This window comes from Rhinoderma darwinii, unplaced genomic scaffold, assembly GCF_050947455.1.
Source record: "Rhinoderma darwinii isolate aRhiDar2 unplaced genomic scaffold, aRhiDar2.hap1 Scaffold_108, whole genome shotgun sequence".
NCBI classification, from domain to species: domain Eukaryota; kingdom Metazoa; phylum Chordata; class Amphibia; order Anura; family Rhinodermatidae; genus Rhinoderma; species Rhinoderma darwinii.
The window spans coordinates 801,939-874,027 of record NW_027461950.1 but is presented as its reverse complement, the minus strand read 5'-3'; positions in this window follow the sequence as shown (position 1 = coordinate 874,027).

The window sequence follows — 72,089 nt, the reverse complement described above, 5'->3', positions numbered from 1 at the left end:
GTATGTGCACACTGTAGCAGGCTTTTACGTCTGAAAAGACAGACTGTTTTCAGGAGAAAACAGCTGCCTCGTTTCAGACGTAAATGCTCCTCCTCGCATTTTGCGAGGCTTCTCTGACAGCCGTAAATTTTGAGCTGTGCTTCATTGAGTTCAATGAAGAACGGCTCAAATTACGTCTGAAAGAAGTGCCCTGCACTTCTTTTGACGAGGCTGTATTTTTACGCGTCGTCGTTTGACAGCTGTCAAACGACGACACGTAAATGACAGGTTGTCTGCACAGTACGTCGGCAAACCCATTCAAATGAATGGGCAGATGTTTGCCGACGTATTGTAGCCTTATTTTCAGACGTAAAACGAGGCATAATACGCCTCGTTTACGTCTGAAAATAGGTCGTGTGAACCCAGCCTAAGCAATCAGGAGGCATATTTTCAGATTCTGCTGGACTTCTCCCATATACCGGCATTTCAGGCATCCTATTGGTCCACGGTGTCCTCAATGCCCAACCCATTTACTTCTTCTTTAGCCACAATGCCCGCACGCCACAGCAAGCTGACAGTGCCCGCCCTAATGGTATATACAGGGGTGATGGAGATTTTATACTGAGATAATGGTGGGCTGGTACATACATGGATAATGGTGGTTATATATGGGGATGATGGCTGGTATATACAGGGATGATGGGAGTCCCTTATATAACCCCCATATTCCCTGTATATTACCCCCAAAAGGGGAGATCAGCAGCACATCGCAGTCCAAAACTCATGGAAAACGATTTTATGTTTCACCCATCCCACCCATCGCTGGATGTGGGTATACTAGGACACATGACTAATATGATAATATTTTAATATAGAATTGTACATCCTAGTATAATAGCTAAAGAAAATTAGCTTATGAGGTTTAGAGTTAGTTATATGTCGAAATTTTGATCTAAGGTATGCGCACCGTGACGGGCGGTAGTCATGTAGACTGAACGCTTCCATGATTTGAATAAGCTGTGACGTGGCACATTGGGTCACGTGAACGTGGTATACAGGTTACATCAACACTTTCATGACATATCTTGTGATTTGCGCTTGGGCATTGGAGATGAAGAAGACTGGAAGTCAACATGGTGTTCTGGGCCGGATGAAGAAGAAAAGAGAACATGAACAACTCCATTCTGAGAAGATGTCACCTGTGAGTCACTGAATTTCACTGCACTGTATTCACTTACACTACCGTTCAAAAGTTTGGGGTCACCCAGACAATTTTGTGTTTTCCATGAAAACTCACACTTATATTTATCAAATGAGTTGCAAAATGACTAGAAAATATAGTCAAGACATTGACAAGGTTAGAAAGAATGATTTTTATTTGAAGTAATAATTTTCTCCTTCAAACTTTGCTTTCGTCAAAGAATGCTCCATTTGCAGCAATTACAGCATTGCAGACCTTTGACATTCTAGCTGTTAATTTGCTGAGGTAATCGGGAGAAATTTCACCCCATGCTTCCAGAAGCCCCTCCCACAAGTTGGATTGGCTTGATGGGCACTTCTTGCGTACCATACGGTCAAGCTGCTCCCACAACAGCTCTACGGGGTTGAGATCTGATGACTGTGCTGGCCACTCCATTACAGATAGAATACCAGCTGCCTGCTTCTTCCCTAAATAGTTCTTGCATAATTTGGAGGTGTGCTTTGGGTCATTGTCCTGTTGTAGGATGAAATTGGCTCCAATCAAGCGCTGTCCACAGGGTATGGCATGGCGTTGCAAAATGGAGTGATAGCCTTCCTTATTCAAAATTCCTTTTACCTTGTACAAATCTCCCACTTTACCAGCACCAAAGCAACCGCAGACCATCACATTACCTCCACCATGCTTGACAGATGGCGTCAGGCACTCTTCCAGCATCTTTTCAGTTGTTCTGTGTCTCACAAATGTTCTTCTGTGTGATCCAAACACCTCAAACTTCGATTCGTCTGTCCATAACACTTTTTTCCAATCTTCCTCTGTCCAATGTCTGTGTGCTTTTGCCCATATTAATCTTTTCCTTTTATTAGCCAGTCTCAGATATGGCTTTTTCTTTGCCACTCTGCCCTGAAGACCAGCATCCCGGAGTTGCCTCTTCACTGTAGACGTTGACACTGGCGTTTTGCGGGTACTATTTAATGAAGCTGCCAGTTGAGGACCTGTGAGGCATCTATTTCTCAAAGTAGAGACTCTAATGTACTTGTCTTGTTGCTCAGTTGTGCAGCGGGGCCTCCCACTTGTCTTTCTACTCTGGTTAGAGCCTGTTTGTGCTGTCCTCTGAAGGGAGTAATACACACCGTTGTAGGAAATCTTCAGTTTCTTGGCAATTTCTCGCATGGAATAGCCTTCATTTCTAAGAACAAGAATAGACTGTCGAGTTTCACATGAAAGCTCTATTTTTCTAGCCATTTGGAGAGTTTAATCGAACCCACAAATGTAATGCTCCAGATTCTCAACTAGCAAAACGGAAGGTCAGTTTTATAGCTCCTCTAAACAGCAAAACTGTTTACAGCGGTGCTAACATAATTGCACAAGGGTTTTCAAGTGTTTTATAATCATCCATTAGCCTTCTAACACAGTTAGCAAACAGAATGTACCATTAGAACACTGGAGTGATGGTTGCTGGAAATGGGCCTCTATACACCTATGTAGATATTGCATTAAAAACGGGAAGTTTGCAGCTAGAATAGTCATTTACCACATTAACAATGTATAGAGTGTATTTCTAATTAATTTAATGTTATCTTCATTGAAAAAAACTGTGCTTTTCTTTCAAAAATAAGGAAATTTCTTAGTGACACTAAACTTTTCAACGGTAGTGTATATGGTCTGCAGAATGCCTGTGTAGGACTGATATTTGTTCTCTGAAAACAGCTCTGTAATTTTCAGCCATTTTTGACTTTGCGTGTGAACCCTAAGACTATGTGTAAAGGGTTTTCCAGACACAGGTTCAGTGACGACGCCCGGGGTTAATCAGCTTTCATCAGCTCCAAGGTCTGCTAGAGTGACGCGATCTGTTACCACTCAGTCTGGCAGGCTAAGGAGAGGGAGAACCTATCACAGCCTGGCCTGACGGTTCTAGCTCCCGCCCTTGTCTATTTTTACCCTCGCTTGGGTGCACAGGTATTTCCTGCAAACATGAAGCCTAATAAAATATTGCTTCCCTTTCAGGTCTCTTTTGATGGAAGGTCTACCACCGACAGTGCCTTTGTGGATTCCGGGTCTGCTACTAATATTATGTCTGTGGAATTTGCTATGTCTCTAGCTATGCCATTAATTGATTTGCTTAAACCTGTCCAGGTAGTGGGTATTGATTCCACTCCGCTTGCTAATGGTTATTTTACGCAGCATACCCCTGTTTTTTAACTCAATGTTGGCTCCATTCATTTGGAGCAGTGTTCTGTGTTAGTGATGCAGGGGTTATCGTCCGATTTGGTTTTAGGCCTTCCCTGGTTGCAGTTGCATAATCCCACATTTAACTGGAATACTGGGGATCTTACCAAATGGGGTAATGAATGCATGACGTCATGTTTTTCTGTTAATTCTATTTCTCTCCCTGAGGAGGTGAACACTCTACCTGAGTTTGTTCAGGACTTCGCTGATCTTTTCTCTAAAGAGGCCTCCGAAGTGCCATGAGAGAGTATATCCAGGAATGCCTGGCCAAGGGTTACATACGCCCCTCTACTTCACCTGTAGGTGCTGGCTTCTTCTTCGTAGGGAAGAAGGATGGTGGTCTTAGGCCGTGCATTGACTACCGGATCTTGAATAAGGTCACTGTAAGGAACTAGTACCCCCTTTCTTTGATTCCTGATCTCTTCAATCAGGTTCAGGGGGCCCAATGGTTCTCTAGGTTTGATCTACGGGGGGCTTATAACCTTATACGCATCAAAGAGGGGGGATGAGTGGAAGACTGCGTTTAACACGCCCGAAGGTCATTTCGAATACCTCGCCATGCCCTTTGGGTTGTGTAATGCTCCCGCGGTCTTCCAGAATTTCATAAATGAGATTTTAAGAGGCTACCTGGGGGTATTTCTTGTAGTGTACCTTGATTACATACTTGTGTTTTCCAAGGACTGGTCCTCCCACATTGAGCATGTCAGGAAGGTGCTCCAGGCCCTTCGGGAAAACAAACTGTTTGCTAAGACCGAAAAAGGTGTGTTTGGGGTGCGGAGATATCATTTTTGGGTCAAATCCTCACTCCTCATGAATTCCGCATGGACCCCGCCAAGGTCCAGGCTGTGGCGGAATGGGTCCAACCTGCCTCCCTGAAGGCGTTACAGTGCTTCCTGGGGTTCGCTAATTATTACAGGAGATTTATTGCTAACTTCTCGGTCATCGCTAAGCCTCTTACGGATCTCACTCGCAAAGGTGCTGATCTCCTCCACTGGCCTCCTGAGGCTGTCCAGGTCCTTAGAAGTGCTTTATCTCGGCCCCAGTGCTTGTTCAGCCCAACCAAATGGAGCCATTCATCGTGGAGGTTGACGCCTCCGAGGTGGTAGGGGGTGCTGTCTTATCCCAGGGTACCAGGTCCCTCACCCATCTCCGTCCCTGTGCCTACTTCTCCAGGAAGTTTTCGCCCACTGGGAGTAACTATGATATTGGCAACCGCAAACTCTTAGCCATTAAATTGGCACCAGGTAACGGTCCTTACCGACCACAAGAATCTGGTTTTCTTAGAATCTGCCCGGAGGCTAAACCCGAGACAAGCTCAATGGGCGTTATTTTTTACCAGATTCAACTTTTTGGTCACCTATAGGGCGGGGTCTAAAAATATTAAGGCTGATACACTGTCGCGTAGCTTCATGGCAGCCCTCCTTCAGAGGAGGATCCTGCTTGTGTTTTGCCTCCAGGTATAATAATTTCCTCTATTGATTCTGATTTAGTCTCCGAAATTGCGGCTGATCAAGGTTCAGCTCCCGGGAACCTTCCTGAGAACAAGCTGTTTGTTCCCCTGCAATTCCGGGTAAGGGTATTCAGGGAAAATCATGACTCTGCACTATCTGGCCATCCAGGCATACTGGGTACCAAGCACCTCATTGCCAGAAACTACTGGTGGCCTGGGTTGCTTAAAGACGTTAAGGCCTACGTCGCCGCTTGTGAGGTTTGTGCTAGGTCCAAGACTCCCAGGTCCCGACCAGCGGGCTTACTATGTTCTTTGCCCATTCCCCAGAGACCTTGGGCCCATATCTCCATGGATTTTATCACCGATTTGCCTCCATCTCAAGGCAAGTCGGTGGTGTGGGTTGTAGTAGACCGCTTCAGTAAGATGTGCCACTTTGTGCCCCTCAAGAAACTACCCAATGCTAAGACGTTAGCTACCTTGTTTGTGAAACACATCCTGCGTCTCCATGGGGTTCCTGTCAATATTGTTTCTGACAGCGGGGTACATTTTGTTTCATTGTTTTGGAGAGCCTTCTGTAAAAAGTTGGAGATTGATCTGTCCTTCTCCTCGGCTTTCCATCCTGAAACTAATGGCCAAACGGAGAGGACTAATCAGTCTCTAGAACAATATTTAAGGTGTTTTATCTCTGACTGTCAACATGATTGGGTCTCATTCATTTCCCTCGCCGAATTTTCCCTTAATAACCGGGTCAGTAACTCGTCAGGGGTCTCCCACTTTTCTGTAATGTTGGGTTTAATCCACGGTTCTCCTCCGTTTCACCTGGTAGTTCCAACAATCCCGAGGTAGATGTCGTTCATCAGGAACTGTGCACAGTCTGGGCCCAGGTTCAGAAGAACCTAGAGGCGTCCCAGAGCATACAAAAGACTCAGGCAAATAGAAGACGTTCTGCTAACCCCTTGTTTGTGGTCGGGGATCTGGTGTGGCTATCTTCTAAATTTGCGCCTTAAAGTCCCGTCCAAGAAGTTTGCTCCCCGGTTTATAGGGCCGTACAAGGTCATTGAAGTCCTCAATCCTGTCTCCTTCCGACTGGAGTTGCCCCCGTCTTTTCGAGTACACGACGTGTTTCATGCCTCCCTCCTTAAACGCTGCTCCCCGTCCTTGGCTCCCTCGAGGAAACCTCCTGTCCCCGTTCTCACCCCTGAGGGGGTGGAATTCGAGGTGGCCAAGATTGTGGACAGCAAGATGGTCCAAGGCTCCCTCCAGTACCTGGTCCATTGGAGAGGATACGGGCCTGAGGAGAGGACTTGGGTACCCGCCCGGGATGTTCACGCTGGGGTATTGGTCAGGAGGTTCCACCTTCGTTTCCCCAATAAACCAGGTCCACCTAGAAAGGGTCCAGTGGCCCCTCTTAAAAGCGGGGGTACTGTAAAGGATCTGCCAGGCACAGCTTCTGTGTCAACGCCCATAGGTAATCAGTCTGCACCTGCTTCTATGTCTGTGAGACTGACTCCATCTTCCACCACTCAGGATGGCAGGCTTAGGAGTGGGAGAGCCTATCACAGCCTGGCCAGACGGAGCTAGCTCCCGCCCTCTGTCTATTTATACCTGCCTTTCCTGTTCCTCCTTGCTTGTGATTCTTCTCGTTTGGTTTCCTGGCCCTGCTGCAGCTTCTTGAACTATTTGTCCCTGCTTCATACTTACCCTGGCTTACTGACTACTCTCCTGCTCTGTGTTTGGTACCTCGTACACTCCTGGTTTGACTCGGCTTGTTCACTACTCTCCTGCTCTGCGTTTGGTACCTCGTACACTCCTGGTTTGACTCAGCTCGTTCACTTCTCTTGTTGCTCACGGTGTTGCCGTGGGCAACTGCCTCATTTCCCTTAGCTTCTGTGTACCCTTGTCTGTTTGTCTGTCGTGCACTTATTGAGAGTAGGGACCGTCGCCCAGTTGTACCCCGTCACCTAGGGCGGGTCGTTGCAAGTAGGCAGGGACTGAGTGGCGGGTAGATTAGGGCTCACTTGTCTGTTTCCCCAACCCCCAGCATTACAGCACACATACATACTGCACACATACATACTGCCCAAACTGCATACATATATACTACCCACACGCTACATATATACACACTGAACACATACATACTGCACACATACATACTGCACACATACATACTGCACACACTACACATACTGCACGCATATACATACATACATATTGCACATATACATACTGCACACACATACATACTGTACACACACACACATACTGCACACATACATACATACATACTGCACATATACATACTGCACACATACATACATACATACATACTGCACACACACACATACATACTGCACACGTACGTACGCACGTACGTACGTACGTACGTACGTACTGCACACATCCGTACGTACGTACGTACGTACGTACGTATTACACATATACATACTGCACGTACGTACGTACGTACGTACGTACGTACGTACGTACGTACTGCACACACATACATACTGCACACATACATACATACTGCAAACACACACACATACATACTCCACACATACATACATATATACTGCCCACACGCTACATATACACATACTGCACACATACATACTGCACACACTGCACATACACATACTGCACACATACATACATACATATTACACATATAAATACTGCCCACACATACATACATACATACATACATATACATACTGACCACATACATACTGCACACACACATACTGCCCACACACTACATATACTCACACTGCACATATATATACTGCACACATACATAAATACTGCCCATGCATTACAGATACACACAATGCACGTATACATACTGCACACACATACATACTGCACACATACATACTGCACACATACCTACATACATACATACATACATACAGGGCCGCCATCAGGAATTTCAGGGCCCTCTACAGCTAAATTTTCTGGGCCCCCCTACCGTGGCACCGCCTGTTAACGGTACTCCGTCCAGCACTATATCATGGTACCCAGGGCCGCCATCAGGGGGGGGTATTATGGGTACTGATGTGAGAGGCCCGGCCAAACCTAATTGAAAGGGGGGTCCGGCAACTGCCGCGACTTGCCTTTGGTAGAAAAAAAACAGGCACGTTTTTTTCACCAAAAGAATAACGTGAGCTGCGGGCCCCCCTTTCAATTAGGTTTGGCCGGGCCTCTCACATCAGTACCCATAATACCCCCCTGATGGCGGCCCTGGGTAGCATGGGGGTCGTCATGGGGGCCGCCAAACACTGCCGCCCGTGCGACCGATCGCGCGCACCCGCAAACTCCCGCGCATGCGCACCCGCAATCGCCTGGAACCGCGCACCGAATTTTGAGGCAGATTTTGACCTGCCCACACTATCTTGACGCGTTTTTTGCCCGCAGTGATTGAGGACAGCAGACAAAAAACGCAGGGAAAAATGCATTTTCTGCCTCCCATTGATTTCGATGGGAGGTCAGAGGCGGAACCGCGGCAAGAAAGGACGTGCTGCTTTTTCTTTTTTCCGCGACTGGCTCCTATTGATTTCAGATTAAATCAATGGGAGGCGGTTTTGGAAGTTTTTGGGTGCTGATTCTGACGCAGTGTCCGAGTCAATATCAAGGCCCGAAAACTCTGTGAACTGGGCCTTATTGTTAGGGCTTATTCAGACAAACGTGTAATACATCCGTGCAACGCGCATGATTTTCACGCGCCTCGCACGGACCTATGTTACTCTATGGGGCCGTGCAGACTGTCAGTGATTTTCACGCAGCGTGTGTCCGTGTGTCCGCTGCGTAAAACTCACGACATGTCCTATATTTGTGCATTGTTCGCGCATCACGCACCCATTGAAGTCAATGGGTGCGTGAAAATCACGCCCAGCACTTCCGCAGCAGTATAAACTATGAATGAAAACAGAAAAGCACCACGTGCTACAAACATACAAACAGAGTGTCATAATGATGGCGGCTGCGCGAAAATCACGCAGCCGCGCATCATACGCTGCTGACACACGGAGCTGTTATGGACCTTTTGCATGCGCAGAACGCCACGTTTTTGCGCACACAAAAAGCACACGCTCGTGTAAATCCGGCCTTAGGGTAGGAACACACTAGGCATGAACACTGCGGATTTTATGCAACACATTTTATTGTGGAAAATCCGCACCGTATTACAGTCGCAGCAGAGTGGATGAGATTTTAACAAATCTCATCCACACGCTGCAAAAAAAATGGACCTGCAGTGTGGCTTTTGGCTTTTTAAGCCGCAGCATGTCAATGTATTCTGTGGAATTGCTGCTCCTCTGTTGCGGAAATGCTGCGGTTCTGCCGCAAAAATCACAAAATGAGAAAACAAAAAAGGCACTTTTTTAAATTTATAAAAAAGTTTAGACTTGCCCCGGCCGTAGTCCTGGTGACGCGATCCTCTATTCTTAGCGCAGCCCGGCCTCCTGTCATGACGTTTCATCCCATGTGACTGCTGCAGCGGTCACATGGTCTAAAGCGTCATCCCAGGAGGCGGGGCTACGTTCAGAAGAGAGAGATGCGTCACCTAAACTACGGCCGGGGCAAGTCTAAACTTTTTTTTCCCTGCAGGATTCTCGCAGCGGGCATGCCTCACGAAACCTGCACCACTATTTGGTGCGGTTTTGCTGGTGGAATTCCCTGCGGCTACCGGGGCGGATAAGCTGTGGAGTTTTACTCAGCATATCCGCCTAGTGTGTCCCTTATGATGTCGCTCCTGGAGCTGCTGCCTGTCTCTAAATAGGCAGTTGGTCCAGTAGAATTTGGAATTATTTTTTTTTGTGAACCAGCTTAAAAAAAAATACAAAAGTTTTGTGTTAGGGCCTGTTCACATCACCGTTCGCTTCCGTTCCGGGGTTCCGTCTGAGGTTTCCATCGGGTGAACCCCGCAACGGAAAGTGAAAGTGACAGCACAGCTTCCGTTTCCGTCACCATTAGCGCAGTCGACTACGCTATTGATTCCGTCCGAAAACCAGCCGGAATGGTGACGAACGGAAGCCATTAGCGATGTTTCCGTCACCATTGAGATCAATGGTGACTGAAAGGGAAGCTGTGCTGTCACTTTCACTTTCCGTTGCGGGGTTCACCCGACAGAAACCTCAGACGGAACCCCGGAGCGGAAGCGAACGGTGATGTGAACAGGCCCTAACACAAAAGTTTTGTGTTTTTTTAAGCTGGTTCACAAAAAAAAATAATTCCAAATTCTACTGGACCAATTGCCTATTTAGAGACCGGCAGCAGCTCCAGGAGCGACATCATAAGGGACACACTAGGCGGGTATGCTGAGTAAAACTACACAGCTTATCCGCCCCGGTAGCCGCAGGGAATTCTGCCAGCAAAACCGCACCAAATAGTGGCGCAGGTTTCGTGAGGCATGTCCGCTGCGGGAATCCTGCAGGGAAAAAAAAGTTTAGACTTGCCCCGGTCGTAGCTTAGGTGACGCATCTCTCTCTTCTGAACGTAGCCCCACCTCCTGGGATGATGCTGTAGACCATGTGACCGCTGCAGCAGTCACATGGGATGAAACGTCATGACAGGAGGCGGGGCTGCGCTAAGAATAGAGGATCGCATCACCAGGACTACGGCCGGGGCAAGTCTAAACTTTTTTATAAATGTAAAAAAGTACCTTTTTTTTTTCTCATGTGTGATTTTTGCGGCATAACCGCAGCATTTCTGCAACAGAGGAGCGGCGATTCCACAGAATAAATTGACATGCTGCGGCTTAAAAAGCCACACTGCAGGTCCATTTTTTTGCAGCGTGTGGATGAGATTTGTTAAAATCTCATCCACTCTGCTGCGACTGTAATACGCTGCGGATTTTCCACAATAAAATGTGTTGCATAAAATCCGCAGTGTTCATGCCTAGTGTGTTCCTACCCTAAGGCCTGATTTACACGAGCGTGTGCTTTTTGCGTGCGCAAAAACGTGGCGTTTTGCGCATGCAAAAGGTCCATAACAGCTCCGTGTGGCAGCAGCGTATGATGCGTGGCTGCGTGATTTTCGCGCAGCCGCCTTCATTATGACACTCTGTTTGTATGTTTGTAGCACGTGGTGCTTTCCTGTTTTCATTCATAGTTTATACTGCTGCGGAAGTGCTGGGCGTGATTTTCACGCACCCATTGACTTCAATGGGTGCGTGATGCGCGAACAATGCACAAATATCGGACATGTCGTGAGTTTTACGCAGCGGACACACGGACACACGCTGCGTAAAAATCACTGACAGTCTGAACGGCCCCATAGAGTAACATAGGTCCGTGCGAGGCGCGTGAAAATCACGCACGTTGCACGGAGTATTACACGTTCGCCTGAATAAGCCCTAACAATAAGGCCCAGTTCACAGAGTTTTTGGGCCTTCATATTGACTCGGACACTGCGTCAGAATCAGCACCAAAAAAATTCCAAAACCGCCTCCCATTGATTTAATCTGAAATCAATGGGAGCCAGTCGCGGAAAAAAGAAAAAGCAGCACGTCCTTTCTTGCCGCGGTTCCGCCTCTGACCTCCCATCGAAATCAATGGGAGGCAGAAAATTCATTTTTCGCTGCGTTTTTTGTCTGCTGTCCTCAATCGCAGCGGGCAAAAAACGCAGCAAAAAACGCGGCAAGATAGTGTGGGCAGGTCAAAATCTGCCTCAAAATTCTTTAAGGAATTTTGAGGCAGATTTTTTCGGCCTGCAAAATACTCTGTGTGAACAGGGCCATACATAAACAGCACTTTGAGACACTTTACTCACCGTGTCAGAAGAGCTGCTCCCACTCCAGTCCTCTTCAGGCGATGTCTTCGGTCCAGACGTCCAGTCCTTCACCTCCAGGCTCCAGGCTCCAGAAAATGGCGGGGATCGTAGAACTGCCGCCGCGCAACAACTAGACTCCTCCCCCTCTCCTTACGCAGCTACGCTCTGGAGAAGAAGGAGGAGGAGGCAGAGTCGGACGAGGAGGACGAGGAGGCGGAGTCGGAGGCGGGCCAGCAGGTAAGTAGACTGCGCCGCTGTCCCTGTGTGGCTGTCCTTCCCCCTAGATCTTGTGTTGCGGGCGTACCGCCTCCCTCTCGGCGGCGCGCCTGGTCGTTCGGGCGTGGGCGCGCGTGCTTGCGGTCGTTCACGCGCTCGCTCGTACGCGCGCAAGCGGGCGGTGTTTCGCGGCGGTAATGGGAGGGGGGCCTGCAGCTCACAGCGGTGTTTCATGAGAGGGGGGCCCGCAGCTCACGACATTGTTTTGGTGAAAAAAACAGGCCCCATTGCAGGGGCCTGTTTTTTTCTACCAAAGGCAAGTCGCGGCAGTTGCCGGGCCCCCCTTTCAATTAAGTTTGGCCGGGCCCCCTACAGTAGTACCCCTAATACCCCCCTGATGGCGGCCCTGCATACATACATACATACTGCCCACACACATACTGCCCACACACTACATATACTCACAATGAACATATATATACTGCACACATATACATACTGCACAAATACATACATACATACACACATAGATACTGCACACATACACCCTGAATACATACAAATACTGAATACATACATACTGCACACATACAAACATACTGCCCACACACTGCATATACACACAATGCACATATACACACTGCACACTGAATACATACATACATACATGCATACTGCCCACATACTACTTATACACACATTGCACACATACATACTGCACACATACACTACACACACTACATATATATACACAAAATGCACACAAATATACACACGCACAAATATTACATACACACACAAACTACATATACACACACATATAGAGCCATTACACACACACACACACTACATACATACATACATACATACATACATACATACATACATTGAGTCACACTCCAGTCACCTCTTTGTCTTTAGACACATTGACACTTATCTCCTTCCTGTAGACTGCTTCTTCGGCAACTTCTGTCTCCTCTGACTTCTTCAGCACGGGGTGGTGCTCCAGTGCTGGGGGGAGGGGTGTACAGAGGGAGATTAGGAACTGAAGGGGCTATCAAGGGAGTACTGGGCTGTACAGGGTTTAGTAGACATTTTAGCAGCAGCTAGGCAGGTCAGTAGTGCAGACACTGTGAAGGAGCCGGGTGCTGCTGACCTGTACAGCTGCTGGGCAGTGAATTAGATACAGAGCAAGCCACCGGGCAGGGGCTTCACATATCAGCAGTACAAGCTGAAGTAACGGCAGCCCAGCGTCCTGTTCTGCATAGATTCTCCTGTGTCACCTGTCAGGTCCCAGCCAAGCCGCACTCTCTCCGCTGTCGGATTTCCTCCTCTCCGTTGTCCTCTCTGGCGGGCAGGAGGCCCCTGCTAGTACTACACAACAGACGTGGTGCGCGGAGGCTGGGAAGGCTGCTAACAATGTTCTACATGAGAGGTCATCACGCAGCCACAACTTACATATGCGCAGCTCCTTGCACAACAAAAAAATATAGAAATCACGGACACATTCTTTTTATTCTGGACAGTTGCTAAAAGTCCTCTCATTTCACGGACTGTCCATGAATTTCACGGACTGTCCATATATGATAACAGCAGCGACAGCACCCGGCGGCCGAGTGGGCCCCCCCAAGGGTAATGGGCAGCGGCACTTGCCCGGGCTCGCCGGGTGCTGACGATGGCCCTGACTATACCCACACATATATAAACACACACAGAGGCATAAATACATATACACTAACATAGAGACATATGTACACATATATACACACACACTGGAACATATACACACACACACACACACACACACACAGAGACACATACACACAACACACATAGCAGAGGTCGTAGCTAGGTTCTCCAGTACCTGGGGCAAAGATTCAGTTTGGTGCCCCCCCCCCAACCTCTTTCCCGACATCTCCTTCCACCCTCGCCATGTTTGTTTTCTCTACCAATCAATGACATATTTTCCAAAAAAAAATTATATAACTCGAGCATAAAAACATTTGTAATATTTTTAAAGCAATATAGTTCTATACACAACACCAGAACCAAGCTCATTACATATGTACAGTTCCAGAACAAAGCTCATTATATATATACAGCACCAGAACCAAGCTCAGTACATGAATACAGCACCAGAACAAAGCTCAGTACAAATACATTTCAGTACAGAGATCATTTGCAAAGTCAGGTTAGCAGCTTCCAGTATGACCAGTATGACCAGAATAATGGTAATCATATACTGGGAGTTGCTTTAACCCCAAAAAATAGTACCCTCCACCATCTGTAAAGATCATACAGTAATAATTAGGTTTCGTTCTCACCTGCGTCGTGGTTCCGTTCATGGGTTCCGTCAGACCTTTCCGTCAGGGGAACCTACGAACGGAAACCAAACGGAAACCATAGCATTCCATTACCATTTCAATGGTAACGCTTCCGTTGCTAATGGTTTCTGTTTGTCTCCGTTTCACAAGGTTTCCGTTTTATTGGCGGTATCAATAGAGTAGTCGACTGTATCCACCTATAATCTATCACATCTAACTTAGATGCGATGTATTACAGGTGGATCCAGCGTGTCAGACACACAGGACACACAGGACCCACTGACACTGAACCCATCAGTCCCACAGACCTGACAAGTTCAGGATTCAGCGTAGGATACAGCTGCTCTGTATACAGGTAACAAAGCAGCTGTATCTCAAAAAGTAAAAATATTTTTTTATAAAAACTAATTATAAAGTTGCACAAAACACTCTGACTGACATTTTACAAAAAAAATAAGTTTCAAAAGGTGTTCATAACCTTTAATGCAAACAATCAGATCGTAAAAACCATTGTCCGGTAAAACATGCAGCACATGCAGTTTTATCAAAAGGTGCAGTTTTTAAATGATTGTTAATGTCTGCAAAAAACTCCTGCGCTGACTCGTGGGAATGCAACATGTTGACGTGGTTTGCAGCTGTATCGTTGTAAGACAGCAGCTACTATATGTATATACTGTACGGGTATGTTCACGCAAGGCAGATACGCTGTGTAAAAGCACTGCCCTGTGCCGCAGTTTTTCAGCCAGGAATGGCCGCTGCGGAAAACTGAGCAGAAAAAAAATGGATACTTACCATGGCGACGCTTCCCTCCTACATCCTGCAGCTCTGGGTTGATGTTTCATCCCATGTGACCACTGCAGCCTGCGATTGACTGCAGCGGTCACATGGGATGAAACGTCGCCCCAGGAGGCTGACCCGGAAAAAGAAAAAGAATTCTAGGTAAGTATAAGATTACAATTTTTTTTTTTTTTTTTAAATCAATAGATTTTTATTGAACATTTTTCCAACATACAGAATAACAAAATAACATACAAATTGCATTCCAAAGCTAACAGTGAGCAATACTTGTATTCTCTTACAGATATAAGACAAAAGAAGTCATATCATACAGAGAGATAATGCAGTATATACATGAATTAGAACCAAGTCTCTCATCCAGTGTCTTAGCCCCCCCCTGTGTCTCATATTCTATGGCATACCTCTACCTTGTATCTTCTAGTTAGCAAAATTATAGACGCTGTCCAACCATGGACCCCAATCTTTCTCATATTTAAGAATAGAGTGCCCCCTATGTGCCATCATTTTCTCATATGAGCATGTACTATTAATATGGGCAATAATCTCCGTTAAGGGAGGGATTGTCTGACTTTTCCAATACCTGGTTATTGCTAATTTGGTCTCAATAAATATATGCGCTGCGACTACTCTGTAGTCTCCCGGAATGTCCTCAAGATTCAGAAAGAGCAATGCTAACGATGATGAAGGGTCAACTGTAATTCCTGTAATATCATATAGCAACTTAAATGCAGCCTTCCATAGATTTTTGAGAGACGGACAGGTCCATAAAATATGCAATAGCGTCCCCCTACCCCCACAATTCCTCCAACAATGGTGAGAGGCGGTCGGGTATATGCGCTGGAGTTTATCTGGAGTGTAATACCAGCGAAGTATTGTCTTCATTACCGACTCATAATGAAGAGTACATTTCAAATGTTTCGCTATAAATGTAAGTGCATAAGACCACTTTTGTGCTGAGTATTCTTTTGTAAGTTCCTTTTCCCAGGCCAAGAAAGGGGAAGATTTTTCAAATATACTCTTAGATCCCAAAAGGTCATAAATAGGACGTAGTCCTTTAAGACGCGTCCCAGTTTGAGCCCATATTTGGAATATCTCTTTGTTTGCTGTGACCTCAAATGGGCAGTCCGTTTGCAACAGATGTCTGATTCTAAGGAATTTATAAAACTCAGTGTTTGGGATACCAAACTTATCGTGTAAGCAGCTAAACTGTACCACTTGGTTATTTTCGAAAAATGATGTCATCTGTGTCAGACCCCCCCCTTTCCAAAGTCGGAGATCCAAATCAGTGAGAAGAAACTCTAGAGTTTCTATCGGCGAATTGGGGAGTAGAGATAATGAAGATGTGTTACACAGCGAATGGAATTTTACCCAGTTTTGTATAGAAGTGGATAGAAAATATGGCAGAGATATCTTTGGAGATTTTGGGTGTAATTTTACAATTAAAAGGGCCTTTAGATTATGTATAGGTGATGTTGACATTTCAATTTGTACCCAATGTTGGGAGGTATCTCCTTCCCACCAGTATTTCAATTGCGATATCTGAGTGGACAAATAATAGTGATGGATATTAGGTAAACTTAAGCCCCCTTGTTTTTTCCCTTTATTCAATAAACGAGCGGCTATGCGTGGTCTACTTTTTTGCCAGACATAGGAGCTTACCAACCTGTGTGCTTTATTAAAAAAGGACAAGGGCATTTTAATCGGTAAAGTCCGAAACAGATATAGTAACTTTGGAAGTACCAACATTTTAAATGCCGCGATACGACCTATCCACGAAACTTCATGTAACTCCAATTGTTTCAAATCTACTTCTATTTGCGCTAACATAGAACAATAATTGACTTGGTATAGCTGTGAGACTTTAGGAGTGATGTTTATCCCCAAGTATTTAATATGTGATTGTTGCCAATCTAACGGAAATTTCTCCCGCATATATTCCAGGTCCAACAATGAGCAATTTAGGGGTATAGCTTGTGATTTTCCCATGTTCACTTTATAAAATGCTATTTGACCGAATTCCTGGATAATCTCAAATGCAGTTGCTAACGACTTTTCCGGCTGTTCTAGGGTTAATATTATGTCGTCTGCATAAAGGGAAATGCAGTGGGATCTATCTCCTATTTTTATCCCGTGAATGTCCTGATGTTGTCTAAAAGCCTGTGCCAATGGTTCTATAGACAGAACAAAAATTAAAGGCGATAGTGGACACCCTTGTCTTGTCCCATTCGTTATCCCAAAATCCTCCGAAAGCGCACCATTAACAAACACTTTTGCCGATGGACTGGAATATAAAGCTTGAATTGCCGTTGTAATAGATCCTTCAAATCCCATTTCTTCTAAAACCGTGAACACAAATGACCATTTAACCCTATCGAAGGCTTTTTCAGCATCTAGAGTAACCATAACAGCTTTAGTTTTTTTCCTATTTACATAATCTAAAATATTGAGAACTCTCCTAGTGTTTTCCGGAGCCTGTCTTCCTTTAACGAATCCGACTTGGTCTCTATTAACTAGTATTGGAATTACCTCCGACAAGCGGTTTGCCAATACCTTGGCATAAATTTTTACATCCGAGTTAAGGAGGGAAATGGGCCTAAAATTTTGTGGTGAGTCCGGTGTTTTGCCTGATTTGGGGAGTGTCACTATCACTGCACTCAGCATTTCCTTTGGGAAAGTCCCCTCCGAAATGGCATGCTTTAGGGTTTCAAACAGATGCGGGAGGAGAGTTTTTTCAAAAGTTTTATAGTAGATACCAGATAGCCCATCTGGTCCAGGGGCCTTGTGTAGCGGTAGGGAACGAATTATTTTGGATATTTCCCCCTCCGATATAGGGAGGTTTAACTCTGCCAACTGTTGGGAAGATAAACGTGGAAGTTTTAGATCTCTTAAGAAATCTCTGACAGCCTGTCGGGTCGGTTGTGGATTTGTCGTATGTGATTGCAAATTATAAAGGGATTCATAGTATTCTTTGAACTTTTGTGCTATGTCTCCAGGTGAGTATATTTTAGTGTTTCTAATTGGATCTTTAAGAAAAGCTATCTTACTCTTGATATTCCTGGCTTTTATTCTGTGTGCCAAGAGTTTACTGGCTTTGTTATCCTGTGAGTAGTATTGAGCTTTGACAGATTGTAAGTTTTTTTCATATTTGTACATCAAACAATCCTTCAATTTAATTCGGAGGTGTCGCAGTTTCTCAGTGTTAGCTGGGGAGGTGTCAGTTTTATTCAGGGCCTCTATATTACGTATTTGTGTCATTGTATCCTCGAACTGCCGATCCCTCTCTTTCTTTGCTCTATGCCCCCATTTTATAAAAAGGCCTCTCATGTATGCTTTGTGTGCATTCCACAGAACAAATGGATCCTGAACAGAGTTTACATTCAATAGAAAATATTCCTCTAGGCCTTTGCTCAGTTCCTCCTTATATTTAGGATGTGACATCAGATACGCATTGTTTCTCCATAGGAAATGTGTTTGTGAGTTATGGGTATCCTTTACACATATGGTAATAGCTGCATGATCTGACCATTTAATCAGCTCAATAGAGGATTTGTCCACTTTTTGTAATAGCGAACGCCCTACCAGAAATAAGTCTATGCGAGAATAGGACTTATGTACCGATGAAAAAAAGGAGTAGTCTCTTTCCGAGTCGTGTTGAATGCGCCAAATATCATACATATCTTCCCTTAGCAAGACAGGGGCTAGAGATTGGGAATGTGTTCTATGTTCACTCGTGGAATCTATTGATGGGTCATGTATGGTATTGAAATCCCCACAAATTACCAATTCCCCCCTCTTAACTTTGTTGATTTTACGAAATAATTTATTTAGAAAACGGATTTGGTGTGCGTTTGGGGCATATACAACTACTATGGTGAATACCACATTGTTCAATTCTCCTATCTGGATGATATATCTCCCTCCCGGGTCTAGAAAAGTCGAGATAGGATTAAATGCGACTGTATTTCGAATTGCTAGAAGTACCCCTCTCTGTTTCTTGGTGTGGTGAGAAAGAATAACCTTGGAGAATTGAGGATGTTTTACTCTATGTGCATCTTTTTCTAGTAGATGGGTCTCCTGTGTACATAATATGTCGCATTTCAAGGAAAGAGCTTCTCTCCACATAAACGCTCTCTTATGTGGACTATTTAAACCTTTTGCATTTAGAGAGACAAACTTAATCATCGTAATGTATTAGGATCTCAAAAATGTGTGTAAGCGGTGTCTTCTTGTATTCCATTAGTCCCTCAAACTTTGTATATTGAAGTATATGGAAGGATAATATAAAGCACTCTAACCTTACCAAACATAATATTGCATATATCCATACAAGTGACCCTATATCCGGTATGTTAACTTCACATTTCATCACTGTACTAGACACGATATATCGTACACATATAAACACATTTAGGTGTCTATTGACCCATAAAATAGAGTCACACCAACCACACAAACATAAACACATATACAGCTGAATAAGCTGTTGAAAAATAGTGGGACAAATTCTCAGGGCTCGAATCCCAGAGACAGTCCAGAACTCCAAACGGCAACTGTGATACCTTATATTATGTTATTGGCTCTTCAGCGATGTGGTCCCTTTTTTGTAGGCACCTTTTGCCACTCTTGCTCCAATCGAGAGGGGTATCCCCCCCCCGTTCTTCTGTGATCTCCGGAATTGGAAGCTTTTTAGATTGCAGGAACTTTCTTCCTTCCCCCAATGTAGAAATAACTTGCAGTGTTCCATTCTGGCGTACCAGAATTTTTACAGGGAATCCCCACCTGTAGGCGATGTTGTGCTCTCTTAAAATTGCAGTAATAGGTGATAGGTTTTTTCTCATCCGAAGTGTGGCTGCTCATAGATCCGCATATAACTTGATATGCTGATATGGTGTCGGTATATCCCCCAGTGTCCTAATCGCTGCCAGCAAAGCCTCCTTAACGTGGTAGTAGTGGATCCTGATCAGAACATCTCGGGGTAAAGTGTCCGGTAGGTGTTTCGGACGCGGCACTCTATGTGCCCTATCGATTATGATATCTGTATCTGAACTCTTCGGTAGAATAGCCATCATAAGCGCTTGCACATATTTAGTAAGATCAGCAGGCAGAATATCCTCTGAGATACCTCTAATTTTCACATTATTCCGTCTAGACCTATCTTCCAGGTCTATGACCTTAGCTTGTAACTTTTCAATCTCTACGGATAAGTCAGAGTGTGTATCCACTAGATTATTATGTGAGGCAGCGAACTCTCCCATCTTGTGCTCAATATGATGTATCCGTTGCCCCAGGCCTTGTAGTGTAGCTGTAATAGGAGCCAGCAAGGCAGTGAATTCAGTATGTATAGAGGTACTAAACACCGTCAGCATCTCTTTCATCAAAGTGCCCGAGGCCGGGCCATCAGTAGTTGGTATGTCTCTAAATGCTTTTATCATTAAAGACGGCCCCCGGGATTGAGATTCTCTCTCTCTTACCTCTGAGCCTCGTCGAGCTTGCTCCTTTGTCCTATGCTGCCGCACTTCCGGACTGTGTGAAGGGGAAGATGGCGTCGACCGCATGGTGTCTTCATCTCCGGTTTCTTCCAGGGACTCCGCAGCCAGAGGGCTGTATCGGGATCCCGAAATTATCTGCTGCGCAACTCCCCGGGAGTCTGCTATGGTAAGTGGAGATCTTTTTGCGCTTTGGTGAGAAGCAGAGGAAAGTGACGATGCTGCTTTTCCCGGGCTTAAAGTGAGAGGATAAGTAGTGAGGCCTGCAGCCTCGTCCTCTCCCTCTCGGTCCTTCTCGAAATAAAAGTCCAATTTGCCCTGTTGTTTCAGGCCTTTCCTGCCTCTCGTCATCATGAGTAGTTCTGTCTACTTTTGGGTCTCTAAGAGAGTATTAGAAGAGCCGTGCGTTATAATTAGCTTTGTCTGTTGCCGGAGCTCCGGGATCAAGCTGCCATGTCTCTCGGCTGCCAAGCCACGCCCCAAGATTACAATTTTTAATGAGTTGCGTTTTTTGCAGCGGAATCGCATAAGTGTGCATTTCCCCTGCATTGACCACACGATGGCACTGCTGCTCAGCGTATCACTAGGCTGCCTGCCTTATATTCAAATTAGTGAGATTTCTCAGCATTGAACACATGATGGTGCTGCTGCTTAGCGTATCACAATCGGGCTTCAAACAAACTTTCTAAAATATATAATAGATATAGTGTGCATTTCCCTGCATTGACCACACGATGGCGCTGCCTGCATTAAATTCAATTTAGTGAGATTTCTCAGCATTGACCACACGATAGCGCTGCTGCTTATCGTATCACAATCGGGCTTCAAACAAACTTCCTAAAACATATAATATAGATGTAGTGTGTATTTCTCTACATTGACCACACGATGGCGCTGCTGCTCAGCGTATCACTAGGCTGCCTGCATTACATTCAATTTAGTGAGAATTCTCAGCATTGACCACACGATGGCGCTGCTGCTTAGCACATCACAATCGGGCTTCAAACAAACTTTCTAAAATATATAATAGATATAGTGTGCATTTCCCTGCATTGACCACACAATGGCGATGCTGCTCAGCGTATCACTAGGATGGCTGCCTGCATTACATTCAATTTAGTGAGATATCTCAGCATTGACCACACGATGGCGCTGCTGCTTAGCTTGTCACAATCGGGCTTCAAACAAACTTTCTAAAATATATAATAGATATGGTGTGCATTTTCCAGCATTGACCACAGGATGGCGCTGCGGCTCAGCGTATCACTAGGCTGCCTGCCTTACATAAAATTTAGTGAGATTTCTCAGCATTGACCACACTATGACGCTGCTGCTTAGCGTATCACAATCGGGCTTCAAACAAACTTTCTAAAATATATAATATTATATATATATATATATATATATATATATATATATATATATATATATATATATATATATATAGTGTGCATTTCCCTACATTGACCACATGATGGTGCTGCTGCTTAGCGTATCACAATCGGTTTTCATACAAACTTTCTAAAATATATAATATTATATATATATATATATATATATATATATATAGTAGAAATGAAGAGCGAGTAACGGCACCAGGACTTCAGTGTTGGGGAGATGTTGGTTTATTCACCACCAGGTGGAAAGAATGAGCGACGTTTCGGTTCACACCTGAACCTTTCTCAAGCTAATTACAACAGTGCATAGTGCCACATATAAATAGGGATACAAAGTATATACAATCAACAGTGCAATTAATAGTATATATGTAAAAAATACAATAATATACAACATATAGTTATACACAAGTAAATACATACCAATATGTGTGTCCAGTACATGTGTTTAAGAAACAACATCTCATAATATATGAAAAATAATGCAAAAAACATAAGGTAATATTATAATTACCCTAATCAAAAACACCAGCTCATAATGAGGGGGAGGAGCAGAGGAAACGTTCCAAGTACAAAAAGTAATATTACGTCATAAAAAACTTACAGTGTCAGCTCTCTGTGATGCATGGAATAAACCATGGCGTCCCGCAGTCGATAATGCGCATGCGCAAGATGGCGAACTGCCGGAAATGCGTCACGTGGAACGCATACCTGAAACGCAGTGTAGCCGTGCATGCGCAGAAAGTGGATTCTATCTCTGCGTATGTTTCACATCAATATGGAAAGAAAACTCAAAAGAGTATATAACCAACAAAATATAGTATATTATATATATAGATAGATAGCCCATATTATATATATGGGAAATATACTCGAATATCTATAATAAAAAAAAATTATTTATATAGTCTAAGGGGAATGGCCACGGATCACAGCATAAATGGGGAGAACGGCTATGTCTACAAATAGGCGGCCCAATCTCACAGAGACAACAAAGTCTCAACCACCCACTCATGTCTTTTTTTGAATTTGAGGACCACATTATGAACATAAAATAGAAGAGTAATAATTTATTTCATATATTGATTATACTTTATTCCACATGATTACCACAGAGAGCATATAATTCACATATAAAGTTTGTGATATACATCAAAGAAAATCTATATATAATCCTTGGAACAAAAATCGATGAGGAAACATAACCTCTGCTCCCATGATGTACATCCCTTCATATAAGTTGGTATCTGTGAATAGAAAAAATGTTTTATTTAAAGTGAAAAGATATTCAAAATGAATATACATAAAAATACACCTATAATTATATAAATTTAAAAACAATGTCAAAAAGATCCCACCTACACTCAAAAGAATGGATCGTATAGATATATCGGACTCAAAATCAATCATGTCATATATACATGAGCTTTCAAATATGTGGGAAATATGTATATTCTACATTAAGTCCCTTTGGGGACATGGTATCAAGAGTAAAAATCCACTCAAGTTCTTTACGTTTGAGGGCCAGCTCTCTGTCACCTCCTCGTCTGTTTAGGGGTACTGAATCAATAATTTTAAAACGCATTTGGGATACATTATGTCTACAGTCTACAAAATGTCTGGAGACTGGAAGATCTCGTCTTGGTGTTGATACTAGATTTGTGGTTCCTCATTCTAAGTGTTACTTCCGTGGTGGTCTCACCCACATAATATAGGCCACATGGACAAATCAATAGGTAAATAGCAAAGGTGGTTTTACAGGTATAGAAGCCATGAATTTTAAAAGTTTTACCTGTTCGTGGATGACAAAAACGGTCACCCTTAATCATATGATTGCACATATTACATCCCAAGCACGGGAAGCATCCATATTTTTTGGGGGCTAAAACACTCTGTGACATCTTAGTTTTAGATCCAATATCTGCCTTTACTAGCTTATTTTTGATGGTTTTACCTTTACGGTATGCTAATAATGGTGGCTCTTGGAATTCCTTGATCATTGGAAAAGCCCTAGTTAATAGACGCCATTCCCTTCTCAGAATATTGCCAATTTCTGGGCTTGATGTAGAAAAAGTTGACACAAATGGTATAAGAACATTTTTCTTATGCACCACTGTCTGTTTGTCTAAAAGTTGTTGTCTATCCATTTTTATCGTCTGTCTTTTATATAAATTGAGCATATCAGTTGGATATCCCCTACATTTAAATTTGTTGCACATCTCGTCCACTCTCTTGGACAGCTGATCTTCATTACTAACAATTCTTCGAACTCTAAGAAGTTGGCTGAAGGGCAATGATCTCACCATAGCCCTGGGGTGTCCACTATTATAGTGCAACAGACTGTTCCTATCGGTTTCCTTACAAAATATATCGGTGGTAAGAATGCCATCCTGTAAATGGATCTTAGTATCCAAAAACTCAACTGAAGAGTCAGAATGGATCATAGTAAATTTGATCCCCTGACACATATCATTTAGAAAAGAGTGAAATAATTTCAATTCATCCTCTGAACCGGTCCAGATGAGGAAGATATCGTCTATGTATCGCCACCACCGCAAAACATTTCTGAAGTGGTGGGACACATGGACAAGATCCTCCTCAATCCGCCGCATGAAAATATTGGCATATGTCGGGGCCATATTAGACCCCATAGCCGTACCCATTTTTTGAAGGTAGAACTTATCACCAACCATGAAATAATTTTTAGTGAGTATAAACTCAAATAATATTTTAACAAATTCAATTTTTCTGTTTGAAAAATCCAGACGTGTCAGGTAGTGAAGAGCAGCTTCAATGCCTAAGGAGTGATCTATGGAGGTATACAGACTTCCCACATCAAGGGTAGCAAGGATAGACCGGCCAGGGACCCTGAGAGAGCCAATCCTGACGAGGAAATCAGTGGTATCCTTGATGTAGGAGTCAGCCCCCATAGCAAACTGTCTCAAAATTTTGTCAATAAAGATAGCTGCTGGAACAAATAGCGAATCACTACCCGACACAATGGGGCGGCCAGGGGGTTTACATGGATCCTTGTGAATCTTAGGAAGAAGGTAAAGCACCGGAGTGACCGGATGCCTTACCTTCAAAAATTCACAAAGGTCCTTATCAATAATTTTAGATAGAAAGGCCTCATCAACAAGTAATTTTAATTCATTCATAAAGGAAAATTTTGGATCACCCGATAATTCAGTATATACATCATGGTCATTCAATTGCATCTCCAATTCCTGCAGATAAAGGGACGTGTCCATCACAACAATGGCACCCCCCTTATCTGCAGGTTTAACAGTGACGGAAGTATTGTCCATCAATTCATTTAAAGCCATTTGTTCCAAGCGTGTAATGTTTCTATGATAGTTATCCCTTTTATTTTGCTTGTTTCTAAATGTTTGAATGTGCTTATCAACCAATGAGATATATGCCTCAACCTCATGCGAATTTTGGGGTGGCTGAAACTTACTCTTTATAGTGAGATCTAGACTTTTCAAATCAAACATATGCTCATTAGACAGGGGTACATTTATATCAGAAGAACCAAACACTGGTTAATCTGAAAAATGTGCTTTTAATCTCAACATTCTGAAAAAGCGTTTCAAATCAAGATCTAATTCAAACCAGTTGACAACATTAGTGGGACAAAATGATAACCCACGATTAAGAATTTTTAACTGTAACTGATTAAGAGAAAAGGATGAAATATTAACCACAAGATTTACGGATTCTTTTTCCTCGTCTGGTAGTGGCGATTCCCTCGTATTGGGGTTATCCTCCCCCTCGATTTGATGTTGATTGCCAGATCTCTTATGCCTATATATATATATATATAGTGTGCATTTCCCTACATTGACTTGACCACATGATGGTGCTGCTGCTTAGCGTATCACAATCGGGCTTCAAACAAACTTTCTAAAATATATAATATATAGATATAGAGCGCATTTCCCAGCATTGACCACACGATGGCGCTGCTGCTCAGCGTATCACTAGGCTGCCTGAATTACATTCAATTTAGTGAGATTTCTCAGCATTGACCACACGATGGCGCTGCTGCATAGCGTATCACAATCGGGCTTCGAACAGACTTTCTAAAATATATAATATATAGATATAGTGTGCATTTCCCTGCATTGACCAAATGATGGCGCTGCTGCTCAGCGTATTACTAGGCTGCCCGCATTACATCCAATTTAGTGAGATTTCTCAGCATTGACCACATGATGGAGCTGCTGCTTAGCGTATCACAATCGGGCTTCAAACAAACTTTCTAAAATATATAATATATAGATATAGTGTGCATTTCCCAGCATTGACCACACGATGGCGATGCTGCTCACCGTATCACTAAGCTGCTTGCATTACATCCAATTTAGTGAGATTTCTCAGCATTGACCACACGATGGCGCTGCTGCTTAGCGTATCACAATCGGGCTTCAAACACACTTTCTAAAATATATAATCTATAGATATAGTGTGCATTTCCCAGCATTGACCACACGATGGCGCTGCTGCTCAGCGTATCACTAGGCTGTCTGCCTTACATTAAATTTAGTGAGATTTCTCAGCATAGACCACACGATGGCGCTGCTGCTTAACATATCACAATCGGGCTTCACACAAACTTTCGACATAATGTAATATATAGATATATTGTGCATTTCCTGCATTGACCACACGATGGCACTGCTGCCCAGCGTATCACTAGGCTGCCTGCTTTACATTCAATTTAGTGAGATTTCTCAAAATTGACCACACGATGGCGCTGCTGCTTAGCATATCCCAATCGGGCTTCAAACAAACTTTATCAAATATATAATATATAGATATAATGCGCATTGCCCAGCATTGACCACACGATGGCGCTGCTGCTCAGGGTATCACTAGGCTGCCTGCATTACATTCAATTTAGTGAGATTTCTCAGCATTGACCACACGATGGCGCTGCTGCTTAGCGTATCACAATCGGGCTTCAAACAAACTTCCTAAAATATATAATATAGATGTAGTGTGCATTTCCTAACATTGACCACATGATGGCGCTGCTGCTGCTCAGCGTATCACTAGGCTGCCTGCATTACATTCAATTTAGTGAGATTTCTCAGCATTGACCACACGATGGCGCTGCTACTTAGCGTATCACAATCGGTCTTCAAACAAACTTTCTAAAATATATAATATATAGATATAGTGTGCAATTCCCTACATTGACCACATGATGGTGCTGCTGCTTAGCGTATCACAATCGGGCTTCAAACAAACTTTCTAAAATATATAATATATAGCTATAGTGCGCATTTCCCAGCATTGACCACACGATGGCGCTGCTGCTCAGCGTATCACTAGGCTGCCTGCATTACATTCAATTTAGTGAGATTTCTCAGCATTGACCACACGATGGCGCTGCTGCTTAACATATCACAATCGGGCTTCACACAAACTTTCTAAAATATATAATATAGCTATAGTGCGCATTTCCCAGCATTGACCACATGATGGCACTGCTGCTCAGCGTATCACTAGGCTGCCTGCATTACATTCAATTTAGTGAGATTTCTCAGCATTGACCACACGATGGCGCTGCTGCTTAACATATCACAATCGGGCTTCACACAAACTTTCTAAAATATATAATATAGCTATAGTGCGCATTTCCCAGCATTGACCACACGATGGCGCTGCTGCTCAGCGTATCACTAGGCTGCCTGCATTACATTAAATTTAGAGAGATTTCTCAGCATTGACCACACGATGGCGCTGCTGCTTAGCGTATCACAATCGGTCTTCAAACAAACTTTCTAAATTATATAATATTATATATATATATATATATATATATATAGTGTGCATTTCCCTACATTGACCACATGATGGTGCTGCTGCTTAGCGTATCACAATCGGGCATCAAACAAACTTTCTAAAATATATAATATATAGATATTGTTTGCATTTCCCAGCATTGACCATACGTTGGCACTGCTGCTCAGCGTATCACTAGGCTGCCTGCATTACATTCAATTTAGTGAGATGTCTCAGCATTGACCACACGATGGCGCTGCTGCTTAGCGTATCACAATCGGGCTTCGAACAGACTTTGTAAAATATATAATATATAGATATAGTGTGCATTTCCCTGCATTGACCACACGATAGTGTTGCTGCTCAGCGTATCACTAGGCTGCCTGCATTACATTCAATTTAGTGAGATTTCTCAGCATTGACCACACGATGGCGCTGCTGCTTAGCGTATCACAATCGGGCTTCAAACAAACTTCCTAAAATATATAATATAGATGTAGTGTGCATTTCCCAACATTGACCACATGATGGCGCTGCTGCTGCTCAGCGTATCACTAGGCTGCCTGCATTACATTCAATTTAGTGAGATTTCTCAGCATTGACCACACGATGGCGCTGCTATTTAGCGTATCACAATCGGTCTTCAAACAAACTTTCTAAAATATATAATATATAGATATAGTGTGCAATTCCCTACATTGACCACATGATGGTGCTGCTGCTTAGCGTATCACAATCGGGCTTCAAACAAACTTTCTAAAATATATAATATATAGCTATAGTGCGCATTTCCCAGCAATGACCACACGATGGCGCTGCTGCTCAGCGTATCACTAGGCTGCCTGCATTACATTCAATTTAGTGAGATTTCTCAGCATTGACCACACGATGGCGCTGCTGCTTAACATATCACAATCGGGCTTCACACAAACTTTCTAAAATATATAATATAGCTATAGTGCGCATTTCCCAGCATTGACCACATGATGGCGCTGCTGCTCAGCGTATCACTAGGCTGCCTGCATTACATTCAATTTAGTGAGATTTCTCAGCATTGACCACACCATGGCGCTGCTGCTTAGCGTATCACAATCGGTCTTCAAACAAACTTTCTAAATTATATAATATTATATATATATATATATACATATATATATATATATATATATATATATATATATATATATAGTGTGCATTTCCCTACATTGACCACATGATGGTGCTGCTGCTTAGCGTATCACAATCGGGCTTCAAACAAACTTTCTAAAATATATAATATATAGATATAGTTTGCATTTCCCAGCATTGACCACACGATGGCACTGCTGCTCAGCGTATCACTAGGCTGCCTGCATTACATTCAATTTAGTGAGATGTCTCAGCATTGACCACACGATGGCGCTGCTGCTTAGCGTATCAGAATCGGGCTTCGAACAGACTTTGTAAAATATATAATATATAGATATAGTGTGCATTTCCCTGCATTGACCACACGATAGCGTTGCTGCTCAGCGTATCACTAGGCTGCCTGCATTACATTCAATTTAGTGAGATTTCTCAGCATTGACCACACGATGGCGCTGCTGCTTAGCGTATCACAATCGGGCTTAAAACAAACTTTCTAAAATATATAATATAGATGTAGTGTGTATTTCCCAGCATTGACCACACGATGGCGCTGCTGCTCAGAGTATCACTAGGCTGCCTGCATTACATTCAATTTAGTGAGATTTCCCAGCATTGACCATACGATGGCGCTGCTGCTCAGCGTATCACTAGGCTGCCTGCATTACATTCAATTTAGTGAGATTTCTCAGCATGGACCACACGATGGCGCTGCTGCTTAGCGTATCACAATCGGTCTTCAAACAAACTTTCTAAAATATATAATATATAGATATAGTGTGCATTTCCCTACATTAACCACATGATGGTGCTGCTGCTTAGCGTATCACAATCGGGCTTCAAACAAACTTTCTAAAATATATAATATAGATGTAGTGTGCATTTCCCAACATTGACCACATGATGGTGCTGCTGCTGCTCAGCGTATCACTAGGCTGCCTGCATTACATTCAATTTAGTGAGATTTCTCAGCATTGACCACACTATGACGCTGCTACTTAGCGTATCACAATCGGTCTTCAAACAAACTTTCTAAAATATATAATATATAGATATAGTGTGCATTTCCCTACATTAACCACATGATGGTGCTGCTGCTTAGCGTATCACAATCGGGCTTCAAACAAACTTTCTAAAATATATAATATATAGATATAGAGCGCATTTCCCAGCATTGACCATACGATGGCGCTGCTGCTCAGCGTATCACTAGGCTGCCTGCATTACATTCAATTTAGTGAGATTTCTCAGCATTGACCACATGATGGCACTGCTGCATAGCGTATCACAATCGGGCTTCGAACAGACTTTCTAAAATATATAATATATAGATATAGTGTGCATTTCCCTGCATTGACCACACGATGGCGCTGCTGCTCAGCGTATCACTAGGCTGCCCGCATTACATCAAATTTAGTGAGATTTCTCAGCATTGACCACACGATGGCGCTGCTGCTTAGCGTATCACAATAGGGCTTCAAACACACTTTCTAAAATATATAATCTATAGATATAGTGTGCATTTCCCAGCATTGACCACACGATGGCGCTGCTGCTCAGTGTATCACTAGGCTGCCTGCCTTACATTAAATTTAGTGAGATTTCTCAGCATTGACCACACGATGGCGCTGCTGCTTAACATATCACAGTCGGTCGTCAAACAAACTTTCTAAAATATGTACTATATGATATAGTGTGCATTTCCCAGCATTGACCACACGATGGCGCTGCTGCTCAGCGTATCACTAGGCTGCCTGCATTACATTCAATTTAGTGAGATTTCTCAGCATTGACCACACGATGGCGCTGCTGCTTAGCGTATCACAATCGGTCGTCAAACAAACTTTCTAAAATATGTAATATACAGATATAGTGTGCATTTCCCAGTATTGACCACACGATGGCGCTGCTGCTCAGCGTATCACTAGGCTGCCTGCCTTACATTAAATTTAGTGAGATTTCTCAGCATTGACCACACGATGGCGCTGCTGCTTAACATATCACAATCGGGCTTCACACAAACTTTCTAAAATATATATATATATATATATATATATATATATATATATATATATATATATATAGTGTGCATTTCCCTACATTGACCACATGATGGTGCTGCTGCTTAGCGTATCACAATCGGGCTTCAAACAAACTTTCTAAAATATATAATATATAGATATAGTTTGCATTTCCCAGCATTGACCACACGATGGCACTGCTGCTCAGCGTATCACTAGGCTGCCTGCATTACATTCAATTTAGTGAGATGTCTCAGCATTGACCACACGATGGCGCTGCTGCATAGCGTATCACAATCGGGCTTCGAACAGACTTTCTAAAATATATAATATATAGATATAGTGTGCATTTCCCTACATTGACCACATGATGGTGCTGCTGCTTAGCGTATCACAATCGGGCTTCAAACAAACTTTCTAAAATATATAATATATAGATATAGTGTACATTTCCCAGCATTGACCACACGATGGCGCTGCTGCTCAGCGTATCACTAGGCTGCCTGCATTACATTCAATTTAGTGAGATTTCTCAGCATTGACCACACTTTGGTGCTGCTGCTTAGCGTATCACAATCGGGCTTCAAACAAACTTTCTAAAATATATATATATATATAGTGTGCATTTCCCTGCATTGACCACACGATAGCGCTGCTGCTCAGCGTATCACTAGGCTGCCCGCATTACATCCAATTTAGTGAGATTTCTCAGCATTGACCACACTTTGGTGCTGCTGCTTAGCGTATCACAATCGGGCTTCAAACAAACTTTCTAAAATATATAATACATAGATATAGTTTGCAATTCCCTGCATTGACCACACGATGGCGCTGCTGCTCACCGTATCACTAGTCTGCTTGCATTACATCCAATTTAGTGAGATTTCTCAGCATTGACCACACGATGGCGCTGCTGCTTAGCGTATCACAGTCGGGCTTCAAACAAACTTTCTAAAATATATAATATAGATGTAGTGTGTATTTCCCAGCATTGACCACACGATGGCGCTGCTGCTCAGAGTATCACTAGGCTGCCTGCATTACATTCAATTTAGTGAGATTTCTCAGCATTGACCACATGATGGTGCTGCTGCTTAGCGTATCACAGTCGGGCTTCAAACAAACTTTCTAAAATATATAATATAGATGTAGTGTGCATTTCCCAACATTGACCACATGATGGCGCTGCTGCTGCTCAGCATATCACTAGGCTGCCTGCATTACATTCAATTTAGTGAGATTTCTCAGCATTGACCACACGATGGCGCTGCTGCTTAGCGTATCACAATCGGTCTTCAAACAAACTTTCTAAAATATATAATATTATATATATATATATATATATATACATATATATATATATATATATATATATATATATATATATAGTTCAAATAGATGCAAAAAACACAGCACTCAATGCAGACTGGAAATCAGGCCATGTGCACGTTACCATAGTAAGGATGAATCAACTCCTTGGAATAAAATAGTAGAAATGAAGAGCGAGTAACGGCACCAGGACTTCAGTGTTGGGGAGATGTTGGTTTATTCACCACCAGGTGGAAAGAATGAGCGACGTTTCAGTTCACACCTGAACCTTTCTCAAGCTTGAGAAAAGCGATCTCTTAAAGCGATCTCTTAAAGCGATCCATTATCAGGTCCAGTGTTTTGTCGGAACTGTCTGTATCGCTAACCACTCTCTTAACACGCATAAGTTGACTGACAGGTAGGCTTTCCACCATCCTGCGTGGATGACTACTAGAGAAAAGAAGCAAGTTATTGCAGTCGGTAGGTTTTACAAAGAGCTCAGTGCTAAACTGATTACCGCTAGTCCTAACCAGTACATCTAAAAATTGTATTTCTGATTCGGAATGTACCAGCGTGAACTTAACACCCTCATCAATTGTGTTTAGAAAATCATGGAACTCTGTCAACATGGTGAGGTCTCCGGTCCAGATCAAGAAAACGTCATCGATGTATCGCCACCACTTCACAACATGGTCAAAGTGGTGGGACACATAGACGAACACCTCCTCTAAAGTACGCATATAAATATTAGCGTATGTAGGGGCAATGTTCGACCCCATAGCAGTACCACACAGTTGTAAAAAGAAATCATCACCAAACAGGAAATAGTTACATCGCAATATAATGTTAAGCAACTGTATGAGAAATAAACGACACTCAGGGGAGAAATCAGATAGTTGTAAAAACTCTTCTACAGCCTTTAGGCCTCTAGCATGGTCAATAACTGTGTACAAACTTGTAACATCAAACGAGGCAAGGATAATGTTTTTATCACTTGGTATAGAGACTTCCTGTAATTTATTCAAAAAATCGGACGTGTCCCTAATGTAAGAGCTGGCACCTATAGCATAGGGTCTTAGAATTTTGTCAAGAAATATGGCAACATGACAAAAAATAGAGTCCGTGCTGGACACAATGGGGCGGCCCGGGGGATTAATTAAGGTTTTGTGAATTTTAGGAAGAATATATAGGACTGGAGTCCTAGGGTGTTCAATGGTCAAATACTCACTCAAACCCTCATCAATAATCCCACCCAGTTTTGCCTGATCCAGTACTCCCCTGATCTCCCTACTAAATTCAAACTTGGGATCTTGTGAGATCCGTCTGTAGACAGCCGAGTCATTTAGCTGTCTCCGTATCTCTTTTAAATATGCAGTGGTATCCATAATCACAACCGCACCACCCTTATCAGCTGGTTTGATTGTGATACCAGTGTCTCTAGTTAACTCATTGAGTGCCTTAAACTCTGCTGTGGTCAAATTGGGATGTGTATGTCTGTGACTAGGGTTGGGACCTATTTTGATAGTTTCAATATCATTTTTGACTGCAGTAATAAATGCCTCAATGGCTGGCATACTCAATGAAGGTGTAAAATTGCTCCCTTTAGATAGACCAACCTGTTTGAGATTTAATTCAGAGCTCCTAGTAGGTATATCAAAGAGTTTCTCAGAGAACCACCACTTTAACTTAATGGATCTAAAAAAACGAAATAGATCTTTTTCAATAGAGAACCAATCAGTACATGTAGCAGGACAAAATGACAGACCCTTATTAAGAAGAGAAGATTGAGCATCGGTCAATACCTTGGAGGATATATTAACAATTATCGTTTCCTCAACTCCATTGGACCCCTCCTCATCTGTTGTCTGGGCCTGTTCACTCTCTGGTTTAGACCGCCAACCGTGCCTTCTGCCCCCTCTCCTGGTACACTTCCTGCCGGTAAGGAAGAGTCCGGGGTCTCCCCTAAAAAAGGAAAAGAATTCTCCGTCGCCCCCTTGTTGGGTATCCATGATCTCCTACGTCTCCGATTCTCCTTGGACTCAGGTGCATCTCTGTAGTCATCTCTCTGCCAGTTGTACACCTTCCCCTTTTGGTAATCGTCTGCATCTCTGTTCCATTTTCTTCTCTTTATATCTTCCTGTTCGGACTTCAATCTTTGGACTTGTGCAACCAAATTCTCAGAGAATTTTTCATATTCTTGATTATCCAGAACCGCCTTCAGCGCAACATCAACCTCTTGCATATTATCCTGAACCACTCGTATTTCTTGTTGCAAAAATTCCAAATTTAACAAAATAATGTCCAGTGCAAATTTGTTGGAAATTTGTTTAAAACGACTGCAAAAAAACTCATTTTGAGTAAATAGGTTAGGTCTGAGATTAGATCGCATTCCTCTCGGTATTCTTTTATATTTATAATACTCCCCAAGGGTAGACATATGTAGTTGTAACGTAACAGCCCTTTTGGACTCATTCTCCAGTTTTCTTTTTAAATCAGTTGAAGACGGGGTGGTAAGGTAGCCAACATCCCCACTGAGACCCAGCAATATCCGCTCGACATCCGCATCTGTATATGCAAAAACCTCGGGCAATCCAGTACCATCAGCGCCATTCATGATAAAAACGAAGATAGATAGTGCAAAAGCGTAAACCACGTAAAAAACGTAGAGTAAATACCGTGCAGGCTGGTAGGTCTTCAATACAGACAAAAAAAGGAAAGTCCAGCAGCACCGATGAATGAGAAAAGATGGGTGCAAATCCCAGGGAGCCGACCAAGCTCTCAATATCCACAGAAATACAAAAATAGGCAGCACACCATAGATGAAGTGAAAAAAAGGGTACTTTATTGGCCCCAAGTGCGACGTTTCAGCTCTATCCACTAGAGCCTTTCTCAAGCAAATGACAAGTGAAACAACCGTGGTATAAATCAGCACACTGATTAACAAATTAATGACGACAATCAAGTACAAATATAAATATAAACAAAAATGTATACACAAAATGTGCAAAATATCTCCATTAGTGATATGTCAGTAAACATGTGTACAAAATATAATAATATAGGCGTGTTACAGAATACACAGACAGCAAAATACATCCATTATGTGTATATTATAGTGTAGGCACATGTGTAAACAATCGTGCAATCAAGATAATAAAAAATCTAAAAAGGATATCACCTGGGGATGTTAGATCATAAAACCGCAATGGCGGCGTCCACGAGGCGCAACTGCGCATGCGTGAACGTATGGCTGAGGGTAAAGGTCACCCACGAGTGTGTCATAATTGGCGCATGCGCACTGTATGTCTGAGTGCACCGACGCCATGTTGGATCCTGGATAAATCAAGAAATTCAGGCATTCCGCCCATCTCTAATTAAATGTGATTTATATGGAATTAGACAGCGATGACAGGCAAGATCGTGTCACAGACCACCACAATACCGGGCTCTATACCAGTAAAGAGAGAACGTGTTGTACTCTCTTTACTGGTATAGAGCCCGGTATTGTGGTGGTCTGTGACACGATCTTGCCTGTCATCGTTGTCTAATTCCATATAAATCACATTTAATTAGAGATGGGCGGAATGCCTGAATTTCTTGATTTATCCAGGATCCAACATGGCGTCGGTGCACTCAGACATACAGTGCGCATGCGCCAATTATGACACACTCGTGGGTGACCTTTACCCTCAGCCATACGTTCACGCATGCGCAGTTGCGCCTCGTGGACGCCGCCATTGCGGTTTTATGATCTAACATCCCCAGGTGATATCCTTTTTAGATTTTTTATTATCTTGATTGCACGATTGTTTACACATGTGCCTACACTATAATATACACATAATGGATGTATTTTGCTGTCTGTGTATTCTGTAACACGCCTATATTATTATATTTTGTACACATATTTACTGACATATCACTAATGGAGATATTTTGCACATTTTGTGTATACATTTTTGTTTATATTTATATTTGTGCTTGATTGTCGTCATTAATTTGTTAATCAGTGTGCTGATTTATACCACGGTTGTTTCACTTGTCATTTGCTTGAGAAAGGCTCTAGTGGATAGAGCTGAAACGTCGCACTTGGGGCCAATAAAGTACCCTTTTTTTCACTTCATCTATGGTGTGCTGCCTATTTTTGTATTTCTGTGGATATTGAGAGCTTGGTCGGCTCCCTGGGATTTGCACCCATCTTTTCTCATTCATCGGTGCTGCTGGACTTTCCTTTTTTTGTCTGTATTGAAGACCTACCAGCCTGCACGGTATTTACTCTACGTTTTTTACGTGGTTTACGCTTTTGCACTATCTATCTTCGTTTTTATCATGAATGGCGCTGATGGTACTGGATTGCCCGAGGTTTTTGCATATACAGATGCGGATGTCGAGCGGATATTGCTGGGTCTCAGTGGGGATGTTGGCTACCTTACCATCCCGTCTTCAACTGATTTAAAAAGAAAACTGGAGAATGAGTCCAAAAGGGCTGTTACGTTACAACTACATATGTCTACCCTTGGGGAGTATTATAAATATAAAAGAATACCGAGAGGAATGCGATCTAATCTCAGACCTAACCTATTTACTCAAAATGAGTTTTTTTGCAGTCGTTTTAAACAAATTTCCAACAAATTTGCACTGGACATTATTTTGTTAAATTTGGAATTTTTGCAACAAGAAATACGAGTGGTTCAGGATAATATGCAAGAGGTTGATGTTGCGCTGAAGGCGGTTCTGGATAATCAAGAATATGAAAAATTCTCTGAGAATTTGGTTGCACAAGTCCAAAGATTGAAGTCCGAACAGGAAGATATAAAGAGAAGAAAATGGAACAGAGATGCAGACGATTACCAAAAGGGGAAGGTGTACAACTGGCAGAGAGATGACTACAGAGATGCACCTGAGTCCAAGGAGAATCGGAGACGTAGGAGATCATGGATACCCAACAAGGGGGCGACGGAGAATTCTTTTCCTTTTTTAGGGGAGACCCCGGACTCTTCCTTACCGGCAGGAAGTGTACCAGGAGAGGGGGCAGAAGGCACGGTTGGCGGTCTAAACCAGAGAGTGAACAGGCCCAGACAACAGATGAGGAGGGGTCCAATGGAGTTGAGGAAACGATAATTGTTAATATATCCTCCAAGGTATTGACCGATGCTCAATCTTCTCTTCTTAATAAGGGTCTGTCATTTTGTCCTGCTACATGTACTGATTGGTTCTCTATTGAAAAAGATCTATTTCGTTTTTTTAGATCCATTAAGTTAAAGTGGTGGTTCTCTGAGAAACTCTTTGATATACCTACTAGGAGCTCTGAATTAAATCTCAAACAGGTTGGTCTATCTAAAGGGAGCAATTTTACACCTTCATTGAGTATGCCAGCCATTGAGGCATTTATTACTGCAGTCAAAAATGATATTGAAACTATCAAAATAGGTCCCAACCCTAGTCACAGACATACACATCCCAATTTGACCACAGCAGAGTTTAAGGCACTCAATGAGTTAACTAGAGACACTGGTATCACAATCAAACCAGCTGATAAGGGTGGTGCGGTTGTGATTATGGATACCACTGCATATTTAAAAGAGATACGGAGACAGCTAAATGACTCGGCTGTCTACAGACGGATCTCACAAGATCCCAAGTTTGAATTTAGTAGGGAGATCAGGGGAGCACTGGATCAGGCAAAACTGGGTGGGATTATTGATGAGGGTTTGAGTGAGTATTTGACCATTGAACACCCTAGGACTCCAGTCCTATATATTCTTCCTAAAATTCACAAAACCTTAACCCCTTCGCGCTCAGGTCAGTACTATTACGTCGCGCTAAGTACATCGTTCGCGCTCAGGTCAGTAATAGTACTGACCTGAGTAAACACGGCGCCATTTAATCCCGGCGCGTGTCTGAGCTGTGATAACTGCTGTTTCCGACAGCAGGCTATCACAGCTTAGTGTGCAGGGACCGATCGCGGTGGTCCCCGCCGATTAACCCCTTAGAAGCCGCGTTCAATAGCGATCGCGGCTTCTTAGGGGTTAAGCTGCCATCGCCGGCCTGCTACACGATAGCGGGCCGTGATGGCTACTCTGGCAACCAGAATCCTAACAATGGACTCTGGCTACGCCATCGACGGAAGCCTAGTGGGTCCCGACAAAATCAGGACCCACTATGCTTGCTGTCAGCGAACAGCTGACAGCTCTAATACACTGCACTACGTATGTAGTGCAGTGTAAAAGAATAGCGATCAGAGCCTCCTGCTCTCATGTCCCCTAGTGGGACAAAGTAAAAAAAGTGTGAAAAAGTTAAAAAAGTTGTGTAAAAATAAGAAAATAAAAGATTAAAAGTAATAAAAGTAAAAGTCCCCCTTTTTCCCTTATCAGTTCTTTATTATTAATATAAATATATTAACAAACAAATAAACTATACATAATTGGTATCGCCGCGTCCGTAACGTCCTGAACTACAAAACGATGTCATTATTTATCCCGCGCGGTGAACGCCGTAAGAGAAAATAATAATAAACCGTACCACAATCACAATTGTTTGGTCACTTCACCTCCCAAAAAATGGAATAAAAAGAGATCAAAAAGTCGCATGTACGTAAAAATGGTACTGATCGAAACTACAGTTCGTTACGCAAAAAATAAGTCCTCGCACGACTTTCCTGATGGAAAAATAAAACCGTTATGGCTCTTAGAATAAGGCAACACAAAAAGTGAATGATTGTTTACAAAACGTATTTTATTGTGCAAACGCCATAAGACATAAAATAAAACTATAAACATCTGGTATCGCCGTAATCTTATCGCCCCGCAGAATAAAGTGAATATGTCATTTATAGCGCACGGTGAACGCTGTAAAAAAAATTGAATAAAAAACAATAGTAAAATTGCTGTTTTTTAGTCATCACGCCACCTAAAAATAGAATAAAAACTGATCAAAAAGTCACATGCACCCCAAGAAAACTACAATGGATTCCTCAAGGTCTCTAGTTTCCAAAAAGGGGTCACTTTTGGGGGGTTTCCACTGTTTTAGCACCACAAGACCTCTTCAAACCGGACATGGTGCCTAATAAATTAAATTAAATTAAATTAAATTAATTAAATGTCACCTCTACTTTGCTCTAAATTCCTGTGAAACACCTAAAGGGTTCATAAACTTTTTAAATGCTGTTGTGAATACTTTGAGGGGTCTAGTATATAAATGAGGCAATACTTCGCTTCTTACATTATACTGATAATGAGCCGTGCCCACCCCGAGATGACCCCAGTTTTGACCATTTGTATAAACGGAGACCCCTATTAGACCATTTCAGTGCCCGGTTTTCCCAGCATTCACCCCCGAGAAGTGTATTTCTATAGATGAATCCATGGTACATTTGAAAGGGAGGCTTCAATTCCGTCCAGTACCTTCCGGGTAAGAGGGCAAGGTATGGCGTGAAGATGTATAAGCTGTGCGAGAGTGCATCAGGGTATACCTACAAATTTAGGATATATAAAGGGAAGGACACCAGTACTCAGCCCCCAGAATGCCCCCCCTTACTGGGAGTTAATACAAAAATTGTGTGGGATTTGGTGCACCCACTGCTGGACCAGGGTTACCACCTCTACCTGGATAATTTTTATACCCGCGTCCCACTCTTCAACTGCCTCGCTTCCAGAAGTCCTGCGGCATGCGACACTGCTAGAAGAAACCTGAGAAGCCTCCCTAAGACTCTGCAGGGCAAACGCTCAGAAGGGGTGAGAGCAGGGCACAATCTAGCAGCAACATATTGTGTGTCAAGTACAAGACCAGAGAGATGCCACACCAGTACCCATGTACCTGTACGAGGTACCAGTACAGGGACCCCCAAACTAGACTGCATCCTGGACTACAATAGGTACATGGGAGTGGTGGACTTGTCAGATCAAGTCCTGAAGCCTTACAGTACTTCTGGAAGCAGGGCCACAGGCATCGTACCAGGGCAACACTTTTTAGGAGAAGTTCCCCAAACTGGCAAGAAGGGAAAAAGTCAAAAGAGGTGCAGAGTCTGCTATAAGAGGGGGATAAGGAAGGACACAATATATCAATGTGACGCGTGTCCCGAAAAACCAGAGCTCTGTATGAAAGAGTGTTTTAAAATGTATCATCCATCCCTTTATTTTTAATTTACCCCAGTTTTACTCGCTCTGATCCACTCCGCACAGCTTACCCCTCCTCATCTTTCCCCTCTGAGCCCTGTTGTGTGCCCAGGCAGCTGATAACAGCCACATGTAGGGTATTGCCGTACCCAGGAGAGCCAACATTACAGTTTATGAGGTGTATATCTCCGGTGGCGCATGCTGGGCACAATATATCGGACACTGAATTGGCATATATGTATAGAAAATTGCAAATTTCACTCTGCACCAACTGCTGCACATTATCTTTTACACAATACCTGTGGGGTCAAAATGCTCACTACACCTCTAGATGAATGCCTTAAGGGGTGTAGATTTTAAAACAGGGTCACTTCTTGGGGGTTTCAACTGTACTGGTACCTTAGGGGCTTCTGCGTACAAGACTTAGCACCAGAAAAGCTCCACTAGGCCAAATGGTGGTCCTTTCCTTCTGAGTCCTGCCGTGTGCCCAGGCAGCTAATAACAGCCACATGTAGGGTATTGCCGTATCCGGGAGAGCCCACATTACAGTTTATGGGGTGTATGTCTCCGGTGGCACATGCTGGGCACAATATATCGGACACTGACATGGCATATATATATATAGAAAATTGCAAATCTCACTCTGCACCATCTGCTGCGCATTATCTTTTACACAATACCTGTGGGGTCAAAATGCTCACTACACCTCTAGATGAATTCCTTAAGGGGTGTAGTTTTTAAAACGTGGTCAATTCTCGGGGGTTTCAACTGTACTAGTACCTCAGGGGCTTCTGCACACACGACTTAGCACCAGTAGGCCACATGGTGGTCCTTTCCTTCTAATACCTCCCATGGGCCCAAACGGCAGTTTATGGCCACAAATAGGGTATTGCCGCACTCAGGACAAATTTGGCAACAAAATGGGGTATTTTATTCGTTGTGAAAATAAGACATTTTGAGCCAAAACTACATCTTATTGGAAAAAAGTTTTTTTTTTAAAATTCACAGCCCAATTCAAATAAGTTCTGTGAAAAAACTGTGGGGTCTAAATGGTCACAACACCCATAAATAAATTCCTTGAGGGGTTTTGTTTCCAAAATGGGGTCACTTTTGGTGGGTTTCCATTGCTTTGATACCTCTGGGGCTCTGCAAATGCGACATGGCACCCGAAAACCAATCCAGCAAAATCTGGACTCCTAAGAACACATAGCGCTCCTTTCCTTCTGAGGCCTCCCATGGGCCCAAACAGCAGTTTATCACCACAAATGGGGTATTGCCGCACTCAGGACAAATTGGGCAACAAAATGGGGCATTTTGTTCCCTGTGAAAATAAGAAATTCTGATCAAAAATGACATCTTATTGGAAAAATTGTCATTCTTTTAATTTCACAGCCCAATTCAAATACGCGCTGTGAAAAAACTACGGGGTCAAAATGGTAACAATAACCATAAATTAATTCCTTGAGGGGTGCAGTTTCCAAAATGGGGTCAGTTTTGGGGGATTCCTACTGTTTTGGCACCTCAACACCTCTCCAAACCTGGCATGCTGCCTAAAATATATTCTAATAAAAAAGCACCACCAAAATGCACTAGGTGCTTCTTTGCTTCTGGGGCTTGTGCTTTAGTCCACGAGCGCAGTAGGGCCACATGTGGGACATTTCTAAAAACTGAAGAATCTGGACAATATATATTTAGTTGTGTTTCTCTGGTAAAACCTTCTTTGTTACAGAAAAAAAATAGAAAAAAATTGAAATTCAGAAAGAAAAACGAAATTTGCAAGTTTCACCTCCAATTTGCTTTAATTCCTGTGAAATGCCTGAAGGGTTAAAAAACTTTCTAAATGCTGTTTTGAATACTTTGAGGGGTCTAGTTTTTAAAATGGGGTGTTTTATCAGGGTTTCTAATACATAGGCCCCACAAAGCCACTTCAGAACTCAAGAGGTACCTTAAAAAAAAGGCTCTTGAAATTTTCTTAAAAATATGAGAAATTACTGTTTATGTTCTAAGCCTTGTAACGTCCAAGAAAAATAAAATAATGTTCAAAAAACAATGCCAATCTAAAGTAGACATATGGGAAATGTGAACTAGTAACTATTTTGGGTGGTATAACCGTCTGTTTTTCAAGCAGATGCATTTAAATTCTGAAAAATGCTATTTTTTCTAAATTTTCTCTAAATTTTGCAATTTTTCTCAAATAAAGACTGAATATATCGACCAAATTTTACCACGAACATAAAGCCCAAAGTGTCACGAGAAAACAATCTCGGAATCGCTTGGATAGGTTTAAGCATTCCGACGTTATTACCACATAAAGTGAAATATGTCAGATTTGAAAAATGGGCTCTGAGCCTTAAGGCCCAAACTAGGCTGCGTCCTTAAGGGGTTAATTAATCCCCCGGGCCGCCCCATTGTGTCCAGCACGGACTCTATTTTTTGTCATGTTGCCATATTTCTTGACAAAATTCTAAGACCCTATGCTATAGGTGCCAGCTCTTACATTAGGGACACGTCCGATTTTTTGAATAAATTACAGGAAGTCTCTATACCAAGTGATAAAAACATTATCCTTGCCTCGTTTGATGTTACAAGTTTGTACACAGTTATTGACCATGCTAGAGGCCTAAAGGCTGTAGAAGAGTTTTTACAACTATCTGATTTCTCCCCTGAGTGTCGTTTATTTCTCATACAGTTGCTTAACATTATATTGCGATGTAACTATTTCCTGTTTGGTGATGATTTCTTTTTACAACTGTGTGGTACTGCTATGGGGTCGAACATTGCCCCTACATACGCTAATATTTATATGCGTACTTTAGAGGAGGTGTTCGTCTATGTGTCCCACCACTTTGACCATGTTGTGAAGTGGTGGCGATACATCGATGACGTTTTCTTGATCTGGACCGGAGACCTCACCATGTTGACAGAGTTCCATGATTTTCTAAACACAATTGATGAGGGTGTTAAGTTCACGCTGGTACATTCCGAATCAGAAATACAATTTTTAGATGTACTGGTTAGGACTAGCGGTAATCAGTTTAGCACTGAGCTCTTTGTAAAACCTACCGACTGCAATAACTTGCTTCTTTTCTCTAGTAGTCATCCACGCAGGATGGTGGAAAGCCTACCTGTCAGTCAACTTATGCGTGTTAAGAGAGTGGTTAGCGATACAGACAGTTCCGACAAAACACTGGACCTGATAATGGATCGCTTTAAGAGACGTGGGTACCCGACGAGACTCCTTGATAAACACAGGGCTAAAATAGATAAAATGGACAGGGTGACATTATTAGAATCCAAGGGTGTACCAACTGACCAAGGACGCATTCCCTTTGTCTCGACTTACACAGAAAGGAGCAATGATATTGCTGATGTCATTAAACGACATTGGTCCATGTTAGGTAATTGCCTTCCTCATGTGAAGGAATTTGCCAAACCCCCACTTTTTTCATATCGGAGACCTCCGAGTCTGAAGAATAGGCTCATGAAAGCGGACATTGGTCCCATTAGCACCAAGAAACAGACGTTTCTGGCTACACCCAAGTTAGGATGTTATCCGTGTTTGTGTTGTGTGAACTGTCCCCTTATATCTAAGGGACCAGTTTTCGTACATCCTGGTACGGGTAAACAATTCCACATTAGACATTATTTGACATGTAACAGCGATTTTGTTATTTATGTACTTCAGTGTCCATGTAAACTTTTATATGTAGGTGAGACCACCTTGGACCTGAAGACCAGACTCAACCAGCACAGGTATACCATTAGGAAGAGGAGGTTGGATCTTCCGGTATCCAAACATTTCACTGATTTAGGGCATACTGAACAGCAATTACGTTTCTCCATTTTAGATCGTATCCCGTTACCCAGAAGGGGTGGGGATAGGACAAAACTTCTTAAACTTAGAGAACTGCAATGGATAGGAAGATTGAATACCTTAAAACCTATGGGTCTAAATGTAGATTTTGCGCTGGGTGGGCTCATGTAGATCTTGTTCCCATTGGGTCTCAGCAATGGTACACTCTGACGTTCTGTTCTGTATATTTGACCTGTGAATTGAATTTCTATTCTTGAATATATACTAATTTTACTTTTTCTATTCTAGATGAAGATGCATCTTACGGGATATCACTTCTGTGGATCGATTGGATCATTTGCATTGATTTTATGTATGGCTGATAATCCTGGTTTTATGCTGTATGGCACTGTTTTCCCATGCATTTTATGTTTAATATTGATTTGTGGTGACGTTAGGCAGATAAGTGTTCTATGTTGCTATGACCCATTACTGGTATGAGGCTCTCCAGTTACGCCAATTACACATGTCTTACGACGCTAGTGGGGAGGCTTGGGACTGCACTCTGTCGTGTGTACGTTATGTTTACATGAGAGGGTGTTTTTCCTGCTTGTGAGTGACATGGATCTGCTTGCTGCGGATCTGTGACCTCCTGCCGCCCCGGATGCAATGTTTAAACGTGTTGTACTCTCTTTACTGGTATAGAGCCCGGTATTGTGGTGGTCTGTGACACGATCTTGCCTGTCATCGCTGTCTAATTCCATATAAATCACATTTAATTAGAGATGGGCGGAATGCCTGAATTTCTTGATTTATCCAGGATCCAACATGGCGTCGGTGCACTCAGACATACAGTGCGCATGCGCCAATTATGACACACTCGTGGGTGACCTTTACCCTCAGCCATACGTTCACGCATGCGCAGTTGCGCCTCGTGGACGCCGCCATTGCGGTTTTATGATCTAACATCCCCAGGTGATATCCTTTTTAGATTTTTTATTATCTTGATTGCACGATTGTTTACACATGTGCCTACACTATAATATACACATAATGGATGTATTTTGCTGTCTGTGTATTCTGTAACACGCCTATATTATTATATTTTGTACACATGTTTACTGACATATCACTAATGGAGATATTTTGCACATTTTGTGTATACATTTTTGTTTATATTTATATTTGTACTTGATTGTCGTCATTAATTTGTTAATCAGTGTGCTGATTTATACCACGGTTGTTTCACTTGTCATTTGCTTGAGAAAGGCTCTAGTGGATAGAGCTGAAACGTCGCACTTGGGGCCAATAGAGTACCCTTTTTTTCACTTCATCTATGGTGTGCTGCCTATTTTTGTATTTCTGTATATATATATATATATATATATATATATATATATATATATATATATATATAGTGTGAATTTCCCTACATTGACCACATGATGGTGCTGCTGCTTAGCGTGTCACAATCGGTCTTCAAACAAACTTTCTAAAATATATAATATATATATATAGTGTGCATTTCCCTACATTGACCACATGATGGTGCTGCTGCTTAGCGTATCACTAGGCTGCTTGCATTACATTCAATTTAGTGAGAATTCTCAGCATTGACCACACGATGGTGCTGCTGCTTCGCGTATCACAATCGGTCTTCAAACAAACTTTCTAAAATATATAATATATAGATATAGTTTGCATTACCCAGCATTGACCACACGATGGCGCTGCTGCTCAGCGTATTACTAGGCTGCCTGCCTTACATTAAATTTAGTGAGATTTCTCAGTATTGATCACACGATGGCGCTGCTGCTTCGCGTATCACAATCGGGCTTCAAACAAACTTTCTAAAATATATAATATATAGATATAGTTTGCATTTCCCAGCATTGACCACACGATGGCGCTGCTGCTCAGCGTATCACTAGGCTGCCTGCCTTACATTAAATTTAGTGAGATTTTTCAGCATTGACCACACGATGGCGCTGCTGCTTAGCGTATCACAATCGGTCTTCAAACAAACTTTCTAAAATATATAATATATAGATATAGTGTGCATTTCCCTACATTGACCACATGATGGTGCTGCTGCTTAGCGTATCGCAATCGGGCTTCAAACAAACTTTCTAAAATATATAATATATAGATATAGTGTGCATTTCCCTGCATTGACCACACGATGGCGATGCTGCTCAGCGTATCACTAGGCTGCCTGCATTACATCCAATTTAGTGAGATTTCTCAGCATTGACCACACGATGGCGCTGCTGCTTAGCGTATCATATTTAAATAGGTATTACCCTCTTACAATTTTATATATAATATGCTAGAGTAATTCACACTAGGTGTACACCACCAATTGTCGATATATGAAAAAGGAACGGGGAGTGGGAAAAGTAGTGTGTTTTGTAATTGCAAAAAAAAAAAAATACTTTATTATTAAATTTATATTAAAACAATGTTAGATGAAAAATGATGTTGCTCCAAAGTCCCCTAAATTGGCGCACTATGACAAATTATGTCTGATTTAGATTGCTCCGGATTGTAAAGGATATATATGTGTCTAACCTCCCACAATTAGGGCAATACCGAAGGGGGAGTTCTTGAGATTGAGACGCAATTGCTCGACATTTGTTGATTTCAAGAAACAAGCAGTTGAATTGAGGGCTAGGCTGCAGGCGAGACACTACTCCAATCGCAATATCAAAGAGGCCTATAATATAGCACTGAGAACCAACCGTGAAGAATTGCTCATTTCTAAAAAGACACGAGCCAAGACAGCTATCAAAACCTCTGAAACCCCCATGCAGCCTAGATTCATCACTGACTATCATGCAGACTGGGATAGCATGATGCAGATTATAAACAAACACTGGCATGTACTTAACCCCTTAATGACCGGGCATGTTTGTACCTTAATGACCAAGCCAGATTTGTCAAATCTGGTATGTCTGACTTTATCAGAGAATAACTCTGTGAAAGTTTTGAATATCCAAGTAATTCTGACATTGTTTTTTCGTCACATGTTGTACTTTATTTTAGTGGTAAAAGTAGACGGATACGATTTGCGGAAATTAATTAAAAAATAGAAAAATGGAAGAAATTTTGTAAAAATTACCATTTTCCCCTATTTTTAACTGCAATATGTCACATATCTACACACATACTGTACAATTTTTTTAATTAAATATATATTTCTATCTCTTTACTCCATTTTGGCAGCACTTTTGAAAAAATAAAATAAATTTTCAGCAATTTAGAGGACTTACAAATTGAATATTAATTTTATAAATTTTGAAGTACATTTTGTTTTCCGGCACCAAGCCAGGTTTTCAGAGGCTCATAGGTCTCAGAGTGATGGAAACCCCCACAAATGACCCCATTTAGAAAACTAGACCCCTTAAGGTATTTACCTAAGGGTATAGTAAGTATTTTGACCCCACAGTTTTTTGCTAAATTTAATACATAGCAGGTGAAGAAAAAAATAATTTCACTTTTTTTCATAAAAGTATCAGTTTGAAGACCAATTTCTTTGTAAAGCGACCATGAGAATGAAGAAACACACCACAAAATCTATCACCCCGTTTCTCCTGTTTTCAAAAATACCAACATTGTGGCCCTAATGCGCTGCCTGGACACACGGCAGGACCCAAAATGAAGGGAGCACCCGGAGGCTTTCAGGACTCATATTTTGCTTGAAAATGTTTTAGACCCCACTGCACATTTGGAGAAGCTTTGAGCTGCCAGAACGATAGAAACTCCCCATAAACGACCCCATTTAGAAAACTAGACCCCATAAGGTATTTATTTAGGGGTATAGTAATTATTTTGACCCCACAGTTCTTTGCTAAATTTAATGCATATCAGGTGAAAAAAAAAAAAATTTCACTTTTTTCATAAAAGTATTTGTTTGAAGACCGATTTCTTTGTAAAGCGACCATGAAAATGAAGAAACACACCCCAAAATCTATCACCCTCTTTCTCCTGTTTTCAAAAATACCCACATTGTGGCCCTAATGCGTTGTTTGGACACACGGCAGGGCCCCAAAGGAAGGGAGCACCCGGAGGCTTTCAGGACTCATATTTTGCTTGAAAATGTTTTAGGCCCCAATGTACATTTGGAGAAGCTTTGAGCTGCCAGAACGATAGAAACTCCCCATAAACGACCCCATTTCGAAAACTAGACCCCATAAGGTATTTATCTAGGGGTATAGTTAGCATTTTGACCACACAGATTTTTCGCTAAATATATTGAAATTAGTCTGTAAGAATTAAAATGTACTTTTTTTCTGAAACAACATAGAAATTTTTATTATTTACAAGGAATAAGGAAGAAAATGCACCCCAACATTTGTAAAGCAATGTCTCCCGATTACGACAATACCCCATATGTGGTAATAAACTGCTGTTTGGACCCACAGCAGGGCTCAGAAGGGAAGGAGCGCCATTTGGATTTATGATTTTGCTGGAATGGTTTTCGGTGCCATGTCGCATTTGCAATGCACTGGAGGGACCAAAACAGTGGAAACCCACCAAAAGTGACCCCATTTTGGAAAAACCTTCAAGGAATTTTTCTAGGGGTATAGTGAGCATTTAGACCCCACGGGTCTTTTGCAGAGTTTATTAGAATTAGGGCGCGAAAATTAATATCAAAATTTTTTCCACTAAAATGTTGCATTTTCTCATTTTCACAAGGGATAAAGGAGGAAAAAAACAACCATTTTTTTATAAAGCAATTTCTCCCGAGTACGGAAATATCCCACATGTGGTCATACGTTTTTTCATTAGAAATGAATTAACCCTTTCAGGACTGATCCATTTTTTGCTTTCATATTTTAGATTTTCACTCCCCGCTTTCCAAGAGCCATAACTTTTTTATTTTTCCATCAATAGAGTGGTGTGAAGGCTTATTTGTTGCGGGACAATCTGTAGTTTTCATTGGTACCATTTTGGGGTACATGCGATTTTTTTTTTGATCACTTTTTATTCAATTTTTTTGCAATCCTGAGCAAAAAACAGGAATTCTGACACCGTTTTTTTAGGTTTTTTTTTTGCGGCGCTCACCGTACGCTATAAATGACATTTTTTATTTATTCTGCGTGTTAGTACGATTACGGCGATACCATATGTATATAGGTTTGGTCCTTTTTTTTAGCGTTTGCGCAATAAAATGACTTACTTATAAAAAAAAAAATTTCTGTGTCACCATATTCTGAGAGCCATAATTTTTTAATTTTTTAGTCAAAAAAGCTGTGTAAGGGCTTGTTTTTTGCGGGACGGATAGAAGTTTTTATTGGTACTATTTTCGGGTACATGCGACTTTTTGATCACTTTTTATTCTTTATTTAGGGAGCGGTGGTGACCCAAAAAATTGCGATTCTGTCGTAGTTTTTTATTGATTTTTTTTTGGGGTGTTCATCGTGCGGGAAAAATAACATTATAGTTTTATAGTTGGGTTCGTTACGAACGCGGTGATACCAGATATGTGTACTTTTTTAACGTGTTAATTTTTTTCCTATAATAAAAGTCTTATTATAGGAAAAAAAGCATTTTGTGTTTATAGAACTTATAACTTTTATTTTGACACTTTTTTTAAAACATTTTTATTACTTTTTTTTACTTTTTTTACTTGTCCCACTAGGGGACACTCAGACTTGCAGCTTTGATCGCTGCTGGAGTACATTACACTACACACGTAGTGTAATGTACTCTAACTGTCATTGTGACGTGACTGTCACACTGACAGGAAGCAGAGGAGGAACGGCCGGAGGCTGTTCCTCCGAGGCTTCCGTGCATGGCAACCCGGAGGTCATTATCTGACCTCCGATTGCCGTGACAAGCATCGGTAGCCCCCACGATCACTTCGTGGGGGCTGCTGATGTGCTTCAAACCACTTAAATGCGGCGACGGCAATCCGTCGCCGCACTTAAGGGGTTAACTGCCGAAATCAGCGGCGATGGTCCGCTGACCGGCGAGACTGATGTCTCAGCTGTCTAGGACAGCTGTCAGCGCGGGTCTGTCACTCTGTGTTTACACAGAGTGACAGTTTGTACTGCGGACGAAAATGTACGTCATGGTGCGGGAACTAGCAGCCGACCATGACGTACATTTTCGTCCTTGGTCGTTAAGGGGTTAAATCTGATCCCAATCTAAACACAATCTTGGGTGAGAGGGCCCTTTCAGGTTATCGCAAAGGAACCAGCATTTCAAACATTTTGGTTGCAAGTAATTTTACGCGGGGTGACGGTACTAAGAGGGCCCAGAATATGGGATTTTTCCCTTGTAAGTTATGTAAAGCATGTAGAATCCTGACTACAACCAAGCAATTCACTGATGGATTTGGGGCATTGTATAAGATCAAAGAACATATGAACTGTAACTCCGAAGGAGTCGTGTATTGTCTGGAGTGCCCCTGCGGTTTGAGATACGTGTGTAAAACGATCAGAGCACTCAAAATCCGTATTGGAGAACATGTCAGGTCAATTATAAACTATGACAAAGGTGAGAAGGATTGTAAACTCCAGAAGAAAATATTCACACCTACTCCAATCGCCAAACATTTTAAAGAGAGACACAATCTAGAGTGGCAGACTCTGAAAGGTTGGGGCATCTGTAAACTCAACATGGGCATCAGAGGGGGCAACCTTGATGAGGCCCTTCTGAGGAGAGAAAGTGAGTGGATATTCCGTATGAACTCCGTTAAACCGTTCGGCATGAACGAAAGTTTCAATTTTGGTTGTTTTCTTTGAACCTGGAACTAACTAAGGTCTCACATTACCAGTTTATCGTGCCTGATATTCAAAATTTCTATCTCTGACACACTTACTGAGCAATCATTGCCAATGCAGTACTGTGTATCTACGAGGTTAACCTCTCTTGTTACATCTACATTTATATCTCTGCCTCTGCAGGACAATGCTATATGTGCATTTATTATGTAGCAGAATGTCCTGATATGACTGCAATCTGAAAAAAGTTTTTTGTTATAAAGAAAGAAAGGAATTTTTTAGCTGCAATCTGATGCATTTTGAGCCTAGGCAGTGTTATTTTAACATGGATACATTGCTGGAACTAACCAGAGTTATCACGTTGCACCATTACTTTGTTTCCATTCTCAAATTGTTTTGATTGGTTACTATTCCTGTCAATCAGGAACTCTTAGCATATCTGGCCTTTGATTCCGGCGGCTGCCACCCCTGGAAGAAGCCGGAAGTACCGGCGAAACGCGCGTCGGGTGTCTTTTAAATATCACCAATGTTAGATGCCAAATACTTTGCTCCGTACTGCTAAATAGCAGTTTACTGTTCAAATCGGCAGAATATCTGCTACAGTTAGGGAACAAGCACGTTAATACTGCACGCCGGGCTGCCTGAGCAGCTCTTTGTGCATGAGGGCACGGAGCTGAGCTATGTTTGAGACAGGATCGTACTCAAACAGCTGACAGCAGCTCGGCTCCTTGCAGCCCTCCCCACATATACGCGACTCATCGGGCAGCCTTATCTTGCACATACAAACAAACAGTGGTACAATATCTTTACTGCCTGTTAGGCAGAGTACTCACTGTTGTGTGGAGCTGGAGAACGCTGTCCAGGCACGCTGCCTGTGTGATCGTTTGCCCGGGAGCGTGGCTGGCCTGTCAGGTCTCCTTGCAGGGCTGGAGACCTGAATGTAGCAGTAACGGCTCTGCTACATCGAGCTTTGACAAATAAGACAATACACATACAGTGTTTGTCTTTGACGGGGGCTTTTTTGCTGCCATGTGCAGTCATAAATACTCAGCTGACCGCGGCCTATTTGCTAGCCCACATAAATTCTTGTAAACCCTGACAGCTAGGTTGTTAGTGTACATCAGCTGTGGGGAAGTGATTATACTGCCTGAGGCCTCATTTACACGAGCGTAATATACGTGCGTGCTTTTCACGCGTGTCGTACGCACCTATATTACTCTATGGGGCAGTGCAGACGATGCGTGAATTTTGCACAGCGCGAGTGAGTTGCGTAAAACTCACGACATGTTCTAAAATTCTGAGTTTTTCGCGCATCACGCACCCATTGAAGTCAATGGGTGCGGGAAAACCACGAAGGTCGCACGGAAGCACTTCCGTGCGAACTGCGTGATTCGCGCAAGGCTGTCAAACTGAATGTAAACAGAAAAGCACCACATGCTTTTCTGTTTACAAACATCCGAACGGAGTGTCTTACACATGAGCGAACCGACCTTTACCGGGTTCGGCCGAACTCTTTTTCGGGTTTTGACCGAACCCGGCAGGAGACAGTCACTGTGCATGGTGCTGAAAGAGTTAAACTGGTTCAGCACCCTGGACAGTGACTTCCGATCCCAATATACGTGAACGTGTAAAAAAAACAAAAAGTTCTGACTTACCGATAACTCCCGGCTTCTTCCTCCAGTCTGACCTCCCGGGATGACAATTCAGTCCAAGTGACTGCTGCAGCCAATCACAAGCCAAGCACAGGCTGCAGCGGTCACATGGACTGCCGCGTCATCCAGGGAGGTGGGGCCAGATGTCAAGAGAGGCGCGTCACCAAGGACGCGTCACCAAGGCAACGGCCGGGAAGTTCTCGGTAAGTACGAACCTCTTTTTTTTTAAACAGGTTACTCGATATGGTGATCGGAATGCACTGTCGAGGGTGCTGAAAGAGTTACTGCCGATCAGTTAACTCTTTCAGCACCTTGGACAGTGACGGGCGTCGACTAGCCTCATCTCTATGATGGCGGCTGCGCAAAAATCACGCAGCCGCGCATCATACACGGATGACACACGGAGCTGTCAAGTGCCTTTTGCGCACGCAAAACGCTGCGTTTTTTGCGCGCGCAAAACGCACACGCTCGTGTAAATGAGGCCTGACAGGAATATTTACAGATACTTTAGATCACTACCAAGGCAATTCAGCGCACCGGCCGCCCGTTACAGACTGTGGCCCAGTCTATTCCCTCCTCCTGTTCAGTTCCTAGAATGCAGCAGTTTCAACTCTGCTGTGCTGTGTCTATTCATATAAGACACATGTACATGTAACCCATTACAGTCACATTAATACAGGGGTTTCTCCACCGCTGGGCTTCACTTACAGCCCTTGAAGAAACCTCTGGGTTCATGTGCAATCAGACTGTCTCATCATTGACACTGAGGGGGACAGTTATTTGCAATTACTTAACAACCCAACTTTTGGTTTAGGGACTATTATAGTATCTTCTCTATTATTAAATAAGGGGGAGGTTAGACACATATATATCCTTTACAATCCGGAGCAATCTAATTCAGACATAATTTGTCATAGTGCGCCAATTTAGGGGACTTTGGCGCAACATCATTTTTAATCTAACATTGTTTTAATATAAATTTAATAATAAAGTATTTTTTATTTTTTTGCAATTACAAAACACACTACTTTTCCCACTCCCCGTTCCTTTATTCATATATCGACAATTGGTGGTGTACACCTAGTGTGAATTACTCTAGCATATTATATATAAAATTGTAAGAGGGTAATACCTATTTAAATATATCAGTGAGGACCCCAAGCTCCGTCCAAAGGTAGGCAAGCTGGTGAGCCACCATTGCCTGCATTGCCTGAAATTGTCGCCATTTTGTATAACATTTAAATTGACTGTGCCTCTTTGCTGAGATTAGTTTATTGCGTTCCCTGTTGGAAGTTTTGCCAAGATTCTAGCCTACTAAAAGGATTTGCATCAAACCTGGTATTCTTGTCATCATTTCATGACTAACCCTGCGAGCACTTAACTGATACCCGCTCCTAAACTTATTGGCATAGTTGGCAGGATAGTCGCAACCCAGGAAAGATGGCATGCCGTATGGAGTGCCCAAGGAGTGAGCAGAAGGCACGGCAGGAAGGTTTACATGATGTATTTCACAGAGAGTACAGTCGGAGCTCCATTGGAGGGTAAGCTAGTGCCGGAGTTGCAGTCATGAGTACGCTCTTGCCAAGTGCACCTTTCCCTCAAGAAAGATGACTAGCTCCAGCAAGAGGCTGTGGAGCCAGGAAAGGCTGCATTTCAGTAGCTGTAATGCGCCACAAGGAAGCGTTCAAGAGGCGGGTAGAGAGGAGTCTCCCAGCAAGAGAAAGACAAGAGGCTGTGCATGAGACTGAGACAAAGAAGGGAGTCCTGGGACCTTGAGTATGAGACTGCAATTGTTAAGTATGTGCCTCACCTGTGAGAGACTGTAACCACTAAGCTCTGAGCCTGAGGCCCAAGTAATTTTGAAGAGGGCCTGAACTGAGTCTAAGAGGGCCTTCAGAGACTGTCGGAAGAAGGCCCAATTTGTGTGAAAGGAATCTATGTTTTTGTTCAGTTATTTTAGTTGCTTATTTTTCCTGGTGCCGGGAATGGCACCAAATAAGGGAAGGGGGCAATGAAAGGTATGGAAGGGAGTCTCCCCTATTCACGAGAGGAGCCGTATGGAGTAATGTAGAGATAGATTTTGCTGTCTCTTTCAATGCTTTTGTGTTATGCATGTTTAACACTGTATTTCCTTTATAGGTCCAGGCAGTGGCGGATCCTCATGTGGGCGGTTTGGGCGGCCGCCCGGGGCCCAAGGCTCCCAGGGGGCCGAAACCGCACATCAGTTAAAAAAGTATTATCCAGCAGTTGGCTGCCGCAGTGTTTCGGTCATCGGCCCCACCTGCTGATGAAGGGGGGCATGTGCACAGGGAGTCAATTGGGGCAAGGGAACAGGCGGCACAGCAAATCAGCTGTTGAGAGTGGACTGTCAGAGATGGTGACGGGCAGGTGCTGGAGTCTCTCTCCCTGACAGTCAGCTCCTCTGTGCTGCTGTGCACTGTCCCGCTTGTATAAACCTCCAGCAGTTGCTTGATAACGGCAAGACTGCAAGTAGGAGGTGAAGGACCTGTGATGACATCACAGTCACATGATCAAGGTCCTGGAGGCTGCACCCGAGCACATGGTAGCACAAACCCCACAATACTCAATCAAAATGAAATAAAACATGACAACAGTTTCTTTGGATAAAAATGGCCACGGTGTTTATTAAGGGTAACCTAAGATAAAATAATTCGAAGAGAATAACCATAAATAATCGAATAAATAATAAAATATAAATATTTTGACCAATAAAAACCAAGTCCGCCCAGCATTAGCTGGGTGACAAACCCCTCTAACAAACAACGTGACGTGAAGGAATTTAAGAACAATAGGGCGGGAGGGTGGGCGACGGTCCAATCTTCAAAAACTGGCTGCTTGACCACGATGAACTGCTCCTTTTATGTCCAATTTTCCCGCCTTTAGGATTTTATCAATGACCAATCAGCTGGCCTTCCACAAAACTGCCTGGAGATAGAATCTGCCAGAACCTGCTCATGCAATTGCACAGCTGACCTAGGTCCAATCAGCTGGGACCAACTCCAAACTGCCCAGAGACAGAAACATCTGGAAACCGGCTCGTGCCACCAGCACAGCTTACCCGGGGGACACCACGATGGTAAGTACCATTCTAATATAAAATAACAAATGGAGAAAAGAGGGAAAGGGGGAGAGAAAAACATACCAAGCAAAAAAACATATTTTATTAACAACTTATGGGGGGCCGTGCGACCATGTGTCCCCCAGGCAATAGCCTGGGGGGCCCCTGACAAGAACCGCAGAGGAAGAGGCTGTGGTAAGTGTGGTTTGTGTATAGTGAACATAGTGTAAGTGTATACAGTGTGTGCTGTGTGTAATGTCAGTCTATATAGTGTGTGCAGTGTATAATGTAAGTTTATAAAGTGTGTGCTGTGCATATAATGTTAGTTTATACAGTGTGTGCTGTGTGTATAATGTCAGTTTATACAGTGTGTGTGCTGTGTGTATAATGTCAGTCTATACAGTGTGTGCTGTGCGTATAATGTCAGTCTATACAGTGTGTGCATATAATGTCAGTCTATACAGTGTGTGTGCTGTGCGTATAATGTCAGTCTATACAGTGTGTGTGCTGTGTGTATAATGTCAGTCTATACAGTGTGTGCGTATAATGTCAGTCTATACAGTGTGTGTGCTGTGCGTATAATGTCAGTCTATACAGTGTGTGTGCTGTGCGTATAATGTCAGTCTATACAGTGTGTGTGCTGTGTGTATAATGTCAGTCTATACAGTGTGTGCTGTGCATATAATGTCACTCTATATAGTGTGTGCTGTGTATAATGTCAGTATATACAGTGTGTGCTGTGTATATCATGTCAGTCTATATAGTGTGTGCTGTGTATAATGTCAGTCTATACAGTGTGTGCTGTGTATAATGTCAGTCTATATAGTGTGTGCTGTGCGTATAATGTCAGTCTATATAGTGTGTGCTGTGTATGTCAGTCTATATAGTGTGTGTTGTGCGTATAATGTCAGTCTATATAGTGTGTGCTGTGCATATAATGTCAGTCTATATAGTGTGTGCTGTGCGTATAATGTCAGTCTATATAGTGTGTGCTGTGCATATAATGTCAGTCTATATAGTGTGTGCTGTGTATGTCAGTCTATATAGTGTGTGCTGTGCGTATAATGTCAGTCTATATAGTGTGTGCTGTGCGTATAATGTCAGTCTATATAGTGTGTGCTGTGCATATAATGTCATTCTATGTAGTGTGTGCTGTGCATATAATGTCAGTCTATATAGTGTGTGCTGTGCGTATAATGTAAGTCTATATAGTGTGTGCTGTGTATAATGTCAGTCTATATAGTGTGTGCTGTGCATATAATGTCAGTCTATATAGTGTGTGCTGTGCATATAATGTCAGTCTATATAGTGTGTGCTGTGCATATAATGTCAGTCTATATAGTGTGTGCTGTGCGTATAATGTAAATCTATATAGCGTGTGCTGTGTATAATGTCAGTCTATATAGTGTGTGCTGTGTATAAGGTCAGTCTATATAGTGTGTGCAGTGCATATAATGTCAGTCAATATAGTGTGTGTTGTGTATAATGTCAGTCTATATAGTGTGTGCTGCGCATATAATGTCAGTCTATATAGTGTGTGTGCTGTGTGTATAATGTAAGTCTATACAGTGTGTGCTGTGCATATAATGTCAGTCTATACAGTGTGTGCTGTGTGTATAATGTAAGTCTATATGTTGTGTGTGTGTGTGTGTGTTTGTGTGTGTGTGTGTGTTGACATCTCATAGTGACATGTCAAAAGTTCTCATCAGTGGGGGTCCGGGCACTGAGACCCCACCAATCGCTAAAACAAAGTGGCAAAAGCGCTCAGGTGAGTGAGGAGCCACTTTGTTTCTGATCGTCTTTCCTCTGATAGCCGAGCATGCGGTGTACGGGCTCAATAGAAAGCCTGTGAGTCCGTACACCTCTCCGAGGAAAGACGATCAGAAATTAAGTGGAACCGTGCTCACCCGAGCACTCCTGCAGCTTTGTTTTAGTGATCGGCGGGGTCTCAAAACTCGGACCCCCATCGATCAAAACTTCTGACATATCACTATGACATGCCAAAAGATTTTTAAAAGTTTAGTTACCCCTTGGGGACTGAATTTATTGGTCTGAATTAATGTATGGACCTGGGGTTTTAATTTGCTTAGGAGTTTGGTCTGGGGTATAAATCAATTTAGGGTGTTTAGTTTCTGAATTTTTGTGTTGCTATAGATGGTGAAAATGGCTGCAGAACCGAGGGGCAAAGATTTCTCATCAGGAAACTCTGGAGAAGTCGCCATAGCGGTCTGTGTTATATGGAGAAGAAATGAGAACGACTTCCATCGGAGAAGACATCACTTGTGAGTCATTGAATTTATAGATCTTTCCCCTCCCCTGACATGTCCATTATAGGAAATCCTTGTATTCTTTAAAAAGCCTTTGTGTACCCAGGACTAATAGACAAATGTGTGTTACCATTCCCATTGTCAGGAGGATGTGTCCCTACACAGTGTGATACAGTCAGCAATGGTTGGAGACTGTCAGTATGTAGGGACACAGCCCTTTGACAAGGGGAATCGTAACACCCATTTGTCAATGGTCACACAGAAAGGTGGTGTTTAATATAGACACGACATAGCAGGGTGGTGGTGGAGAAGGGGGCCCAAGCTTGTGGAACAGCCCAGGGCCTATAGTCTACTTAATCCGCCAGGACTAGAGGAGATGAGCCGTCACTATATTCATATATATTTCCATTGCGATGCTGCCACCTAGTGGCCAGAAAGCATTTTTATGTGTTGTTTTAGTCACAGGACCCGTGCTTACATGTTCTGAGCTGTGCAGATGCTCACGTCAGCAAAGCTCACTGCTATGTAACACTGTTCAGACAATGGTGGCTGACCCTGTTTATTGGAGGCATCGGGTAAACCGGCTCGGGCACTGTCTTTATTATTTACTTTAGTGTGCAAAAACAGTGTAGTATGGGCAAGTAATTAGTGTCGGAACATTGAATAACTCACAAAGGGACTGTTTTTAAATTTGATAAAAGGCGACTGATCCCACCTAATGGGTTCAGGTGCAAGGGCTGCGACCCATAAATCAGCAACTATTGTGCCAACAGGGCTGAGTAGGCCCTGAAGCCAGAGAGGGCCCATTGCTGTGGTGGTGCAGTGCAGGAACCTCCCCACAGATGATTGCTGTGAAAGAGGCAGCATTGGATGTAACAAGTGGAAGTTGCGTGAAGCCTCCCTGTTATTTAGTTGCTGGGACGATGGGTTACCCCTGTATCAGGGAAGAGTCCGAGCTCTGTCCCAAGGAAACCAAGCTGGTAGAACCCCATTTCCTGCATTGCCTGAAATTGCTGCCATTTTGTGTAATATTTTAAGTGACTGTGCCTCTCTGCTAAGAACAGTTTTTTGTATTTCCTTTTGGTCGTTTTGCAAACATTACCGGCCTACTAAAAGAAACCTGCATCAAACCTGGGTTTCTTGTCATCATACTGGCAGTAACAATGCAAGGTCAAATACATTACTCGCCCTCACTAGCCTCCCCTCATGCCAAATTTTATGGCCAAAAGGACCATAACAATTATATTCTATAGGAAATAAAAGGTGGATTTCTGACTTTAGAGAACAGAGGGTAAAATAACAGACATGTTCCTCACCTCTGTACCTGAGATATGGTACAATTTGTCCTGTAAAAATTAAGCCCTCATATGGCTGTGTCAACTAAAAAATAAAAGAGTTATGACTTTTGGAAGGCGGGGAAGAAAAAAACAAAAGCATAAAAATGAAACTTAGCCTGATCCTGGAAGGGTTAATCTAAGACTGAATAGCTATTAAAAATTATATTAAAAATAAAAGGGGAGTCCTGACTACAAAGCAGAGGGTAAAGAACAGAGATGTTCCTCACCTCTGTACCTGAGATATGGTTGTGTTATACTAGATATTGTCTATAGAAGATATACATGTTAAAAACACATATATTCTGATGTACCAGGAAGATACTATCACATCTCTGCGGGTCTAGAACTCATATCTAGCCTGAGTGTTATCAGTAATTAATATAAATATTAATTACCTGTCTTGTGATTCCTTTCTTGCTGCTGACAGGGTTATATGTCACGTTCCTTCTTCTCACTGGGATCCGTCATCTGTAAAGAATCAAAGGTGTGATAATATGTTCCTGATACATGTTATAGACACTTATATGTATAACACACTAGGGCCATAATTATTTATCTCAGGTATAATGTACAAATAGAAAATAAAGAAAAAGACGACACTAAGGACCTGTTCACATCACCGCTGCCCTTCCGTTGAGGGATTCCGTCTGAGGTTTCCGTCGGGTTAACCCCTCAAAAATGAAACAAAATAACATGCCCCCCGCTTTCCTGTGCTGTATGGCAAAACCCCATTTTATGTTCAAAAGTAGCATAACAAGTGTATTCTATTGTAAGGCCCCTTGGGTGCCTAGAATTATGGAGCTTATGGGTATATTGCTTATATAGTTTAAATTAATGGTTATTATCAATGTAATCTTAAATGGTTAACACAGTTATTTTTTCTGAGTCGTTATAAAGGGTTACCAGTGCCTAGTAGGCAACAGTTCTCCAAAAAGATTCAGGATTGTTACCACACAGGGTCCTCAGTGGTGGAGTGGATGCAACGGCATGGCAATTCTCTTTTTAAGGGATGGCTGGAGTCTGGCAGCTGGTGTCCATTTTCCCAAAGCAAAGGAGCTGAAAAGCCCTTTCCAAAAACTTATGGACTGTTATTGCTGTCCCATGCTTTGTAGAGGGATGTGTTATCCTCTAAAAATAGTTCCTCCACCCCCCCCCTTCCCTGCATGTGGCATGGCCGGAAGTTCCCGGCTTACAGTAAAGTGGTCCGGGGATGTGGAACAGCGCTGATGTAGAGGACGGAGGAGTCAGTCCTTACATTGCACCCTCATCTAACAGGTCCATGAGGCAGGGTTCTGCTCTACCCCTGAGGAAGCAGTAGGGGCATGGATGGCTCGAGGTGTGGTGGGAGGAGCAGTCCTGTGGTTATAATGTACAGGCAGACTATGGAGGGCAGTCGGTAGTATCAGTGGTGAGACAGGTGTAGACTCCAAAGGTAGTTTATTGCCCCCTAGTTGCTGCTGGTGGGAAAGACCGCTGTCATAGGATACGGACGAAGACTGCCTCCTATTGCATCATTGGGATCTGCAGCTGACCACGGTCAAGAGACTGGTCGTCCAGATGCTGGAACAACCTTGGAGGCACCCTTGGGTGATGCCGGGATACCTGTGAGTGGTGAGTCACATTCATGTTTGGCTGCGTAGTCAAGCACAAATGTGTTGACGGATGAGGATTTGTTCTCTGTTTTAAAGGACAACTTGGGCTTGTTTGGGTGGCAAAGGGTGGAGTATAAGCTCTGCCAGTAAAGCCAGTAGGTTAATACCCCGCCTGACTAGATGGTTTGTACAGATTAACCTTTTGTGGCTTATTATTCAGTGGTGTGGCTCCTCTGGGAATTTACCTGTCCACCAATATAGGGGACAAGATCCACAGACGAGAATTTGTGATATTTGGTTTCAGTAGATCACGTAATGGTGGACAAAGAGCGTATTGTGGACAAGAAGCTTAGTTTTGAGAGAGGGTCTGAGGAAAATTCCAAAGTGGTAAAGACCTGTACGATGTAACCTGTCATTTAAAACGAGATTACGCTTGCCTTGCTGTAAATATCACAGAGACGCTACATAAGGGTCAGGATTGTGAAAATAAAAAAAGTTGTGATAAAAAAAGAATTAATGTTCCATTATTAGTAAAAGAATCTATGAAATTATCGGCAGAATTTAATATGGTCTAATAATTAATATTACCTGTCAATGTTCACGGCCTTTACAGATGACACCTAACTGTCCATACCAACGGGTCCCTCCCCCATCACATTCCTTATTAATCAAATGGCGGTTTAATATACAAAGATTTTTTTCAACACCAATTACCTTTAAAGACCAGTATATAGTTCCCTTTTTTCCAGTTCATGTATTGTCTTAAACTGTTTAAATGATGTATTTTTTAGCGTCTATTTATGTTTTAATATCTCGATGTGAGTATTGCAGAGGTTCATATCCGACAGCCTAATAAACAAAAATAAGCATTAATACTCTATCCACTACTCAAGGATAAAATTGGATCATTGTTATCCCTCATCCTATCATTGATAACTATCTATCAAACAATGTTGTAAGTACACAACTTACTATTAGAGCAGTGATGTTCTATCACCGGCTCTCTGTTTCAGCACCACTTTTGATAGACAGCTCCACTGTGCTGGATAGCTTTTATTTATAGACTGCCGATGTTCTATAGGCGTCTCCTTAGTTCAACACTACTCTGCTGGACAGCACCACCTTGCTGTGACAGAACTAATTTTCACCTGTTGGTAACCGGATATAAACCTCGTTCTGACATATAGTTGTTAGCATTAAAGCCATGAGGAAGGACGTGGTATACATCTGAAACGCGTAGGCACTTTACCTACATTTTCACCCTTGCATTCGGGAATGATCTTGTTTTAACCATCCAAATAAAATTGGAACTACGTTCTGTCTTAAACTTGACTGCGCTGGACCATCTACTTTTGTCCATTTTTCTTCTGTCTACAACACCGTGAGCCGTCACGGAGATCCAGGCGCAGAGCGCAGTGAAAACCTGCATCAAGGTGAGCTGGAGGATCCCTCCCACAGTTTGTTTGTATAGCTATATGGCTGCATCCATCCGTGCACACCTACTGCCCGTTATATAGGGTTCACAATACAAAAGCACAATTGTATTTTGACCATATCCCGAATGTTAACGAGTTCTATAACATACTAATATACTCACAGAGTTATTAAAGTACAACAATTTTTCTTTATATATATATATTTTTACTTCTGGCTTTAAAATACTAATTTTTAAAACTTAACTGGAATTTTGGTTATATATATATATATACAGTATAAAACAAGTAATAACCATGTCTCAAGATACACGATGTTCCAGAGTGGAAATGGCCGCCCAAGTGTTTGGCAATTCTGATACTCCAGAAGGAGGTGATCGTGCATTACAGGAAATGTTCCGTGATCTAGAGAAACTATCAGTACAGGAGGCTAAGATATGGTGGGACCTGACGACTTTACGTAATTATATTACAAACAAATTATCCCAAGGGGTCTACATTTAAGAAAAAGTCCTACTTTTACCTACTCCGAAGAATTCAGCACACAATGGAATTTTATATTAACAGAATGTTCTATAAAACTAATGGAACTAATTACCAGACAAGAGGAGGCCAAATTGACAGAAATTGGAAACTGACAATTCCGCTCTAAAAGAACAAATTAATGCTTCCTCCAGCTTACCCGACTTCACTATACTGGAACAACGTACTTCTCTACACTTGGAAAAATGTAATAAATCCATAGCTGAAACTAAGAAAAATAAATTCCAACGAGACCTCAGGGACTATGCAAACAAGGAGGTGTATGATTGGAATAAAAGTGACAAAGTACACAACAAAATCAGACCCATCTTAAAAAATCGCAGACAAGAGAGAAGATCCGGCAGCAGTCTGAACAGAGTCAGTTTTAGCTCCTCTGAACCTGATTCAATCGAAGGAATAAATGAAGCCTCAGATAGTGATAACTCTAGGAACCTATATTCCCAAGGATACCAATCAGTCAGCAAGTCAAGGAAGTCAAAAAATGGGGAAGGAGAGGCGGTAGGAAACATCACCCAAACAGACCAGGAACAAAACCGCCGCCTACGGAACCGCAGGAACCCACACCCAGCATTAATGTGATCAACCTTTCCTCATCCGAACTAACTCCAGCACAAGTCAAGGTTCTTTCGTTGGGCCTCAATTTTGCCCCTAATCGTACGTTCGATACTTTCAACACACTTCTGGACATTAATCGATTTGTAAGGAATTTAACAGTAAAGAGGCATTTCTACAACACGCTCCCAAATGACAACAGACTCCGAAGATTATAATCTCAAAGAACCCAATACAAATATCCACGACCATAGATTACTATCGTTTGAGGAACATAGGGCAATCCAATGCTTAGAGAGTCTGAACCCAGAACTTTCTACAAGAAATATTCATTTTTCCCCAGACTTTGTCACAAAAAATCCAAGCTTCTATGCTCTGGCATCCAGGACAGACTCTATGGACAGATTTCAATGGGCAATTGAAAAGGATCTCCAGCAACTATCCGAAAATTCGAAGTATTGTAATAAGAATTTTAATATCTCTGAAAAGCTAAATATGGCAAAAAAATCTCTAAAAAATAATGATATCATTATTAAGATGTCGGATAAAGGGGGCAGTATTACTGTGTTAGATAGGGAAATGTATAAGACCCAAATTTTGAAACTCCTAGCAGATACAGACACATAGAAAAAACTAACGTGCAATCCAACATCTATGTTCCAAAAAAAGCTCAACAAACTGATAAACGATGGTTTAGGTAGTGACGTATTAACAAGTAAACAAGCAGAATATATTATGGTCCAATGTCCCACAATTCCAATCATGCACGCATTGACCAAGACACATAAAGGCATAAACCCCCCACCTATGCGCCCCATAGTGTCAGGGATAGGATCATTCAGAGAAAAACGATCTGAATGGCTAGACTCGTTGTTACAACCTCTTGCATTAAGAACCTCGGCCATTTACGTGACACCAGAGATGTTTTATGCTCATTTCACAAAAAAAGATGGGAAAATAAATTTACATGGCTGAGCTGTGATGTGACCTCACTTTATACCAGCATTCCACACGAAATAGCCCATAGGGCACTAGAATATCATCTTTTTAAACACAGCAACTACAGCTTTGAGCTACAATCATATATACTTGAGGTCCTTGTCTTCCTGATGACACACAATTTCTTCCAGTTCGATGGGTTGTTTTACCTATAACTTAAGTGAGTATCAATGGGAGCTAAATTCTCCCCTTCTCTGGCAAATCTTGGGATGGCGTTGTGGGAGGAACTTTTCATTTTTTCTAGTGATAATCCTTTTGGCAGATCTATTAACTGGTATGCAAGGTATATAGACGACCTGCTATTTATATGGGAAGGCAATATGTCAGATATCCCAAATTTCATCAATTATCTTAATGACAACCAACTCAACTTGAAATTCACCTATTCTTCACAAAAAGATACTATCCAGTTTCTGGACCTAGAACTCAAAGGACATGCAGGGGAAATAATCAATACTAAAACATACCGTAAGCCAATTTCAGGGAACACTATCTTGCATGCAACAAGCGGTCACCCTAGATAAACCATCTCATCAATCCCAGTGGGAGAAATGTACAGAGCAAAAAGAAATTGTAGTAATGACCCCAATTACCGGGTGGAACAACAGCAAATTTGTAGAAGACTACGCAAAAGAGGGTATGCAGAATGGACCCTCAAAAGAGCAACCTCCATTGTAGAAAAAAAGCCCCGAGATCTACTTCTAGAGCCAAAACCTAATAATAAAAATACTGGTCTAAATGTACCTACTTTGGTGTTACAACACAGTAGTCAGTTTAATGAAATAAAGAAAATCGTCCATAAAAATGTAGCCATCCTAATGGAAGACGAGGCCCTGTCAGATATTTTGAAAGATGGTTGCCGTGTTGTATACAGAAAAGCTCCTTCCTTAGGTTATCTATTGTCTCCTTCTATATTTTCCTCAAACACTCCCAAACTGACATGGCTTCAATATACGGGTTTCTTTAAATGCGGCTCGCATCCATGCAAAATCTGTTCATATGCTAAGCCTACTAAGAACTTCAGAGATTCAGATAACAATACAAATTTTTCAATTCAAACTTATTATTAATTGCAACAGTGAGGCAGTAATATACATTGTGGAGTGCATCAAATGCAATCTAATGTATGTAGGTTTCACCAGCCGCAAATTTAAAGCTAGGATACTAGAACATTTGGGCTATATAAGAAATCCTAACCTCACTAACATCTCTAATGTTGCAAAACATTTCATAACCTTCCATAATAGATCAATTATAAGTCTGAGATGTTATGCCATAGAAAAAGTCAAAACTCCAACCAGAGGGGGGAACATTAAACATAAAATCTTATCACGAGAAGCATACTGACTATTTACACTAAAAACCAGGTTTCCTAAAGGTCTGAACCTAAAAAAAGAATTAATGTTCCATTATTAGTAAAAGAATCTATGAAATTATCGGCAGAATTTAATATGGTCTAATAATTAATAATACCTGTCAATGCTCACGGCCTTTACAGATGACACCTAACTGTCCATACCAACGGGTCCCTCCCCCATCACATTCCTTGTTAATCAAATGCCGGTTTAGTATACAAAGATTTTTTTCAACACCAATTACCCTTAAAGACCAGTATATAATTCCCTATTTTCTAGTTTATGTATTCATGTATTGTCTTAAACTGTTTAAATGTTGTATTTTTTAGCGTCTATTTATGTTTTAATATCTCGATGTGAGTATTGCAGAGGTTCATATCCGACAGCCTAATAAACAAAAATAAGCATTAATAATCTATCCACTACTCAAGGACAAAATTGGATCATTGTTATCCCTCATCCTATCATTGATAACTATCTATCAAACAATGCTGTAAGTACACAACTTACTATTAGAGCAGTGATGTTCTATCATCGGCTCTCTGTTTGAGCACCACTTTTGCTGGACAGCTCCACTGTGCTGGATAGCTTTTATTTATAGACTGCCGATGTTCTATAGGCGTCTCCTTAGTTCAACACTACTCTGCTGGACAGCACCACCTTGCTGTGACAGCACTAATTTTCACCTGTTGGCAACCGGATATAAACCTCATTCTAACATATAGTGTTAGCATTAAAGCCATGAGGAAGGACGTGGTATACGTCTGAAACGCGTAGGCACTTTACCTACATTTTCACCCTTGCATTCGGGAATGATCTTGTTTTAACCATCCAAATAAAATTGGAACTACGTTCTGTTTTAAACTTGACTGCGCTGGACCATCTAATTTTGTCCATTATTCTTCTGTCTACAACACCGTGAGCCGTCACGGAGATCCAGGCGCAGAGCGCAGTGAAAACCTGCATCAAGGTGAGCTGGAGGATCCCTCCCACAGTTTGTTTGTCAAATACATTACTCGCCCTCACTAGCCTCCCCTCATGCCAAATTTTATGGTCAAAAGGACCATAACAATTTTATTCTATTGGAAATAATAGGTGGATTTCTGACTTTAGAGAACAGAGGGTAAAATAATAGATATGTTCCTCACCTCTATACCTGAGATATGGTACAATTTGTCCCGTAAAAATTAAGCCCTCATATGGCTGTGTCAACGAAAAAATAAAAGAGTTATGACTTTTGGAAGGCGGGGAAGAAAAAAACAAAAACATAAAAATGAAACTTAGCCTGATCCTGAAAGGGTTAATCTAAGACTGAATAGCTATTAAAAATTATATTAAAAATAAAAGGGGAGTCCTGACTACAAAACAGAGGGTAAAGAACAGACATGTTCCTCACCTCTGTACCTGAGATATGGTTGTGTTATACTAGATATTGTCTATAGAAGATATACATGTTAAAAACACATATATTCTGATGTACCAGGAAGATACTATCACACCTCTGCGGGTCTAGAACTCATATCTAGCCTGAGTGTTATCAGTAATTAATATAAATATTAATTACCTGTCTTGTGATTCCTATCTTGCTGCTCACAGGATTATATGTCACGTTCCTTCTTCTCACTGGGATCAGTCATCTGTAAAGAATCAAAGGTGTGATAATATGTTCCTGATACATGTTATAGACACTTATATGTATAACACACTAGGGCCATAATTATTTATCTCAGGTATAATGTACAAATAGAAAATAAAGAAAAAGACGACACTAAGGACCTGTTCACATCACCGTTGCCGTTCCGTTGAGGGATTCTGTCTGAGGTTTCTGTCGGGTTAACCCCTCAAAAATGAAACAAAATAACATGCCCCCCCTTTCCTCTGCTGTATGACAAAACCCCGTTGTCATAGGATACGGACGAAGACTGCATCCTATTGCATCATTGGGATCTGCAGCTGACCACGGTCAAGAGACTGGTCGTCCAGCTGCTGGAACAATCTTGGAGGCACGCTTGGGTGATGCCAGGATTCCTGTGAGTGGTGAGTCACCTTCATGTTTGGCTGCGTAGTCAAGCACAAATGTGTTGACGGATGAGGATTTGTTCTCTGTTTTAAAGGACAACTTGGGCTTGTTTGGGTGGAAAAGGGTGGAGTATAAGCTCTGCCAGTAAAGCCAGTAGGTAAATACCCCGCCTGACTAGATGGTTTGTACAGATTAACCTTTTGTGGCTTATTACTCTGTGGAGTGGCTCCTCTGGGAATTTACCTGTCCACCAATATAGGGGACAAGATCCACAGACGAGAATTTGTGATATTTGGTTTCAGTGGATCACGTAATGGTGGACAAAGAGCGTATTGTGGACAAAAAGCTTAGTTTTGAGAGAGGGTCTGAGAGAAATTCCAAAGTGGTAAAGACCTGTCATCGTACACTTGAGTAACGTTATAGTGTGTTTATGTGACTGCACATAGCGATATAGAGTTCGGGGACGAGTGGGAGACATAAGGTAAGAGGGACTTAAATGCTGGCCGGTCCATGAATCCTTGTTCCCTCAGTAAAAGTGCCTGATTTCTGTAACAGTTGTGTGGATGTGTTTTAGGTAAAGAATGAGTTTTGATCTTGCCTCACTCATGCTAGGATTGTTGTTTTTGATTGCCATTTTTGGAGTTTTGTTACTATATTGTATTGGTCTGGGTGTGGGTGAGTGTCAGAGACCCCGGTCTGCAGTTTAAAGCTCTGGCCAGAGTAGTTTGTGGGTGACTGTAAAAAATTGATTGTAAGTGAGAATCTATCAGCACCGTCCCAGTAGATAAGGTGATGCTGGGACAAGTACGTGTTTGGGGGACTGTAGAAAATAGATAGTAAGTAAGTATCTATCAGTCTAATTCTATGCCAGTAGACAAGGTGATGCTGGGACACGTAGCGTGACCAAGATGGGGAATTTAGTGACACTGACACCCCAGAAGAAGAAACCTGGAGTTTCTCCGGTGGATATAGTAAAACAAAGAGAAGTGAGAGATGCAGTCAAAAACCTGAGGAGACCCTGATGAATGGGGTGAGGTATGTAGAACCCATAAAGGATGGTTGAAAGATAAAAAGTTTACGGAGCAATAGAATACCTGGGAAAAAGTGTCCAAGGAAGTATAGAGAGGAGGGGTGAGGGAAATCGAATGTGGAGGAAAGTTATATTATGATGGTAATAGATGGGGATGATGACGGGAACAGAGAAAGGAATGAGGAAGTGAAAGAGAAAAAGGGATTTATCCTTTATGGAAGGGTTAAAGAAAACCATAAAAGAAGCTGTAGGAGTAGCCCACCCTGAATGGAGGAGCCTAGACCCAGGAGATCTCATGAAAGTGGCACAGGGATTAGAACAAAGTTAGAAACAACAGAGAAAGAAATATTCTGTAGCGGGAGAGGCTCCCTACTATCCCCAGAATCAGAATCAAGGGGGACAGGGCAGGGGACCCCAAAAACAGATAATTTGTTACAATTGTGATAAGCCTGGACATATTTCCAGAAATTGTAAAGCCCCAAAGAGACCTAGAGACCCCAATTGGCAGCCACAAGCTCAGTCACAGGAAGGAGCTCAAAAACAACCTCCTCTGCAGCACTTGGGCAGACATCGCCCGAATGAGGAGGATTATGGGTATCAATCATGAGAAATTGGCAATCCAGAAGCTGGCACAATAGCTGCAATCCTACCCATTAAATTAGGACCCGTCCCGTTAGTATCTTTACCCATAGAAGGGCAGAGGCCAATTCCTTTTTCTCATTGATACTGGAGCAACCACAACAGTAGTAAGTGCCAGTCAAATACCCACTCATTTTATCTCTGGTGAAACACAACCATGTGTGGGAGTAGAGGGGAAAGTAGTCCAGAACCCCCTCACAAAGCCAGTTGTCCTCTCGTTTGGTCCTCACAAATCTGTAGTCACTCGCATTGTCACTAGTGAAACCACCCCTGTAAATTTATTAGGAGCAGATTTGTTAGAGAGGCTCAGGGCCAGTATAGAATATCTAGAAAATGGGACAGTGCAGCTGACAGGACACTGGGGAGAGGAAGAATTATGTCTTATTGCTTCATGTGATCTTAACCCTTACGATGAACGGCCGTCGTCTCAAGTGTTATGTCTGTCCCCATCAGAAATGGAGACACTCCTTAGCGTGATACCAGTCAGCCTATGGGCAGCTAGTCCTACGGATGTAGGAGTTCTTCCAGTCCCACCAGTGACTGTAAGTCTCAATCCTGGCCACATACTCCTACAGAAGACACAATACCCTTTGAGCATGGCTCAGACAGAAGCCATTTCTGCTAGTGTTCAGGATTTTCTGCGGGCAGGAATCCTCACTGAAATAGTGTCCCCATGTAATACCCCATTGTACCCAGTCAAAAAGAAGACGGATAAGGGGGAACAAGCCAAATATCATATGGTATATGATCTTAGAGCTGTCAATACTGCTACCGTATTTAATACCCCAATTGTGCCAAATCCCCATACCTTGTTGGCTCAAATTCCTCACAATGCCACACATTTTACTGTAATTGATTTGGCAAATGCTTTCTTTTCTGTGCCATTATATCCTGACTGTTGGTACTTGTTTTCCTTCACTCATTTCAGCAAACGTAAAAAGTACACATGGAAGGTGCTCTCCCAAGGCGCCCAGAATTCCCCCCAGCATTTATACGGCTGCAATGGGCCTAGTTCTCGAAGATTGGGATCCTGACCCCGATGTGGTCCTTTTTCAATATGTAGATGATCTTTTATTATGTTGCCCCGGCCAGGATCAGTGTATCCAAACATCCCTGTCATTACTGCAGTTTTTGGCGACAAAAGGCTGCAAGGTTTCACGAGCGAAACTTCAGTTTTATTGTACTACAGTGATATTTTTGGGCCACTGTGTGTCATAAGGGATTAGACACCTAACACCTGAAAGGGTACAGTAGCTGAACCTTTTTCTCTCACAGGAGAGGCACTGGACAATGCAGCAGATCTTGTACTCAACCACCCTGCGACTGTTTATGCCCCCCATGATATTTCAGCAGTACTCACACTGATTCAGCTGAAACACCCGTCTACTGCTCGACATCTGAGCTTACAATGTGCTTTGCTTCTTCTTGAGCAGGTGACCACCCAGAGATGTACCACCCTGAATCCAGCTACCTCACTGCCTTTGGAGCAAGGGGGAGAAGAGACAGGTATTTGGTCTAAATTTCTTCTTTCTATGGAAGATCATGATTGCATGGCCCTTATGGCCCAGGAGACTGTGGGCTTTTCACATGTCAAGGATTCACCATTACATAACCCTGACTTTATTCTCTTTGTGCATGGTTCAAGCTACTTTGAGGATGGTGATTTCCATACAGGATATGCAGTAGTAGATACACAAGTAGTACACAAAGCCGAGGCACTACCTTCACACATGTCAGCACAGGAAGCCGAGTTGAAAGCTCTCGCAGAAGCCTGTAGGTTAGCAAAAGATAAGACAGCTAACATATATACGGACTCAAGGTATGCTTTTGGGATTGCTCATAATTACGGACCTATATGGAAACCTAGAGCGTTCCTCACGTCAGCAGGCACACCTATCAAAAACTCAGACCTGGTAAAAGTCTTAATGGAAGCCCTAATGGAACCTACCCAGAACGTTACACCCTATGATGGCCCAGGTAACTCACGGTAAGACACATCAGTCAAAAACAGCCATGAGCAAGTTGGTTAATAGACATTGGTTCCACCTGGTTTCAGCTTGATCGCCTCAAAAAACACCCAGGGATGTATGATATGCGCTCACAATAATGTGGGAAGAACTGTAAAAGTACCTCAGAAACATACCCCAAGACCTTTGTATCCTTTTCAGAGACTACAGATCGATTACATCCAATTACCAAAGGTGGGAATTTCTGAATACGGGTGGGAATTTCTGAATACGTACTTGTGTGCATTGATTTGTTTTCAGGTTGGCCAGCAGCTTTCCCAGTGGCCAAAGTGACTGCAATATTCACTGCCAAGAAAATAATGTCTGAAGTGGTATGCCGGCATGGAGTAACCGAGGTATTGAGTGTAACAGAGGTTCTCACGTTACAGGAGAAGTAATGACTCAGATCATGACAGCTTTAGGAATAGATCAAGCATTCCATACACCAGACCATCCACAAAGTAGTGGGAAGGTCTAGAGGTTAAATGGGACTCTAAAATTAAAAATCCAAAAGGCAATGGTGGAAACCATGGACCGAGTGTTTACCATTAGCCCTCTTTTTGGTGAGATACACATCCAAGAAAAGGACAGGGTTGAGTCCCAATGAAGTTTTATTTGGCACGGTTCCTAAGCTAGGATGTTATTTTCCACAGTTGCTCCAAATGCAGTATGGTAGGTTAACCGATTATGTACAAGCTTTACATGGGCACCTCACTCAAATACATTCTCCAGTTCTCTTTCATTCCAGATCCATATAATTGTGAAGGCTCTCAGAGGCTTCAGCCTGGAGAGTGGGTTGTGATAAAGAGATCTCGACCCCAGATGCGAAGGTCCTTTCCAGGTGTTGCT